Raw genomic sequence first — 67,661 nt, forward strand, 5'->3', positions numbered from 1 at the left:
TATTGATGGCAATCTCCATTTATTGTATGTACTTTTTTAATTGGAAAATTTCCTGATGGGTTGCATTTCGGCCTGATATAGCAATTGCTCAGCTCTGAACTGATAGAACCTGAGAGACTGGTAAGCAAAGCCGAGGCCATCAGAGATTTCCATTCAGTCCATCTTCACAATGTGTTGCATCAGGAAAACCTGGATACCATCAAAGATGCCTGCCACCCTGACCATTCTCCTTTCTCTCTTCTAGCACATCTATTGAGCACGTCTGCATGGAGTGCTGTTGCAGGAAAGCAGCATCTATCATCGTGGACCCCCACCACCCAGGACATGCTCTCTTCTCACTGCTGCCATCAGGAAGCAGGTACAGGAGCCTCAGGATTCACACCACCAGGTTCAGGAACAGTTATTATCCATCAACCATCAGGCTCTTGAACCAGAGGGGATTATTTCACTCAACTTCACTCGCCCCATCACAGAAATATTCCCACAACCTATAGACTCACTTTTAAGGACTCTTCAGATCATGTTCTCGATATTTATAGCTTATTTTTCATTATTATTTCTTTCATTTTGTATTTGCATAGATAGTTGTCCCTTTCACACTGGTTGAAAGCCTAACTGATGTGGTATTTCATTAATTCTATTATGGCAATTGAATTTATTGAGTATGCCCACAATAAAATGAACTTCAGGGGTGTACATAGGTACTCTGATAACAACTTTACTTCAAGCTTTGAGAAGGTACAGCAGCTTGAGAGCCCAGATGACCAGACTCAATAATAGTGTCTTCCTCACTGCTATCAGACTTCTGAACCAATCAGCTCTTTCACATCTCCTCCCTGGTGGTGCTGCCAAATTCTTATTTCTACCCTTCCATTGTTATCACTTTAGCATTTTGTTGAGCTTTTCCTCATTATGCTATATTGGTATTGGCATTGGATTATTATTGCCACATGAACTGAGATACAGTGAAAAGCTTGTCTTGCATACTGTTCATAGACCATTCCATCGTTTTTTGCGCTTATCACTGCATCTATTCTTGTATTGTTTATTCTTGTGAGCTTCATGAGAATAAGACATTTCATTACACCCTTGTGTATAACACAATAAACCAATCTAATCCAAATCATTTTATTGACTTCCAGTAAATCCTATCCAATCACTGAGCACATCTGCATGAAATGCTGTCATAGGAGAGCAGCATCCATCATCAGAGATCCCTCACCACCCAGGCCATGCTCTTTTCTTGCAGTTGCCATCAAGTATAAGGTACAAGAGCCTCAGGACTCGTACCACCAGGTTCGAGAACAGTTACTACCCCTCAGCCATTGCGCTCTTGAACAAAAGGGAATAACTACATTCACCTGCTCATCCATTGTGATGTTCCCACAACCAATTATCCCACTTTATCTAATGTTCTCATTATGTATTGCTATTTATTTATATTTCCATTTGCACAGTTTGTTATCTTTTGCTCTCTGGTTGATCTTACATTGGTCCTGTTCTCGTTCCTATTCTATGGATTTGCTGAGTATGCCTGCAGGAAAATGAATCCCTGGGTTGTGTGTGTTGATATATATGTACACTAATAGTAAGATTTACTTGGAACTTCGATCATGATTATGATTGATTGCAGCCACCTGAACTCGGGCATTTTTCAGAAACTCTGAAGAGAGGGAATCTGTGCAGACATCGCCATGGAAATATGTTTCAACTTTCTAATTCTATAAATTGGGTAAAGATAACGGAACTGATGCAGACTTGGGGAAGACCAGCAGGATTGTGAATTTGAATAGGAAAGAATGAAGAACAGAAACATTACTGAGAAAGAAGGACTGTAGTAAGCTCCTAACTAGGTGGCCACTCACCGGCTTCCAAAGCAAGTAATCTGCTGAAAAAATCACCTCATGTCAAGAGTGCCAGCAATACATGAGACAAACTGAAAATTGGAAAGAACAAGAAAGAGCAAGAGAATAAACATAAGGCGGCATTCTTACCTCACCACATTTCACAACATATTTCATGCCTGTATGAAGCAGAGGGATGCAAGGAATTTATTAAGTAATGTATAAGTGCAATTTGCTTATTACTCAAGCCTTTATTGATTAACAGGCCTGCTGTTCCCTAAAGAAAAAATATTTCAATACTTCCTCAAGCAAGAACACAAGAAATAGAGGCTGGAGACTGCTATTTTTAGTTGGTAATTGGTTTATTATCGTCTCTTGTACAGAGACACAGTGAAAAGCTTTTACTTGTATGACACCCAGGCAGATCACTCCATAAATAAGTACACTGAGGAAGTACAAAAGGACAAAATATTATACTTGCAATGAAAGTGCAATGCACACACGCAATCTAAGTGCAGGGCCCGTGGTGAGCTAGATTGTCCATCCCTTATGCTTGCTCCAGCGTTCATATAGATTGTGGATGGTCTTTTACCTCAGCTCCATTTTTCTGCATTAATTATATCTCTTGATTTCCTTAATCTCTAAAGCTTGACCAAACTCTAAAGTGAAAATACATAGGGACTGATGTTCCACACCTCCTTGTGTAGAGAATTCCAGAGGTTCACCACCTCTGGTAATGAAATTTGTTTAAATCTCAGTCTGGAGGAATGGAACCCTTATTCCAAGGCCATGACTTTCACTGCTGGACACTCTGACCAGAAGTATCAATCTTGTATCTACTCTGTAATGACTTTTTTTTCACTTAGGTCTCCTTTACTTCTTCTTAATTCTAGAGTTTAAAGGTCCAGTCTGCTTAATCTCTTCATAGTTATCCAAACTATCCATCTACCCATCCATCCATTTTACCCTCCTGCTAGGTTAGTCATAGATACCAATGAGTTCTCAAATGGACTTATTAGCATCCTTCTGCGCTGTGATTCTATTTGATAATGCTCCTATGGAATATTTAAAGATATTATTGGCATTTGTAAATGTAACATGATATATTATTGTGAAAGACTTTTGAGAAGCTAACAAAGGGAAATTTTGGCACTATCTGAAAAGACAGTGATACAATTCAAGGACATCAAGAGTTCAAGCAGGCAGCATACAATTATAAAAATTGCAAATCAAGCATTTCATGGAATAATGCAACTTGTAGAAAGGAACATCACTACCTGTCTCTGGGAAACAGCAACTGCCAGAGGCAAAGATTCATCAGGACCTTAAGACCATAAGACATAGGAGGAGAATTAGGCCATTCAGCACATCAAGTCTGCTCTGCCATTCCATCTTGGCTGATCCCGGATCCCACTCAACCCCATACACCTGCCTTCTCACCTATCCTTTGATGCCCTGGCTGATCAGGAAATTATCAACTTCTAGCTTAACTATACCCATGGGCTTGGACTCCACTGCAGTCTGTGGCTGAGTATTCCACAGATGTACTACTCTTAGATAAAAAAAAATTCTTCCTTGTCTCCTTTCTAAAGGGTCACTCCTCAATTTTGAAGCTGTGCCCTCGAGTTCTGGATATATTCTCTCCACATCCACCCCATCTAGTTCTTTCAACATTCGGTAGGTTTTAATGAGATCCCTCCCACCTCATTCTTGTAAGTTCCAGTGAGTACAGGCCCAAAGCTGCCAAACGCTCCTTATATGTTAACCCCTTCATTCCCAGAAAGCATAAAAAACAGAGCAAAGGTCGGCAACACAGTCCCTCAAGTCAACTTACTAGCTGGTTCTAAACTTTAAGCACATAATTCTGTCCTGTCACCTGATCCCTCTACATAAAATCTGCTTCTCTTATAATCTTATTTGATTCTGTAATGTCCACTCTTACTTTTCTAAACTGTAATAAGGAAATGACCACTGTGCTTAACCTCTCCATATGGGACTAGTTCCTCTTCCCTGGAATTAATTCATTGTATCATCCCCAAAACCAATGTTTACTTTGTTTGGAAAGGACCAAGCTGTCGCCCAAGAATCTAGGGTGTCACTAATCAGTGTACAATCACTCCAAGGTTGCTTTATGCTTCTACTTATACTTAAGCCTTGTGCATTAATGTCCACACACCATTTGTGCTTCCCAGAAGTTTGCTGTCATTCTATACCAACCTCCTCTACTTCATGCACAATTACACCCAAATTTCCTAAACTCAGATACTTAAGAGAGAAGCCCCTCAAATTCTGACAGCTCTTGTAGTCACAGTATACGTGGTTGGTTCAGTTAAGTTTCCAGTGTTATGAGTGATGTACAGACCTGATGGTCAATGGGGTGCAGAGTTAACCATCCCCCTCCTGAGAACTACGAACTATTGCTGTTGCTATGCTGCTATTGAGAGAGATAAAGCCCAAGCAAGAACATCTGCTACAGATAAAGGGGGAGCGAGACTGTTGATTTACCGTATTTTGACTCTTCCTGGATTATTTACCTTCCACTACAAGGACTTTACTTTGCTCGTTAACATTCCTCAGGAGATAGCAGGAGTGTCCTGACTTGATGGACACGGTCATTCAAAGTTGCTGGATAGCTGAGACCCCGTGAGTGGGGATAAAAGACAGATCTGGAGAGACACCCTTCAGACACACCAGTGGACACTGACTGAGTGTTGGGAACCCACAGAAAGGTGGGGGCTTCGGAGACCGAACCAGGAGATCAGTCAGTAAAGTTCACAGTATTACAGCAGGGCCGGTGGGGACTTGTGTGTGTCCCCACTCATGCCAGAGTGATGAGTCCACCACAGAAGAATGGTCTAGCTGAAGAACAGAGGGGTCATAACTGAATGACCACAACGATACGACAGATTAAGCAAGCCACAAAAGGTTTGCCTGCTGCAGCTGTTGCTGTTACATCTTGCTTGCTCTCTCTCTGCAACGATTTCAATACAACAACCATAACCACCTCAGCATTTATAAACTGAACTCTATACTTTCCTATGACAATTCATTTACCAGTAGACATCGATAGAGCTTGTTTATTATTATTCCTACACTTTTAGATTTATTACTACTAACTTGTTTTATATGTATATTTGCATTTTTGATATTGTATTGTGTAGTTTACTAATAAACACCTTTAGTTTGGTACCACCAGACTCCAACGGATTCTTCTTTCTCTGCTGGTCAGACACCCAGTTACGGGGTATGTAACACCAGTCAAGGCTAACCAGCTCGGGATATTAATGCTTGAGCTTCCGAATTGCCATGTTGTTAAAATGTCAGGGGAGGTGGCTGGGTTCCATTATTTGAGATAGCTATTGACCAGCACTTAAAGAATTACCTGTCACATGCTGCCTATGAATGTTCTCCCATCAGCAAGTGCTCCAACTTCTGATTTTATGATGGAGGAGATGCAATTGCTGGAACATGGTGACTCATTACCAATGAGTCTGCCAGTTCACTCATTACATCTATAATAACCTCTGGCGAATTTTGGGAGCAAGCATCTCTCCTAAGAATTTCCTGCAGTGATACCCCAGCCTGAGATGTCTACCTTCCAATGATAATTTCCCTTGTGCAACTGGATGATTTACTCTTTTGCTCTGACAATGTCTGTAATAGGGATCCCTCTTGTGATACTTGCTTAATTGCTACTTTCTATCATTGATCAAAAGTCACCGTTGGCTCAATGGCTACAGGCCAGTTGCGTTCACATCAGCCATAACAAAGACTTTTGAAAGGCTGGTATGTAATTTCTCCAACCCATAGCTCAAAATTTTCTAGATCTCCTGTAGTTCTCCTACAGAGCCAACAAATTTGGAGATGATGCATTTCACATTGGCCTGGACTTAATACTAGAGCACCTCAACTCCCCTAATACATATGTTAGGGTTCTCTTTGTTGATTTCAGTTCAGCCTTCAATACCTTCTTCCCTGAGCTTCTGCAAGAGAAACACTCCAATCTTAACATACCAGGTCCCATCTGCAGGTGGATCACAAAATTCCTCCCTGACAGGAGGAGGTATATGAGACTAGGTAAATTCATCTTCATATAGCACTCACTCAGCACTGGTGTGCCACAAGAATCTGTTCACTCTCCTCTCCCATGTTCTCTATACACCAATGACTACATCTCCAGTAATCTATCAGTTGAACTGACAGGTTTTCTGATTAGTCAATGAACTAATCACCAGAGGAGACGAGTCCAAGTATCACTAGGAAATGAACAAACTAGTGTCCTGGTGCAATCAAAACAACTTGGAGCTGAATGTCCTCATATCGACTTCAGGAGAAATGTGTCTTCTCTCCACCCACTCATCATCAAAAGTTCAACAGTACCACTTCAGCGTTCAGGTTCCTGGACATGATTATTTTATCAGGACCTCAAGTTCGAGAACATACCCCTCATTAACAAGAAGGCTCAGCAGAAGATGTACTTCTGTCGTAGCTGGTAAAATTCCATATTCCCCAATACATACTGGTGCAACTCTACACTGTCGTCCTCAATTCAGCCATTATTTTCTGGTTTGGTAAAGCATTATCCCACAGTATACAAAAACTGCAGTGGTGTGTCAGATCAGCAGAAAAGGTGATTGGCTACAGTCTACCATTACCACAGGACTTGTACGTGTCCATAACCAACATGCAGGTAGGAAAAATCATTGCAAACACTACCCACTGGGCAAGCTGTCTTTTTGAAAAGCTCCCTTCTGGAAAGCACTATAGGGCTATTAAAACAAAAGGTCATGCCATCTTAAAAACTTCTTCCCCTTGGCAGTTAACCTGATAAACCATTTTAGTTAACCCCCAAGCCTCACTATCTACCACATCATTGCTCTGAACTGTATACACTTTAAAATACTTCATATAATGTTATTTACATTGCAAGTACATGCTGGAATTTCCCCAAGCCATCGGACTACCAACCTACTGACCTCTGTTGTGCCTTTTGTCTTGTTTATTATTTATTGTAATGCCTGCACTGTTCTGTGTACTTTATGCAGTCCTGGGTAGGTCTGTAGTCTAGTGCAGTTTTTGTGTTGGTTTACGTAGTTCAGTGTAGTTTTTGTATTGTTCATGTAGCACCATGGTCCTGAAAAACGTTGTCTTGTTTTTACAGTGTACTGTACTAGCAGTTATGGTCAAAATGACAATAAAAAGCAATTTGACTTGACTAGAATTTATGTATCTATGTATATTTTATTCCATATCCATATTTTAACCTCTAACTTTATTTTGATATAACTCTTTGTTCTTTATAATTGTTGAAAGTTGTTTTTTTTGTTGCATGTCACATCCTGACCAATACACCACAGCAAACTCGTAATACATGTAAATGTATGTGGAGAATAAGGATCTCTGTTCCTTTATGAGAGTCAAGGAGGTGATTTCAGAGTTCAAAGTTCACAGTTCAATATTCAAGGTAAGTTTATTATCAAAGTACATATATGTTACCATATACTAACTTGAGATTTATTTTCTTACAGACATTTAGAGGAAGATAAAAGAATTTATGAAAAATTATAATAAGGAAAGACTAACAACAATGTACAATAGAAGACATATTGTGCAAATAAAAGAAAATACTGAGAACCTGAGTTGTGAATAGTCCTTGAATGTGAGTCTATAGGTTGGAAATAATTCAGAGATGTGGTGAGTGAAATTATCCATGCGATTCAGAAGACTGATAATTCCGGGGTATTAGCTGTTCATGAACCTGGTCAGGTGGGACCTGAGGCTTCTGTACCTCCTGCATGATGTTAGTAGCGAGAAAAGAGCATGGCTTGGATGATGGGGGTCTCTGATGATGGCTGCAGCTTTCTTGTGTTTGTGCTCCATGTAAATGTGCTCAATGGTAGGGATGGTTTTGCCTGGGATGGACTGGCCTGTATCCACTACTTTCTGTAAGCTCTCCCATTCCTGGGCATTGGTGATTCCATACCAGGCCATGATACAAATGTATGGTAATGTAATTGGTGGAATCATACAGAAGTTACAATCGCCAACGCAGAGTTGAGCTTCGCTTTAAGAGGCTGGTCCTATGTGATGAGATAATTACATAAAGGACTTTTACCATGTTTTGCGTTGTTTTGGTGTTCAGTAAATGAGTTGCTAGGGATTTTCCTAAACATAAAATGCCTCCACCATTTTATTTGTGAAAGCCTAATGCTGTAGGATGATTCCAGAGTCATTGAACATCTCTGCCAATGCTATCACTTTGAAACCGCCAGAGATTTGTGAGAGAAATGCTGTTGCTTGGATTGTACAAGCCAAGGCCGAGGCCCAATCCGCGCAGTGAGAAATCACCGCCAACAACAATAAATATTTCTAAGTAGTGGCATTGCTCCATGTCTCCGAGACTGGTCCACTTCTAAGAGACTGGGGAGTATACTAGAACACCTGCCTGAACACGATAAATCGCTGAAGAATCATCTTTTATAGACTTCTAGACTATTGGGATCTGAGCTAAGGCGTCAGAGCTAATGGATCATATGCTGTCTCTCCTGGGAAATTACCATCCTTGTCTTATTCTTAAAGATATCTTCATGCAGCAAATGCCTAATCAAGTTCACACAGCCACCACTAATGCAGCCATGAAGGATGCTCGGGAGTTTGCTAAAATGGCTGCTCGTCTACACTCAGCTAGGTAATGAAGCACCATTCCTTCTCCTTTCCCTACCTCAGTAAGACCAATCAGTCAGGTCCCCAACATAAGGGTGCCCGCAGCTGCAAAACAGACAATGCCAGGCCTGTGTTTTTACCATTATCGATTTTATACCAAGGCTAGGAAGTGCCTGCAGTCTTGCAGCTTCGACAGTGCCAGTGCAGAGGTCTGTGAACACCATGGATTCCAGCTGCCAGGGTCGTCTGTTGTTCATTACGGACACCCTTTCAGGATAACATTTCCTGTGTGGCATGGGTACTGCCAGCGTCGCCTATTGATCAGAAGGCAAGGAGATGAAACCTTGCTGGAGGCCACCAATGGCAGTGGGATCCAGACCCATGGGATATGACAGGTGATGATCTGCTTCAGTGGACGATGTCACACAGAGGATTTCGTCCTGGCTAAAGTAGCTAGGCCTCTGCTCGATGAAGATTTCCTGAGTGCCCATACACTGCTAGTCTTCCTTAAAAGCTGCCGGCTTGTGGATGTCAAGGACTTTAGGTCATTACCCTTCTGCCTAGTAAGTTCTCCACAACAATTCTGTCAAGTGCATGAACCAATGCACCTGAGTTTACGTGACTGCTGGGCGAATTCCCAAACCTCTCATCATAGCATACAGTACTCTTGAGTTCCTATTGACCTACCTTCTACCTTGTTTGTTTTCATCCACCATGATGCACACCAACATCCCCTAAAGCCCCCTTATGACGGCCTCATAAGGAATTTGGGGCTACCTGGAAAGCACAAGTTGGCTGACCGCTGGGCAGCTATGCCCGATGTGGTGGAGAGTCAGATGCCAAACCTACCAGTTTTTTGGGTGAAACCAGAGGATGGGAATGGGCCTGTCAGGATTCTCCATCGGAACCACCTGTTGCCCCGGGACAAGAGGTGCAGGTAGACCCAGAGCCTGATTTGGAGCCTGCACCTAGTATGAGGACTCTGCGCAAATGCAGGGTGACTACCAGGCCCCCAACAGGTGACGTTAGGCCAGACCCCACACCTAAGAGGGATACTGATTTGGAGGATGAGGACCTGGATGTGTGGTATATGTTGCCTTTCACTAACTCCCCATTGATTGAGGAAGAGACTCTCGGCCTTTCTCCCATTGAGACAGGTGAAGTGGGGGGGGGGGGGGGTACTATCTGTGGGCAGCGTGACTCTGCAGGGGAGGAAGTGGGGTTTGGCCACGGGACAGAGGGCTCCAAGTTGCAGGTGGGCACGAGTGATAGATCAGGAGAGGCCTCGCCAGGTAGACCCGAAGTATCCCCAGTAGTGTCAGAACCTGAAGAGTTAAATGAGGGGGTGCAGAGGTCTCAGAGAATTAGGAGACCACCGGATAGGCTGGCCTATGTAGCACCAGGGGAACAAAGTGTGACTGTTTTGGGGAGCTATGTCACTGCCTTTTACACCTGGGTTGGGCTTTGTGTTTTGAGGGAAGGGTTGGCTAATTATCTCAACGTCATGAGGACATGACTGAATTTGGTGGGGGGAGAGTGTAACACGCTGTAAGGTTTCACTGCTAACGTAATGGTTTCTCTGTAGCAGCAATGTTTGGGTTATGACTAGAGATAGCGGGATTTGGAAGGCCGGGGCTATCCAGTGAGAGAAATGTTCTTTCTTGTAAGTCTGGAAGAGAGATTTTCGTGGTCTTTTGCCAGGGAGAGATGAGAAGATGTGAATGGAGAGAGTTGGTAGACCGCCGGACGGAGTGGACTTGGAGTGAGGGTCAGACGGTCAGCGACGATCGGAGGGAGTCGATGGGAAACGACTGGCTTATCAGTGAGCTCCAACATTGTACAATAGACTGTTTCATGAGAATGGACTCTGTTGCTTTTTTTGTTTTCTTTACTAACCATATAATAAAAGTAGGAATTATAAAGCTCAACCGTTTAATCACATATTGTGTACTGTTTATTTCAGGGTACTGATTTGTAACGGGGGACACATTGCACAGCATCCACCCAAACGAGATTTCTTAAATTTGGCTGGGCCGAGATCTATCACCCCGTATATTAAGCTGCTAGCCGAAGCAACATGCCAGGGGTATCTGCTGTTCCTCCACCGATGGAAGATAGGACCTAAGATAGGTAGCTCATCTGAGCTCTGGACAGGTTTACAAAGCTGTTTTGGTGAATTCTAGGGGGACCTGTGCAGGGTAACGGTTGGTGGAAGTGTACAGAATTCACAACCACTGATGTTGGGTTGGGGTTGTACTTTAAGAGGCTGGTCCTATGTGATGAAGTAATTACATAAAAGACTTTTACCACATTTTGTGTTCAGTTTTTTGGTGTTCAATAAGTGAGTTGCTACAGATTTTCCTAAACATAAAACACCTCCACCCTTTCCCTGTGAAAACCTACACAACCACTTAGAATATTCTCCACTATATATCATAGAAGTTTGTCGAAGTTTTTGTTGACATGCCAAACCTATGCAAACTTCTAAGAAAGTTTCATGCCTTTGTCATGTCTTCTTCGTGATGGCACTTATGTGTTTGTCCCAGGACAGATCCTCTGATATGATAATGCCATACAGTATTTAATTCCCAAATGGAATTAGCTTCTTCCTCTTGAAGTTGAAGAGCATCTCTTCTGTCTTTCTGAAATTGAAATATGGTTGTTGTGGCATCACTAATCTAGATTTTAAATCTCTCTTCTATATGCTGGCACAACTGCGGTATGGTCAGCAAAGCTACATGGGACATTAGGGCTGTCCTTAGTCACACAATCTTAAGTATAGAGTGAGTGGAGTGGGGACTAAGCATGCAGCACTGTGGTACACCCATGTTGATGGTGAGTGTGGAGGAGATGTTGTTGCCAATCCTTACTAACTGGGGTCTGCCAGGGAGGAACTAGAAGATCCAGTTGCACATAGAATTATCAAGACCCATTCCTTGGAGTTTTGTGATGAGTTTCGAAGACAATAGTGTTTAATGCTAAGCTCTAGTCAATGAAGGGCACCCTGATATATGCAACAAGGCACCACACTAAATGGCAGAGCGAAGTTTGAGCAAAAGTTATGCTTATTCCAGAGACTAGCTGGTTGAGCTATGCAAACCAACACCACTGCCGGAGTGTGACCCGTGATCCCATGGGAACTTGGGAGGTGACACCGTGGCTGCAGGGCTGGAGCGAATGTTAAGGCTAAGAGGAGGAAATATAAACCTTTTATCCCCGTGATCATCATGGGAAATCTGAGATCTTTAGGAAATAAGATTGTTACGTATCCCGTAACTGGATAACTTACCAGCAAAGATAGAGAGGTCTGTTGAAGTCTGTTGTCACTATTTTCAAACGTTTTATTCGTAAAGGGACACAAAAGTAGCGTTAATACATACATTCAGATAGGGCACATTGTCAACACTCATTCTAAAGTGCGGGTATATTAATAATCATCATTAAGTGAGCTCTGCTGATGTCTAGGGATTAATAGATTGTCCGTTGGAAATATAAAAGTCACTCAGAAGGCTGCCGGCCTCAGCCCTTTGAAAATCGCTGGGTTTCACATGGGGCGACCGAGAGAGAGAGATTGGGGGAGAAGAGAAAGAACTTGCCGAGTCTTGATGAGGCTTCCGTGAAATCGGGGGGGGGGGGGGAGCGTTGGTTCCCTCTCCCCAATGTTAGTTAAAAGCGGTTTTCCGTGATTCCAGCCACAGATTCCAATCCCGGAATCTAACGCATGTGACTTCCTTCAGAATGGCTTCCCGCTGCTGCGGAAACACTCTCTCGTGTCTTCTTGGTGCGTCTGAGGTGGCTGTCCCCCTGAGACTCTCCTTTATACCTCCTCACGGGGTCGCAGGTGTCAATCAGGTTGGGATGATGCAATCTCTCTCTCAACCAGCCCACCTTGCCCGAGGGCTTTTCACGTGGTCTCCATGAGACAATAGTTGCTGTTGTCTTTATTCTGTATCGCTGGTGATACCTGCAATTTGGCACGTCTCTCTCTCTCTCTCTCTCTCTCTCTCTCTCTCTCTCTCTCTCCGACTGGGTCTACTGACCCCCCCCCCCTTTCGACAGGTGCTCTTGCGATTCTCACAAAGGAGGGGGCTGGAATCATAACAAGATGGACAAGCTTGGCGCACTGATTAAGACCCAGAGGGGATGCAGTGCAGAGTTTTTACACTTAACTGAGATCTGGCTACACACACATTTCCTGGACCATAGTGCTACCATACCCAGCTTCAAGACCAGACAGAGACGTATGTTATTATTCTGTAGTTTATTATTAGTTAAGTCTGCACACTGTTAAGTGTGTTTTTAAATGTTGCTGCTGTAATGAAAGGATTTCCCACTCGGGATCAATAAAGTACTTATTATTATTGTTAATTATCTCCACTGTCCAGATGTTCTAGAGCTGAGTGAAGGATCAATGAAATAACATCTGCTGATGACCTGTTGTGACAGTGGACAAATTGGAACTGATCGAGGTTACTCCTCAGGCAGCAGTTGATATGCTTCATGACCACCCTCTTAAAGCAGTTTGTCACAACGGATGTGAGTGCTACTGGGTGAGAGAGTCAGGAAATACAGAGGAGGCTTGACCCAAAGGCAAAGCAGTAGAGATGATTTAGCAGTTAATCAATATGTTACTAATAAGCTATAAAATAACAAGCCACAAGAGGCCATAAAACAAAAGAGAATAAATACTTATGCGACAAGGCAGCAAGGAAACTGAAGGCTAGGAGCAATTAATTGAAGCTGGCTGGTTCGATGAGTGAACAAGGAATTGTGAATTAAAGCTGGGTTTAAATAGGCTGCAGGTGATGAGTTGGGAGTCAGTGGCAGGTGACACCTTTTAGCTGGGCAGAGACTGGGAGGTGTCTGCCTGTGCAGACCTATCAGGACCCCCCTCCTTCTCTGGCTGACACTTGACAGCCTAAGGTAATTTGATTGGATCCAGTTACCCGACAAAATGTAACACTATATTAGAGCAGTTACTAAAATCTTTGCCATTCAGTTGGATTTAAGGGAGCACCTTAAAGAAAGAAATAAAATTACAGAGGCAGACATATCTTGGTGGGGGGTGGGGGGAATTCCAGGAATTAGAATCTTGATAACTCACACAGCTAATGGTGGAATGATGAATGGGCAGTAAGCCAAAATGTAGTACTCAGTAAGTTGCAAGTCTAGTGTGGTTACAGAGATAGTGAGGATTGAAGCAGACTGGATTGATAGATTGGTAGCAATACAAGAGAAATATCTGTTATAACTGCTTCAAAAGCTTTAGATATCTTGCCTAATTCCTTGAGTATATAACCAAAAAATTCATAGAATCTTTGGAAGCAAAATACTCCAACTGACAGAACTTTGAAACATAAACAGGAACGAGCTGGAAACACTCAGTAAGCCAGCTGGACTCAGTGAACTGAGAATCAGAGTTAAAAATTCAGGTGACTGGTATTTCATCCAAAATTTTTTTCCATATTTTCAACATTTTCTGAAGTTACCCCAGAACATAGTTTACTCTCTTGGTCAAGTGAGAACTCCGCTGGATGGTCTTTGAGGAATGCTACAAAACTCATTGGTGCTAACATCACCATATACAACAGATATTGAAAATCTGACGTAAATATTTGTGAAGGGAAAAGGAGATTTAATGTTTTAGATTGATGATATAATGTCAGAACAGGAAGAGGTTTGACAACCAAGAGGCATAATATAGCTCTTATTATCTGAAATTAATCTACTAAATGTCAAGCATAAGTATTTCTCATATGTTTAATCGATATTCACAGTATTTACATTAACTTCCTCTGGGAATTTCAGGAAATGAGTCCGCTTCCTCAAATTGGGACTCATTGAGTTTGAGTCACGGTTTGACAGACACATGGAACAATGTGCCAGCGAGGACAGCCCCACCTTCCCCCCCCCCCCCCCCAAGGAGCAGGACCTCTAGCTGACTGCAACTGATGTGAGGAAGACCCTTGCCATAGTCAACCCATGTAAAGCTGTGGGTCCTGATAACACACCTGGACAGGTGCTGAGGGGTTAACAGAGATTCAAACAGACATCATCAACATCTCTCTGGAACAACCAAGAGAAAATCTGCAGGTGCTGAAAATTCAAGCAAAACACACAAAACACGGAAGGAACTCAGCAGGCCAGGCAGCATCTGCGAAAAGGGTACAGTCGACATTTTGAACTGAAATGTCAACTGTACTCTTTTGCTAGATGCTGCTTGGCCTGCTGAATCTCTCTGGAACAGTCCACTGTCCCCTCAGGCCTCAAGACAGCCACCACCCTACCGGTGCCCAAGAGGGCAATGGTAACCTGGCTAATGACTACCGTCCAATGGCACAGATCTCAACAATAATGAAGTGCTTTGAGTGGCTGGTTATGGATTGCATAACTTCCATCTTCCTGTTATATTGGACCCTTCCCAGTGTGCTTATCGCTCAAATCAGACACTGGCAAAGCCATAGCCTCAGTCCTGTTCCATTTGGGAAATATTGCTTCATACTCCAGAATGCTGTTTATCATCTTCAGCTCAGCATTTTATACAATCAGTCCTCCGATGCTGGTGAGTAAACTGCCTTCACTGGGTCTCAGCACCTCTTTCTGCAACTGAATCTTAGACTTCTTTAGAGAAAGGCCACAGTCAGTACATGTTGGTAGTAAGATCTCTGCCCAATCACACTGTGCTGTACACTGGGTGTTCAGCCTGCTGCTGATGTGTGATTATACTGCTTGATCCGACTCGTAGCAAATCATTAAGTTCGCTGCTGACACAACGGTGGTTGGCCTCATCAAAAACGGGGATGAAGCGGCAAACAGAAAAAGGAGGCAGCAGGGTTTGTAGAATATTGTGAGCACAGCAAGCTGAGCCTCAGCATCGATGAGATTAAGCAGATGAATGTGGACCTTAGAAAGGTGCAGGCTCGCCACTCCTCACTGCACATAAGCAGCTTCTCTGATGAACAGAGTTAAGCACACCAGGTTTCTGGGAGTGCACATTTGGGACGATCTCATTCAGTCCCTCAGCACCACCTCTTTAGCACAGAAAGCGCAGCAGTGTCTCCACATCGAGGCCGGCGAGGATCACCCACCATTCTAAGCAATTTTTACAAGAGCACCATTGAAACTGTCCTGACCAGCTGCATCACTGTCTGGTATAGGACTTGCAACACATAAGACCCCACAAAGGATTGAGAAGACTGCTGAGAGGGGGATCAAGGATTCTCTTCCACCCAGCAGAGATAATTGTCAGGAGTGCTGCATACGCAGTGCCTTTAGCATTGTCAAGGAATTCTCCCATCCATTCCACAATCTCTTTGACCCCCTACCATCAGAATCAGGTTTAATATCACCAGAATATGTCGTGAAATTTGTTAATTTTGCGGCAGCAGTATAACACAATACATGTCAAATATAGAAAAAAATAACAGTAATTGTATATATGTATCTTAAATTGTTAAGTTAAAATAAGTGATGGAAAAATCAAAAATAAATTTTTTAAAAGTAGTGAGGTAGTGTTCATGGGTTCAACGTCCATTTAGAAATCGGATGGCAGAGGGGAAGAATCTGAATCATTGAGAGTGTACCTTCAGGCTTCTGTACTTCCTTCTTGATGGTAACAATGAGAAGAGGATATGCCCTGGGTGGTGAAGGTCCTTAGTGATGGACGGCACCTTCCCGAGGCACCGCTCCCTGAAGATGTCTTGGATACTATGGAGGCTAGTACCCATGATGGAGCTGGCTAATTTTACAACTTTCTGCAACTTACTTTGATCCTATGCAGTAGTCCTCCACCCATACCAAACGGTGATGCGGCCAGTTAGAATGCTCTGCAGGTACACCTGCAGAAGCTTTTGAATGCTTTAGGTGACAAACCAAATCTCCTCAAACACTGAATGAAATATATCCATTGTCTTGCCTTCTTCATAGCTGCACCAATATGTTGCGAACAGGTTAGGTCCTCAGGGATATTGACCCAGGAACTTGAAATCAGGCAGGAGGTACCATAACATGAGGACAAGAACTGTTAGGATGGGAAATAACTTCTTCCCCTGGCTGTGAGACTATTGAATTCCCTTATTGCTTTGGAAGGAGTGATTCCTAAAACAGGAGTCAAGGTTTGGGATGGGAGGTGTGGGGGAGAGGGGAGATTGGGGGAAGGCAAGAGGGAAAGGGTTGAGGAAGGCATTAGCCTTTGGAGGGTGATTATGTAGACTATGTATTTATATTTTCTGGAGATTGAAAGGTTAATACATTATCTCTCCGCAACATACTTAATTGTCAAGTGACTTGAAAAGATGAGAATTTGTTTTATCTAGAGAGTATAGAACTAAGGATTAGATTCAGAATACAGGGTCAATCAACATTTAGGATTGAGATGAGATGAAGTTAACCAGGGAGCTATGAATCTATGGTACCATCTGCCCCATTGGGCTGTGGATCATTAATTGTGTTTTAAAGAATGCAATTGGCAGATTTTGGGGTTAATATATGTGCAGACTATACTGGAAGAAGGGTGTTGTGACTATTGCTAAGTTTCTGGAAAAATTGGAGGAACTGGTAGATATAAAAATGTTTGTTCATCACAAGCAGACATTCTCTTGTAGGCGCCCTCCCTCAGTAGGGAGTCTCCCAGGTTCAAAATCCATTGTGATTTTACACTATTAAGAACAATGCTAATAGTTGATCATTCAATACAATTTCAAAGGCTACAATGGCATTGCTTACTTCAATATTTTGTGTCTGACAAATGGTTCCTGTGAAGAATATATGTACCATTGTAGCACAATTTGTTAAGACACCTCTGATGGTTCAAGCATCTAGTTGGGACAAATTAATTATGCAAAAACTATTCCAGTTATTGGTAGAGCAATTATGCCTATGACCATGTTTGATAAGCTAAGTAACAAAGTATGGCAGCCCTCCTTGAGCTCTGGAAGAGGGGTGCTAAATAACTTAGCTGTCAGTACTTTGCTTGATGTAGGCCCGTTAACATAAATCTATTACCTTATGTTGGTTGATGCAAACAAGAGTATCTCATGGTCCTGTCAGTTTATATCTTGAGCAGACAGACCTCTCCAATGAGCCAGCACGCTGTGCTCTGTAGACATTTAGTTTCAAAACTGATTCCTGCTTTTACTTTGGATTGCAACAGGTTTTGTTCTTGATAACTCTTTGGTTCTTATTTGTACTAATACTTGCTATTGCTTTGCTGTAACCACAAAAATATCTCCTATCTAATAATTTTTATTTCTTTTCCAATATTTTTATTATTTCCTACATAGAAAAATACAGAGTAAAAGAAAGTGTATATAAAAGGTCAGAAAAGATTTTAAAAACACCAGTTACATTATATCTGTTCATAATAACAATTACATTACCCTATATTCATACGAGTTAATCAATAGTTATATTAAACTATACTAATTTATTACAAAAGAAAAAAATCTAACCCCTACCAAGACTGAAGCTGTTCATTAAGGAGAAAAGAAGATAAATACCTTCTTATATAATAAAAATTAATAATTGCCAACAACTGAGTTTAAATAACAAATTGAAGGTTTTGAAAATAATTCAGAAAAGGTCCCCACAATGTTTGAAAATCTCAACGAGATTCAGAAATTGAACAACGAATCTTCTCTAAGTCTAAACATAATGTCACATAGCCATTGAGCATAATTTTCTAATAAGGGGGGCGAGTAGAGAAGTTTATATTTTGTTACATGGTCAGGAAAAAAGTCTACTTTTGCTATACATCCTTTTCTCAAGATGATTTGATTTAAAACTACAGAAGAGAGAAAAAATTGCCCATCATTATTTAATATACATATTAGCCTATTAGATAATATTTTATTGGTCAAGCAAAGTACACATCTTATTTCAAAGACTAGTTCATGGGTGCATTTTAATTCTCACAGCACACTCATAATCTTTTAAATGTAATTTTATCTTATTGCTAACTGTTTCAAAGATGAACATCGGTTTTTCCATTTCTGATTGTGCAAATATCATTGATAGATTCAATGCAACACAATCCTCAGCACTTTTGTTACAGAAACCTGACTTCTTTAGTTTTAACCTCCTCTAATGATTTAAAAGAATCTTAGTCATCTTTGTAATTAGATTTATGCTTGTTGTGAGTTCAGCTGAAATCTCAACAGCTTTCTTGTCATTGCTGGCCATTTCTGATGTTGCAAATTTTCATAATATCGGGCTTAAAGGATCAATGGATGTCAAGTCAAACTAGAGTTTCTAGAAAGTATTGGGACCTAGAGGCAAAAGGAAATAAAATTTAAAAGTAATGGCAAGAATCCACTGAAAGACTGGATGGAACCTGCTGTCTGTGCTGCTTCTGCCCGGAACGTTGGCGGGGGGGGGGGGGACATTCCAACATTGGTTGGAATCTACGGTAAGATGCTGAACTTTAAATAACTTGAGAGACTGTTTCATGAAAAAGAGCACTACTGTCACTGCGTTTGGATTAGCGCTAGCTACGTCACGGGGATCACCACACGCAGGTGCTTCTGGGAAATGGCGCAAGTTTTAAGAGGAGCTCGGGAACCTTTGGGAGGGGCCACCCAGTTTGAAAACATAATGGTCTGATAGAGAGTGGATACTGTGCAGGTCAAATCCATCTACAAAGTCCGGACAGACAGACAGTTTTTTCACCTTGTGACTAATGACTAATGGTTGTTGGAACTAATGGAACTATCAAACTGCTGAACTTACGAAAAATAAAAGGAGGGAAAAGGAAAAGTTGTTTGGTCATTGAGTGGAACCCGGTTAAAAAACCTTTGGGTAGGGGCATTCAATCTCTCTCAAGTGGGGAAGCTGCACATGTCCAAAGAAGAAAAAGAAATCCAACTTGACAATGGACAAACTGGAATAAACCATAATACTGTGTAAATAAAGTAAACCAGATCCTTATGGTTCTGGTAAATGTCACAGCATTCATACCAAAAGAAATTAAATAAATAATTTGTAAAATTCATAACTGTAGACTCCAAAATGATTCAAAATCTTGAGATTGAGAATACTTATGAAGCTGAGATCCATCCCAGGATATGCTAGGATATATCATCAGTGATGTAACCTGGGGTCATCAGGTGGTTCATGTCTGTCAACATCAGTCACTCACACCCAGGTGACCCAGCCAGAACTGATCAGGCCCTGGCTCGTGTCCCAGCAATACTGGTACACAGGTCACACCTCTTGATCTGTAGCCATCTGTTCTTGGTTGTCACACAGATTATTCCTGGGTGTGACTAGCTGAGCCAGAGCTTATGATACATCCTAGAATGCAATGGGACACAAAAATACTTTTTTTCTTAATATTTTTTCATTTGCATCCAAATTCAGAAAGGCTGTAACAACAACATGAACGCTAGCTGCTCAGAAGCATTGGTAGGTGATGTTAACACTACAGGTTTGATAAACTAGTTATGGCTCCGAGAACCAAGAGCTGATAAAAAAAAATGATTGATCACATTAAGGCAACTCAGCCAATATTCCCTAGAGCAGTCGTTCTCAACCTTTTTTCCTTGGAAGACCCTTTGAAGTAATTTTCAGGTCTCAGGGAACCCCTACATAAAAATTACTATATTGACAGCTCACGGTACATTAGAGTGATTAGTAAGCTGTAGATATGAAAATAATTGTCAATGCTATTTTCAGTAGAGAATGTATTTTCTTGAGAAAAGAGGTAGTTAAGCTCAGTTTACCTCTCTTGAAATTAATCTCTTTCTTTCCCTTTCTTAAATTTTAAACTCATAAGGCAAACATAATAAATTTCTCAATTCTGGGTCAAGTTTGAGGTTAGCACATATTGATTTCACCTTCAGTTTAAATGAGACAATTTCTATCCTTGCTCTTGATGCTTGTTAAACAAGTAATATCTCGTACACACATGTAAGAAGTTGAAAACTGCAACAAAATGTTCATTGCTTTCCTATAATTGGCAGGATACTCTTCTTCCACAGAAATCCAGAACTCGTCCAGGGGTGGGTCAGTAAATCTCATCTTGAGTGCATGATCAGAGTGCAGCTCACAAAGTTCTTCCTCTTTTCTCGAAGTCAGCTTCTCAGGCTGAGCAGAAGATTCGGAGAAAGGGTCCCTCACCCAGTCATACACTTGGGTTAAAAGGGAGGAAAAAGACTGTTCAATTTTGTTCTGCAGTTCTTCCAGGTGGTATTCAATAAGACTGGGGACTTTCTGATATTCTTCCTCACTCTCAAGCCCAAGTAGCAGTGGAACCATTTCAAGATTTCCTTTTGCAACATGATTTTTCCAAAGATTTAGTTTCCTTTTAAATCCAAGAATCTTGTCACTTGAAGTCAAAGCACTTTCTCCAGAGCCTTGCAGAGACTAGTTCAACTGGTTCATATGATGAAAAATGTGCTAAGTAGGTTGGTTTCTGCAGCCATTCTTTATTTTCAAAGCACTCTGCAAAATCTGGCCTATTATTTTCTTGAAAGCACTCCTGCAATTCACCTTTTATCTCAAACACTCTGTTGAAAACTCTTCCTCTGGTAAGCCAACTGATTTCCGTATGTAGCAGGAGATTGCTGTGCTCTTTGTTCAGGTTTTCACACAACTTTTTAAACATTCTCAAGTGAACTGATCTTAAAGCTACTAACTAACTTGCTTCTGAATCTTCAACCGACTGTGACGTTATTTTCAAAAATTTTTAATCTGTTTGTTTTGAGATTCCAATAGTTGTTTAAAATCATCAGCACCTTTACATGTCATATGGCTGTGATTTGTAGTTAAGTGTCTTTTCAATGTTGCTGCAGCCATTGTTACATTTGTAAGTTGTCTGCCACAGACCAGGCTCAATGGAATAGGACCACTTGGGTCACCAGTCCGTGTAAAACCCGAAGACAAGTAGCTTTCATTGGAAAGACGGACTTTTTTGTATCCGTTGTTGCACTAGTGCAGTGAAACGACTCAGAAGATTGTAATTCTTCATCATTAACCTTATCAGAATTGTCCGTAGGCCTAGGCCTAGAATCCTCCTCTTCCATCTCACACCTCCTCTTCACAAATCACCACATTGGACCATCTTTAGAATGTCGGTTCCAATTTGAACACTCTTCATCCTGCCAGGTGCCTCCACCATTCTCCTAAATGGAATTGGTTAGGAAGTAATGAAACAGTTAAAATTTGGGCATCCGTGGAACACTATGGGAGAAGAGAACACCAAACTTGCATCCACACAACCCTTAACCTGAGGCCAGCCATACTCCATCATTGCCATCAGATGACGCCAGTTCTCACTGCCTAGGTAAAGCAGTCAACATAATAAAAGAACCCACCCCCGTGGACATTCGCTCTTCTCCCCCACTCCCATCAGGCAGAAGATACAAAAGCCTGAAAGCAGGTACCACTAGTCACAAAGACAGATTCTACCCCACTATGTCTATTGAGCTGTCTCCCAGGCATGATATGATTGGTTCTTGATCCCTGTTGACCTTGTTGTAGCCTTGTACCTTACAGTCTGCCTATCCTGCACATTCTCTGTATCTGTAATTCTCAATTCTGCACTCATGGCACCACCGAATGTCCAGCGGTATAACCAGGTGGGCAGGCTGGGCTAGTCAGCCTTGGTTGGCAGCCAGCCTAGGAGAAGGACGACTCTGATTCCAACCTCAGGCAGATGGGATTCATTGGCCTTGCCAGGCAATCTGTCTAGGAGAAGGAAAATTCCGATACTCAATCTACAGCCTTGCAGTCACAGCAGTTGTCATAGTTCACTGTACCATCATGGAATGTCCCCCGGCCTAAAGAATGGAAACAGTCCACGCGCACCGATCCTCACTATAATCCTACATAGCATGCGGGGGGCGGGGGGGGAGAAGAAAAATCCTACAGCGATGAAGATATTCCCTCTTGATCTTCGCAAGCGAAGAACCAGCCATCAATATCACCCATACCCCAACAAAACCTGTACCAGTCTACAGAAAGCAAATGAGCATTGGGTTTCATTTCTAAAGGCGCAGAACTGAAAAGTAGAGATAGTATGTTTTAATCTTTGACCCTGGATTAAGTTGTCCTCAGACAATCAAGCACAGTCCCAAGCACATTGAAAACACAAGAGGCAATGAGCATACCTGCAAGGAATGACTGTTTGACTGAGAATCATTTCTCTCCAAAAGAGGGTCCAATCTGATAGACCCTTAAAATTATGAAGGAATTTTAGAAGGTGGTCATAAAAGAGTTGTTAGTTGTGTAGTGGGGAAGGGAGAGACCGGTTCCATTTGATTCTGTGAAATTCTAATCACAATTCACATCAAAAATACAAGAGATTTTGCAGGTGTTGGAAATCCAGAACAACACAAAATGCTGGGGGAACTCAACAGGACAGGTAGCATCTGAGGAGAGAAATCAACAGTCAATGCTTTGGGCTGAGTCCCTTCATCAGGACTGTAAAGGGGAAAGAAGCCTGAATAAGGTGGGGGGGGGGTGTACAAGATGGCAGATGATGGGTGAAGCCAGGAAAGGTGGAAGGTGGGGGAAAGGGTTTGGGGTGAAAAGCTGAGAGGGGCTATGGGGAAAAGATAACAGGGTGAAGAAGAAATCTGGTAGGAAAGGAGAGTGGACCATGGGGGTGGGGGGGGGGGGAGGAGAGAGAAATAGGTGTGGCACCAGAAAGGAGGAGATGGACGGGTGAGGTTTCACACAATGAGTTTCCAGGACAAACTGTGCTTATTACATGTCCAGTGTAGAAATACATTGCAGTAAACAACCTAATACTGAGTGACATCTCTCAGTATGTTCAAACTCCTTCAAACTTTGACTGTTATGTTTAAGTAACACAAATGTCTCTCAACTACAACAAAAAAAAAATTGAGCTTCTGATATAGGCCAGTTTGTCATTTGTAACACCCTGGTTAAGATTTTACTGCTAATGTTGTAGGGCATTTCACTTAAGGTTTCCTGTAGAAGTGTGTTTTGCTGGTAGTGTTTGGATTACTGTTTAAAATAAGGAGTTGTGACGTTCAGCTTAGGAATGGCCATACAGGATAGTGGAATTGGGAGAGGTTCTAGAGAGTGCTGGGGGGTGGGGGGGGAGAGAGATGTTTTGTAACGGACTCTGGTGTGGGTGGAGGTCTTTTTGGCAGGAGATAGGGAAGAGAAGTTGTTTGAGAGAACCAGCCGTAGGATTCAATCCAATGGGAGTGAACAATTTGATGGAGTCCAAGAGGGAAAATTCTACTTGTGATCACTGAATAGGAGTTGGTGCCACGAATACAACAGACAAATCAGCTTTTAGAATTGAGCTCCAACCTTGTACATAATTGACTGTTTAAATTATAATAGGCTTTTTTGGGTTTTTTTTCTTTCTTTAATAACAATTTAATACATATACTTACATTTATAAATATAATTTATTTAAAATTGTGTTAGACAGTATTCACATAGATTGGGGTTTGGGTGGGCGGGACACCCTAACTTCCTGGTCTTGGTAGGACCCAAGTCATACTGACCCTAGATATACAGAGTCTGAGAAAGGTGGTGTTCTCACCACTCAGTCCACTGGCTCTTAGCAAGGGGTTAATGAGCCACATCTCTAGAGATATCATCTGGTAAAAAATGGTTTCACATTTATTTAGCAAAGCAATTCCATATTACAAAACCATAAATATGAGCAAACTGAACATTCCTATACCTGTATATTACTATAAATCACATACATCAAAAGAGCCTGGTCATTGGAAATTCTTTGAAACCCTTCAAGAAAGAACGCAAGAAACAAATTCATGTACAAAATATATTTTTATTATCCATTACAAGACCATTACAAAAAGCTTTGGTAGCACTTAAAGTCATACAACAAAACACATTCAATCATAAAAGAGCACACACTTTTAGTGAGGCCCTCTTCACTTTTCAAAGTGAGCTTCAAGAGCAGATCTACTGGCTTAATATAATAGAATTTATAACAATATTTAAATAGCAATACAGTCTTAATCATTTAAAATAGTTGAAGTATGTTAAATTGATCACATTCCAGTTTGCATAGATAACGCAGACAAAAATTGAAGCTTGGACTTTTAGTAAAACAGCTGTACTAGGCTCAATAAACATCTGTCCACAATTTCTCATTATGTATAGGTCAAACATAACTCCTGGGAATTCCTAGTTGCTGAAAATAAATGAAGAATTTAAAACCAAAATCTACTCACCATTATCTGAACTGAAGTCAGGAGGAGGTGTGGTGTAAATTTAAACCCATGATCAAGCTAGATACTTCTCTGCACACTGCCTAAATCTACTTGAGTGAAGAGAAACAGGCATTTAATCTGATCCTATCAGCTTCCTGCCATCCTGATAATAGGGAAGATTTACATACATCTTCCAATGATTTCAAAATTATTCACTTTACCAAAATATTAAAATTTCATCATTGGAATTTTCCTCATCACTAGCCCATCACCCTGATACTTAGTAATATCCAAGATTGAAAAAAAAAATCAGACTTCCCTAGCCACGTAGTTTTGTGTTCAATTTCAATTTTCCTAAGAGCCTCGATGAATATCTTTTTACAGTACACAACTGAATCATGTGCAAATTAAACTTCAGTTTAGTTGGCAACTATTAAGGAATTTATTTTGCCTGAATCAGCAAAATATATAGTCAATGTCATTACCAATCATGTGCACTTTAACAGTCAATACAGAAACACAAAATCTGTTTAAATACAATTCTTCCTCAAATTATAATTATAGTACATTTTTCCCATGAACTGACACTTTACCCAGTCCCAGTGCAAATGAAGGATTATTAAGCAGGTTATGAAATTTTAAAAATGCATTTTGAAAGTGCAAGTACATTCAATCTTCACCATCAAATGTGAACTTGTTCTGCAATGCAGTTCCTTTATTCAAAGTAAGAAAAAGAGAAATCATGGAAATAATCAAGTGCAAAGCTATGTTTCAGATCACGGACATACTGCACTTAAAAAAGATAGAATATTGTTTATTAAGATGTTTGTTTAGCAAATTGTCACTGGGAATGGAATAAAAACAGTCTACTATAAATATTACCAATTAAAGATATTATGTAAAGGTGTAATTCAACTTCTTGGTGGGCCATTTTCAGAAGGGATTTCAATCAAAAACTACCCTTCACAAACAAAAATCTCGTGCAAATAATTCAAAATTAAATGATTAAGGATGAATTGCAAATTATCTTTGCATAAATGATGACCAATGACATCTGCAAGAGTACATATCTTCCATTCACAGATTAAGTTAGAGATACAAGCAACAGGTATCAAGGAAGAAAAATGCCCAGAGCTAATAGCTGGGAGCATCCATCTTCAAGTAAAAAAAAATCTCATTATGCAAGTTAAAAATAAGAAACAGCATGCAAACTTCATATTTTATAGAATCAAGTCTTGAGGAAAGCTTTTACATGCGTTTGAAGCACCCAAGGTGCGCTCCACAATTTGGACAGTTGTGGTCCACATCCAGAAGGCTGTCAACACAAAATGGGATCAAGCAGCAGCCAAATACACACCTGGAAAAGGCAGAAAAGTTAAACAATTACAACTGACCTCCAAAAAAAAACAGATCACTTGCTGAGCAGCTTCTGAAACAGTTGTCAATATGGAAATATTGACCATTTTATTTCAGCATATTGATAAGGAGTAGTGTAGTGGTCATCTGAGCAGGAGTGCAAAATGGAATCCTGCATCTGGTTTCAACTCAAGATGCACATGGTAATGGTATGCAAGTTGCGTGTATGAGTGCACCTCATCTCAGCAGGGGATTTGTACATGCTGCCTGCCTTCATTCCGATGCGCCTTTTTCAGTTTAAGAATGAAAAGAATCCAACCCATCCAGCAATTACCTTTCATAAAGAAATAACTACATCAACCCACCTTGTTCTTGGTTGCTCTATCTCCTTTCCTTTCATGCACCTAGCCAATTTTTGGGTGTTCATTGTATTTGTTCAATTGCAGAAAGCACAGGAAGAGACAGAGAGAAATAACCCAATCCATCAATCAAGACAATTTCCCTTGGTTTCAAACAAGAGGATTTCTTCTAGCAAACACACATTTTCACAATCTCATTTGCTATAGTCAATGTAACCTTGATTAAAATGCTTTGCTCAGCAGATAGCAATGAACAAATCGGTTGTTTTTTTTCTACTTGACCCGATTTGCAGATATGGGATCATGTTTCACTTCACATGATCTAGACTAAGACAACAGGGTAGCAGAGCTAATCCCTCACAGCTCCAGTGATCCATTCTGCACAGTAGCATAGTGTAAAGCACAACCTTCCACTGTCCAAAGACATTGGTAGATTAATTGGTCAATACAAATTGTCCTGTGATTAGGCTGGGATTAAATCGGGTGGTTTAGGCTGGAGGGCATAGCTCAACATGCCTATTCTGCACTTGTTGTGTATTTAAAATCCCAAATTCCAGTGCTGTGTGGAGTTCACATATTCACCCTGGGACTGTGAAGGCTTCCTTAAGATGCCCTTGTTTCCCCCAAAGATGTGGATTGATTTGTTGACTGCCCACTGTAAATTAACATAACTGGGTGGATATGGGGTAGAATCTGGAATTCCAAGCAGAATAAAGTGGGAAATGTAAATAGTATTTTGATGGTTGACATGATGTGTTGAAAGATCTATTTTTGTCCTGTATGACTTTATGATCAGTACAACACCAGGGCAGCATTGTACTAAATACAACCAAAAAAAAAGGCTTCAAGGACATTTCTAAGATCCTCCATTGAACTAGGTCATAGCATGGTTTTCTCAGGGGAAAAACTGGCCTGAGAAATCTGTTGGAATTATTTGAATAAATTAAAAACAGGATAAACAAATGAGAATTGGGTGGATGTTCTATACTTGGATTTTCAGAAGGCATTTGACAACATGCTACAAGTTAAGAGCCCATGATATTACAGGAAAAACTCTAGCAGTAGTTGATTGGCAGGATGCCAACACTGGGGATAAAGGGAACCTTTTTCTGGTTGGCTGCTGGTAACTAGTGGTGTTCCACAGGGGTCCTTATGGGAGTTTGTGGAAGATACAAAGATAGGTGGAGGGTAGTTTTGAGGAAGTAGTGAGGCTATAGAAGGACTTGGACAGACTAGAGTAATAAGTGGCGGATGAAATACAGTGTTGGGAAGTGTACAGTCATGCATTTTAGTAGAAGAAATCAGGGTGGATTATTTTTTAAATGCAGAGAAAATTCAAAAATTTGAGGTGCAAAGGGACTTGGGAGTCCTTGTGCAGGTTTCCCTAAAGATTAATACGCAGGTTGAGTTGGTGGTGAAGTAGGCAAATATGATGTGAGCATTCATTTCAAGAGAACTAGAATATAAAAGCAAGGACATAATGTTGAGGCTTTATAAGCCACTGGTGAGGTCTCACTTGGTGTATCATGAGCTGTTTAGAACCACTTATTTAAGAAAGGATGTGTTGACATTGCAGAGGTTTCACAGGATGTTTATTGAAAGTAATTCCAGGATTGAAAGGTGTGTCATATGAACAGTGTTTGATGGCTCTGTGCCCAAACTCTCTGGAATGCAGAAGAATGAGGGGTGACCTCATTGAACCCTATTGAATGGTGAAAGGCCTCAATACAGTGGATGTGTAGAGGATATTCTCTGTGGAGGGAGGGTCTAAGACCAGAGGATACAGCCTCTGAAGAAAGGGGAATCCTTTTAGAACAGAAATTAGGAGGAATTTCTTTAGCCAGAGAGTGGTGAATCTGTGGAATTCAATGCACTAGGTGGCTGTGAAGGCCAAGTGACTGGTATGGTTAAGACACAGTTTGATAGATTCGTGATTAGTCAGGTCATGAAAGGATATGGTATCTCTGGAGGACTTTCCCCTTGTAACCACCAAGGCTAGTGTATGTCTATAGACCATAAGCCATCAGAGCAATGTTAGGCCATTTGGCCAATTGAATCTGCTCTCTCTTATGTCCTACAAGCCTCTGTGATCTCCCAGGTCTTTCTGCACATCTCAGCCAGCGTACAGCTTCTCTTTAAGGAGATGTATACAACGCCTGCACGATCCGATTCTCCCACCTAAGGAAGCTAACTGCCATTCAATAAATGGTACAAAGATTAGACAGACACCAATACCATTGAATGACCAAACAACACAAGAAGTCCACAATAATTTAGATTTGGCCACAAACAGAGAGTTTCCAGTTCTTTCTTTTATCTTCTAATTATACTGAAGATGGATGATCTGACAAATTTTCCACTTGGTGATTAGTTTCCATTTTATCTCAAATTCTAAGGATTATTTGGCTTCTATGTACATATCCCAACCCAAGCAATGTTCCATTAACTTTATCCAAAGAGATAGACTGCCTTGCCATTTGTACTTGTCAGAATGCTTCATTTATGTCTCTGCTTGTGATGATGTGTAGTGAAAATGCATAAACTTGTACATGAAACTGTAGAGAGAGCTTTAAATTTTTTTTATGAGAACTGCGAAGCACAGATATATTACAATACACTCTTAAGAATTATTTTACAGTGAATGCTTATTTGTCCACCTACCCAAACAGGAAGAGACCTCCACAGCTGATCCAGGTCAGTGCTCCCGGTGTATGGCGAACACGTGTCACCACTACCTGACGACAAGTGGGACAGGTTGTCTGCACTGGCTGTGCACCTAAATTCTGAGATGGCTGTACGTATACTGTCTGCACCACTAAGAGAAACAGAGGAGTATCTCATCAGACCAACCCGCACAAGAAGTAAAAATCTAGAAAATACAAAATTCCAAAACAGGACAAGAACACTGAGCCTTCTGTGCCTGTTCCCGTCATACATGAAGAATCTTCTGCCTTCTCTATCCACATAACTCCCCATATCCAGAAGGTTATTAATGAATGAACTAAACAACTAGGCCTCCATTGCCAACTTTGGAGAGTGAAATCCAGAACTTCAGCATCCTATACAGGAAGGCATTTCTCGTCCCGATCTTAAATGGATTTCTCCTCATTTCTAGACTGGTTCTACAACATCTCAGCTAGGGAATACCACATCCCTGCACCCAGCTGCTAAAGCCTTTAAGGATTTTATAACATTCATCAAGATCACCTCTCATTCTTTATTCTCTGGTAATTTGTAAGTCAATTAGAGGAAACATCCTTTCAGTTTAGATATCTTCAAAGATCTCATTCTTATAAAGCATGCCTAGTCTATCCACTCTCATGCAGCAAACCAGCGTCCCAGGAACCAATCTGGCAAGATTTGTAAGCGGATTAAATTTTAAGGTGAGGAGATCAAAACTCCAGATTCAATCTCAGCAAGGCCCTATAACAGCAGAAATTCCTTACTCCTTGAGTCAAATCTTCATGTAATAAAAGCCAACAAAGCACAGGATGACATCTTCTATACAACTTACCCTACTTGTAAAGTCCGCTCCCGACCAATAGGAACAGCTATCGCAACAGCACGCTTTTGAAAACTGAAGAGAGATATCTACTATGTCTGAGCTAGCATTTTCCCTTTACATTCTGTCTTTCTACACTCCCACACTCTGCAGGCACAAACCCGTCTCCAATGGCAACAGGACTCTGCTACTACTTAGTCTGCTGCAACCTTTGAGGGAGATATCCATCTCTCATTAGTGCATACCACAAGTACGCACCTAAAAAAAATGCGCAAATCGGCTAGTTACTATCAGCGTATACTGTGGTGGAATCAACCACACTCCTCACCACCTATGGCCCCCACTTGTTCACAATTCCACAGCCAGGAAAAGTCAGCTCTGCTTCTGGGTGTTCGGCAATCAGCACAGCAAGGATTTAGCAACAGCTCTGCGCACGGAACGAAATATGGAGAGCATTTAAATAAAGTTGCCTTATGTTAAAACTACATTGATTACAGCAGGCAAAACTCCAGTAATCTGCTAACTTTATTATCTTACTGGCTTGGCATCAGCTTCAACTGGTTTTAACATTGACATTCTTACTAAGTTCATCAGGGCCCTGTTCCTATGCTCCCAAGAACACACCTATTTCATTAGAATATTTTTTATGCTACTGTGTGACATTAAAATTTAAAAGTGTATTATAAAATTAATACTCAACAGTGCAGAAACCAACCAGTCTGCTACCAAAATCTTGATGGTACTAGATTAGCTGAGATCTACTGTAATTATTAAATTAAAATTGTAACTCTATAATTAATATTTTTCCTCCAAATCTCCAGGTCAGAATTCCCATTCAAGTGAATGGAAATTCCAATCCAGTAGAAAATCAGTGATAAGTACTCACTGGATGTGTGGCAGACTTCACAAATAATGTGATGACCCAGGAGCTTTAGGGCTCCAGAAAGGTCATTCAACACCGTCATCCACAGCCAGTAAAAAGTGAGCCATGAAGAGCAGGAGTTTGTTTTGAAGTACTGACACACTCACCAACAGGAGGCTGAACAGGTTGGACGGGGTATGAAGGTGCCATAGGGGCCCCCATTGGAGGCCCTGGAGGGTAAGGAGAACTTGCAGGATAACTTGGTGGTGGTACTGAATCACTGTAGGCTGGGGGCGCACTGCTGATAACTTTTGAATCCATTAGCTTGATCACCTGGAACAGAGAAAGGTTATTTAATCATCTAATCAGGAATCAGATATAAAAACAGTTTAAATTGTGAGGAGTTTTCTTGCTGGGTAACAGAGGAGATGCTTCGATAGACACAAAGTACACTGCAGATGCTGTGGTCAACTCAACATGTACAAAAGCTGGATGAACTCAGCAGGTCGGGCAGCATCAGTTGAAATGAGCAGTCAACGTTCTGGGGCAAGACCCTTCCTGACGTAGGGTCTCGGCCCAAAACGTTGGCTTCTATATACACAGTTCACCTTTTGAAAAATCAAATCTGTGCTGGTTCACAAGGCAAGCACATTCTCCTACTGGTTTCCTTTTAACCACTATTTTATCTCATGAGCCATCAATTCCAGACCAATCTGTCAACAATCTACATACACCAGGGACAACTTAGAGCAGTCAATCGACCCAATAACTAGCCTGACTTGGAAATGGAAGGGAACCAGAGGAAACCCAAGGCAACACATTCAACATGCTGCAAGAACTCAGTAGGACAGGGAGTATCTATGGAAATGGATAGATAGTCATCATTTTGAGCAGAGACGATAGTTCAGGACTGAGAAGGAAGACAGCCAATTCCAGAATAAAAAGAGGGGAAGCGGGGAAAGAAGGCCAGCTGGAAGGTGATAAGTAAAGCCAGGTGGGTGGGAAAGGTCAAGGGCTGGTCAAGGAATCGGATAAGAGAGAAGTGTGGACCATAAGTGAAAGGGAAGGAGGAAGGGACCTGGGGGAGCTAATACACTAGTGAGAAGAGGTAAAAGGCCAGTGTGGGGAACAGAGAGGTCACAAGGGCAATATGCAAATAACAGGGAGCACTGGTAGGGTCAGGATCAAAGCCATGTCACTGGAGCCTTGAAGGAGAAGTACTACTTGATCCTGAGCCACCATGCAAATCCCAACCTAGCTTCAGGCCAGACTCCTGACCAGAACATCGATATACTAGGCACTTGGTCCTCCAAGAAGCCCAAACTTGCCATGCCTTTCTTTTCCCTATCCCAGCACCCTTGATCTAAAAAAAAAATGCAATCCTATTAATTATTTTTCCATTAACTATTCCAGCTTACTAGTTAAGTCCCAACATGTTGAATGTGCTCATCTCCAACCATGTACCTTTAACCACTGAACCCACCACCGCCTTTCCCATAACTACTCTAAACATTAAAAGGTCAATTGCTCCATTACACTGCACCACTGCTTGCTGTGTAGCCAATGGACTACAGCCAAATCAAACAAAGATAAGACACAATGAACCGAAACGTTATTGTGGCATTAGTACCCCTAGTAACCATACATATGTGGGAAGATGTATAGTAGAAAGCATTCAAAACCAAACTAAAAGAGCGTATGTTAAATCAGCTAGTTCTGCAAACTCACGAGAGGAAACAAAATGGGTAGACACTCTAGCACTTTTCTAAAGTTACACTTCCCCAAAGTGGCAGAACACCAGAGTCCTAAGGGAAAAGTGTTTAGCATAAAAAAAAATCCAGAAGAACATCTTGGTTTTCATACAAAAGTGATCCTTAAAAATTAAAAAGTCTAATAACAGTAACGCTGGAAATGCTCAGCAGACCAGACAGCATATTCAAGCTTTAGTAACTGTTAATACATCAATTAACGTCATATTCATGTGCTGTACTGTTCTCTGTTCTATAATAAATTTGACAATTGGTCAAATGAAGCAAGAGATCATGAGATAAACAGGTCCCAAAAACACTTAATACCTTGTTCATCCCAACCTTTAAAGACTTTGTCAGTCATGGAAGGGATTAAAAAAAAATTAAGGAGAATGGGAGATGATAATGAAAAATTCACTAAACCAAAAAATTTCCTAGATTGAGACCAAATCCTTAAAGTTTGCTTAACAATTATCTTATCTGTTATTTTATTTGTTCTATAATAAATCTTAAGAGAAGATAAAAATATATCTAAAAGTCTGTGCACTGTTAAACTTTATAAATTGGAAAAGTAATTTAGGAAAGGTCCCCAGATACCATAAAAAGAGTGTTTCGAATTTAAGACTGAGCAGCGGATCTTTTCTAAATTTAAATAAGACATAATATCACGTAGCCATTGAAGATGTGTAGGAGGGGTAGACTCCTTCCATTTAAGCAAGATTGCTCTTCTTGCTAAAAGTTCGAGATGGGGCACAAACTGACGTTCAACTGCATTTCGTCGTTAAAAGCGTCCATTAATCACCAATTAAAGCATTGAGAAAGACAGACATTGAGGCAAATGTAGAAGACGAGTGAGAGTTTCATTATTGACAGCCAACCTTTTGATTGCTGCTGGAGAAGGAATCTGTGAGCAGCCCATTGCTGTGTGGCTCGCTACGGCAGGCAGGTAGGTGTCTCTGCCTCAGGAGACATAGAAACATAGAAAACCTACAGCACAATACAGGCTCTTCGGCCCACAAAGTTGAGCTGAACATGTCCCTACCTTAGAAATTACTAGTCTTACCTATAGCCCTCTATTTTACTAAGATTCATGTACCTACCCAGAAGTCTCTTAAAAGACCCTATCGTATCCGCCTCCACCACCGTTGCCGGCAGCCCATTCCATGCACACCGCTCTGAGTAAAAAAAAACCTACCCGACATCTCCTCTGTACCTACTCCCCAGCACCTTAAACCCGTGTCCTCTTGTGGCAACCATTTCAGCCCTGGGAAAAAGCCTCTGACTATCCACACGATCAATGCCTCTCTTCAGTTTATACACCTCTATCAGGTCACCTCTCATCCGCCGTCGCTCCAAGGAGAAAAAGCCAAGTTCACTCAGCCTATTCTCGTAAGTCATGCTCCCCTCTCTTTTGATGGATGTCGGTGATAGTATAGGATGCTATCATGGCTCTGTGTTATATATTGTATTATCGCGTTCATGGACTGTGGACTTTTTCAGACTTGTGGTTTTTGTATTCTGTGTTGTGCAAGGGGAAAGTGATTGGGAGTTGATGTGCTGTTAGTGTTCTGTTGATTTTTTGTGCAGGGAAGTGGTTGTTTTTTGGGGGGTCAATGTTCATGTTCCATTTTGTACAGGGGAAGGTGTTTTTGGGGTGTTGATGATTGGGATGTCATTCTTTTTTGCATGGGGAGAAAAGGTTACTTCCTGTAACCTTTAATGCCATAACTAATCAAACTATCAACCTCTGATTTAAATATACTCAATGATTTGGTCTCCACAACCATCTATTGCAATGAATTCCACTGATTCACCACCCCCTGGCTAAAGAAATTCCTCCTCATCCCTGTTCTATATGGTTGTCCCTCTGCTTTCAGGCTGTGCCCTCTGGTCCAAGATTCACCCACTATAGGAAACATCGTCTCTACATCCACTCTATCTAAGCCTTTCAGTATTCACTGGGTTTCAATAAGATCCCCTTTATACTCTTCTAAACTCCAGTGAGTACTGGCCCAGGGACATCAAATGCTCTTCATGTGTTAACCCTTTCATTCCCAGAATCATTCTCATGGATCTCCTCTAGACCCTTGCCAATGTCGGCAAATCACTTCTTAGATAAGAGGCTCAAAACTGCTCACAGTACTCCAACTGCAATCTGACCAATGCCTTATAAAGCCTTAGCATTACATTGTTGCTTTTATATTCTAGTCCTCTTGAAAGGAATGCATTTGCCTTTCTTACCACCAACTTAACCTGCAAGTTAACCTTTCCTGCACAAGGCTTCCCAAGTCCTTTTGCAATGCTGATTTTTGGATTTTCTCCCCTTTTGGAAAACAGTCTTTGCCTTTATTCCTCCTACTAACATGCATGGCCATACATTTCCCGACATTAAATTGCATCTGCCATTTCTTTGCCCACACTCCCAGTCTGTCCATGTCCTTCTGCAGACTCTTTGCTTCTTCAACACAACCTATCTTTTTATCATCTGCAAACTTGCCCTCAAAGTCATCACGCAAACACGAGGAAATCTGCAGATGCTGGAAATTCAAGCAACACACACAAAATGCTGGTGGAACACAGCAGGCCAGGCAGCATCTATAGGGGGAAGCGCTGTCGACGTCTCGGGCCGGGACCCTTCGTCAGAACTAACTGAAGGAAAAGGTAGTAAGAGATTTGAAGGTGGGAGGGGGAGGGGGAAATCCAAAATGATCGGAGAAGACCGGAGGGGGTGAGGTGAAGCTAAGAGTTGGAAAGGTGGTTGGCAAAAGGGATACAGAGCTGGAGAAGGAAAAGGATCGTGGGATGGGAGGCCTAGGGAGAAAGAAAGGGGAGGAGAGCACCAGAGGGAGATGAAAAACAGGGAAGAAGTGATTATGAGAGGGACGGAGAGAGGAAAAGGGGGGGAATCATTAAATAAATAAGGGATGGGGTAAGAAGGGGAGGAGGGGCATTAATGGAAGTTAGAGAAATCAATATTCATGCCATCAGGTTGGAGGGTACCCAGACGGAATACAAGGTGTTGTTCCTCCAACCTGAGTGTGGCTTCATCTCAACAGTAGAATGAAGTCACACTAAGGTTGGAGGAACAGCACCTTATATTCCTTCTGGATAGCCTCCAACATTGATTTCTCCAACTTCCGTTAAAGCCCCTCCTCCCCTTCTTACCCCATACCTTATTTATTCCCCCCCTTTTTTTCCTCCCTCTGCTCCTCTCACAATCACTCCTTTCTTGTTCTCCATCTCCCTCTCGTGTTCCCCTCCCCGTTTCTTTCTCCCTAGGCCTCCCATCCCATGATCCTCTCCCTTCTCCAGCTCTGTATCCCTTTTGCCAATTACCTTTCCAGCTCTTAGCTTCATCCCACCCCCTCCTGTCTTCTCCTATCATTTCGGATTTCCCCCTCCCTCTTTCAAATCTCTTACTATCTTTTCTTTCAGTTAGTCCTGACAAAGGGTCTCGGCCTGAAATGACAACTGTATTCTTCTGATAGATGCTGCCTGGCCTGCTGCTTTCCACCAGCACTTTGTGTGTGTTCCTCAAAGTCATTAATTCAGTTATCCAAATAATTGACATACAATATGAAAAGAAGTGGTCTCAAAACCAACCCCTGTGGAACACCATGAGCCACCAACAGCCAACCAGAATAGGCCCCTTTTATTCTCACTCCTTACCTCCTGCAAGTCAGCTAACCTTCTATCCATGTTGTCCTTAACTTGTTGAGCAATTTTACATGCAGCACCTGGTCAAAGACCTTCTGAAAATCCAAGTAAACAACACCACTGACTCTCCTTTGTCTCTCCTGCCTGTTATTTCCTCAAAGAATTCCAATGGATTGGTCAGGCAAGCTTTCTCCAAGGAAACCATGCTGAATTTGGCCCATTTTATCATGTGCCTCCAAGTACCCCGAAACCAAATCCAGAATAATGGACTCCAACATCTTCCCAACCACTGATAGGCTAACTAGCCTATGATCTCCTTTCTTCTGTCTCCCTCCCTTATTAAAGAGTGGAGTGACATTTGAAATCTTCTAATCCTCCAGAACCATTCCTGAATCTAATGATTCTTGAAAGGTCATTATTAGTGCCTCCACAATCTCTTCAGCTACCTCTTTCAGAACACTGGGGTGTAGTCCATCTGGTCCAGGTGACTTGCATATGTTCTTTTAGACACAACTCAGTGATTCCACAACATTATACCTGCCAATCTCTAAATGTACTACAAGATCATGCATCTTATTACGTATATCATGTGCATTCAACTATAACACCTTCAGTCATCACCCTTTTCAATTTTGCTCCATGTTACATCTCAAGTCATCCCACTGACTGTAATTTCCCACTCCTTCCTTAGTTTCACTATGCAATGCATCGACTTTGATATTGCCCCATTCTCAGCCCCATCATTCAGGTTCCCATCCCCACCAAATAAGTTTTAGATTAGATTATGAAGACACTCAGTCCTCAGTTATTGTCATTTAGAAATGCATGCATGCATTAAGAAATGATACAATGTTCCTCCAGAGTGATATCACAAAAAAGCAGGACAAACCAAAGACTCACACTGACAAAACCACATACAGTTACAGCAGTGCAAAGCAATACCATTATTTGATAAAAACAGACCATGGGCACAGTTAAAAAAAAGTCTCAAGTCCTGATTGACTCCAATAGTCCCCAATCTCAGGCAGCAAAAAGGGAGAAACTCTCCCTGCCATAAACTTCCAGGCACTGACAACTGATGCCTTGGAAGCACCTGACCACAGCAGACTCGGAGTCCTTCTGAAAACTTTGAGCCTCCAACCAGCCCCTCCAATACAGTCTCCAGAGCACCATCCTCTGCTGAGCGCCTTCAACCTCGTCCCAGCCGCCGAAACAAGCAAAGCCGAGGTCTCGGAGGCCTTCTCCTCCAGAGATTCCGGACCGCACAGTAACAGCGGCAGTGAAGCGGGCATTTCAGAAGTTTCTCCAGATGTTCCTCCGCGCTTCACGTCTGCCTCCAACAAATCAGGATTGTGCACGGATCCCTACTTAACAAGTAACAGATATCCATCTCCAGAGAGGCCACGCACGCTGTGTGGCGCCGCCATCTTCTCCTCCTCCTTTTCACAAAAGGTCTACAAACCTGCCTGCAAGAATATTGGTCCCCTAGGGTTCAGTTGTAACCCATCCTATTTGTACAGGCCAAACCATCCAAGAAGAGATCCCAATGATCCAGAAATCTGAAACCCTGCCCTCTGCGCCACTTGATCAACCACTCATTCATCTGTACCATCATCTTACTCTTGTCCTGACTATCACATGGTACAGGGAGCAATCTAGAGATTACTACCTTGTGGGTCCTGCTCTTCAGCCTCCTCCTAACTCCCTATACTCACCGTGTAGGACCTCTTCTCTCTTTCCACCCACATCATTGGTGCCAACTTGCACCACAATCTCTGGCTGCTCACCCTCTCCAGAATCTTCTACAGCTGTTCTAAGACAAGTTGCACCCTAGTACCTGGGAGGCAACACAACAGCCTGGCATCTTTCACAGCAATAACATTTCCTGTCTGTTCTTCCCCCCGCAAACTATCAAGTCTCCTATCACTCTGCCTTGCCTTACACTGCTGAGCCTCAGGGTCAGTCACAGTGCCACTGCTCTGGCTGCTGTTGCTGTGTCCTGAGAGGTCATTCCCCCCCCCCCAGCAGTATGCAAAGGGATATGTTTGTTGATGAGAGGAATGACCACAGGGAACCTTGTACTGACTGCTTATTCCCCTTACTTCTCCCAGTGGTCACCCATCTACTATCTGAAGCCTGCACTCTGGATGTGACCACCTCATTAAATGTCTAATTTTCAGCCACCCAGATGATCGCGACTACATCCAGCTCCAGCTCCTAGACTTTGTCCATCAGGAACTAGAGTTGGGTGAACTTCCTGCAAGTAGAGTTAGCAGGGAGACTGTTAGGTACTCTGAAGTCCCACATCTTACAGGAGAAGCATTCCACTGCCTGAACTACCATCCCATCTACACTTGTTAAAGCTCCACCTTCTCAAGCTTGAAGTTCTAGCTTACGCTTGTTCTTGCCCAAGCCTGCTGAGCCAAAGCCTGGCCACTGTAATACTGTCCACTCCAACAATGACCACTCCACTTACACCTAGTTTTTTTTTAATTATTGGTGCCCGCTGAGTCCCCAAGAAATAATTATGATTGTAGCTGCCGAAAAGTTCCGAAAGGCACAAAGTCTCATGAATGAACGTTTTCTCACGATGAATGCAGCCCAACGATGACCATGCCATCTTCTCGCAGCTACCATTAGGCAAGAGGTAATGAAGCCTGAAGTCCCACACCACCAAATTAAAGAACAGCTACTTCCTTTCTACCACTCTGTTCCAAAACTAACTTACTCAACAATCACTACAGTTTAGCAACACCATGACAACTTTGCACAAAAATAGACTTTTTTTTGCACGCTTTAGAAACATAGAAGACCTACAGCACAATACAGTCCCTTCGGCCCACAAAGTTGTGCCAAACACGACCCTACCTTAGAAATTACTAGGCTTACCTATAGTCCTCTATTTTTCTAAGCTCTGTGTAACTATCTAAAAGTCTCTTAAAAGACCCCATCATATCTGTCTCCACCACCGTAGCCGGCAGCCCATTCCATGCACTCACCACTCTCTGAGTAAAAAAACTTACCTCTGACATCTCCTCAGCATGTACTCCCCATCACATTAAACGTGTGTCCTCTTGTGGCAACCATTTCAGCCCTGAGAAAAAGCCTCTGACTATCCACATGATCAATGCCTCTCATCATCTTGTACACCTCTATCAGGTCACCTCTCAACCTCCATCGCTCTAAGGAGAAAAGGCCGAGTTCGCTCAACCTATTCTCAGAAGACATGCTCCACAATCCAGGCAACATCCTTGTAAATCTCCTCTGCACCCTTTCTATGGTTACCACATCCTTCCTGCAGTGAGGCAACCAGAACTGAGCACAGTACTCCAAGTGGGGTCTGACCAGGGTCCTATATAGCTGCAACATTACCTCTCGGCTCCTAAATTCAATTCCATGATTGATGAAGGCCAATACACCATATGCCTTCTTAACCACAGTCAATCTGCACAGCTGTTTTGAGTATCCTATGGACTCAGACCCCAAGATCCTTCTGATCCTCCACACTGCCAAGAGTCTTACCATTAATACTATATTCTGCCCTCATATTTGACCTACCAAAATGAACCACTTCACACTTATCTGGGTTGAACTCCATCTGCCACTTCTCTGCCCAGTTTTGCATCCTATCAATGTCCCGCTGTAATGTCTGGCTGTCCTCCACACTATCCACAACACCCCCAACCTTTGTGTCATCAGCAAACTTACTAACCCATCCCTCCACTTCCTCATCCAGGTTATTTATAAAAATCACAAAGAGTAAGGGTCCCAGAGCAGATCCCTGAGGCACCCCACTGGTGACTTATCTCCATGCAGAATAAGACCTGTCTACAACCACTCTTTGCCTTCTGTGTGCAAGCCAGTTCTGGATCCACAAAGCAATGTCCCCTTAGATCCCAAACCACTTTACTTTCTCAATAAGCCTTGCAGAGGGTACCTTATCAAATGCCTTGCTGAAATCCATATACTCTACATCTACTGCTCTTCCTTTATCAATGAATGTGTTTAGGCACATCCTCAAAAAAATTCAATCTGGCTCGTAAGACACGACCTGCCCTTGACAAAGCCATGCTGACTACTCCTAATCATATTATACCTCTCCAAATGTTCATAAATCCTGCCTCTCAGGATCTTCTCCATCAACTTACTAACCACTGAAGTAAGACTCAGTGGTCTATAATTTCCTAGGCTATCTCTTCTCACTTTCTTGACTAAAGGAACAACATTTGCAAACCCCAAACCTCCGGGACCTCTCTCGTCCCCATTGATAATGCAAAGATCATCGCCAGAGGCTCGGCAATCTCCTCCCTCGCCTCCCTGGGGTACATCTCATCTGGTCCCAGCGACTTATCCAATTTGATGCTTTCCAAAAGCTCCAGCACATCCTCTTTCTTAATATCTACATGCTCAAGCTTTTCAGTCTGCTGAAAGTCATCACTACAATCACCAAGATCCTTTTCCATAGTGAATACTGAAGTATTCATTAAGTACCTCTGCTATTTCCTCCGGTTCCATACACACTTTCCCAATGTCACACCTGACAGGTCCTATTCTTTCACATCTTATCCTCCTGCTCTTCATTTACTTGTAGAATGCCTTGGGGTTTTCCTTAACCCTGCCTGCCAAGGCCTTCTCATGGCCTTCCTATTAGCCTTATAATCTTCTAAATCTCTAACATCACCTAGCTCTCTGAACCTTTTGTAAGATTTTATTTTCTTCTTGACTAGATTTATTACAGCCTTCTGCTGTAATAATTGTACACCACGGTTCCTGTACCCTACCATAACTTCCCTGTCTCATTGGAATGTATCTATACAGAACGCCACAAAAATATCCCCTGAATATTTGCCACATTTCTTCCATGCTTTTCCCTGAGAACATCTGTTTCCAATTTAAGCCTCCAATTTCCTGCCCGATAGCTTCATAGTTCCCCTTACTCCAATTAAACGCTTTTCTAACTTGTCTGTTCCTATCTCTCTCTCCAATGCTATTGGAAAGGAGATAGAATTATGATCATTGTCTCCAAAATGCTCTCCCACTGAGAGATCTGACACCTGACCAGGTTCATTTCCCAATGCCAGATCAAGTAAAGCCTCTCCTCTTGTAGGCTTATCTACATATTGAGTCAAGAAACCTTCCTGAACACACCTAACAAACTCCACCCCATACAAACCCCTTGCTAAGGGGATGCCAATCGATATTTGGGAAATTAAAATCTCCCATCACGACAACTCTTATTATTACACCTTTCCAGGATCCGTTTCCCTTTCTTCTCCTCAATATCCCTGTTACTATTGGGCATCCTAAAAAAAAACAGCAAGTTATTGACCCCTTCCTGTTCCTTATCTCCACCCACAGAGAGTCCATAGACAATCTCTCTATGATGTCCACCATTTCTGCAGCCATGACACTATCTCTGATCAACAGTGTCAAGCCCCCAACTCTTTTGCCTCCCTCCCTATCCTTTCTGAAATATCTAAAACCTGGCACTTGAAGTAACCATTCCTGTTCCTGAGCCATCCAAGTCTCTGTAATGGCCACCACATCATATCTCCAAGTACTGATCCACGCTCTAAGCTCATCTGCTTTGTTCACAACACTTCTTGCATTAAAATAGAGACATTTCAAACCTTCAGTCTGAGCACGTTCCTTCTCTATCACCTGCCTATCCTCCCTTTTCTCTATTTGTGAGCCAACTTCCTCTTCCCCAGGCTCTTCAGTTCAGTTCCCACCCCCCAACAATTCTAGTTCAAACTCTCCCCAGTGGCCTTAGCAAACCTCCTGCCAGATATTGGTCCCCCTGGGATTCAAGTGCAACCTGTCCTTTCTTGTAAAGAAGTGTATATTTAATTTAGGTTTTCTTAATGCTATGCTCATGTTGTTATATGCCTCTCAGTGCTGCATCAAACAAGAATTCCATTCAACCTGTGCAAGCACATACTTGAGATAATTTCAAATTTTACTTTGAACTATGCAAATTCATTGCAGATTTTATTCTTCCTTATAATTTCGATTTGATTCAAATAAAGTTATCAAAGTTATCAAACTGCAAAGAAAGAAACAAAGACAAGAGTTATGATCAGAAATAGCAGTATTACTACTTCCACCTCCACTTCTACTGTAAATCTAAAGCCATTTCATTGGGTCTCCTGCTGATGATCTTGTAGGCCAGAAGAAACTGCAGTCTGATCAAGGACAGGGGCAGCAGACAAGCCAGTTGTCTTTGTTTCCCCCATTCTGTGGACTCTGAACAGTTTTCTTGCTCTTGGATAATCTAATCAGAGCAACTGAATGTGGGCAAAGGAAGCTTCAGGTAATGATCTGCTAAACCTGAGACCATTCTCAAACAAATAGCCAATTGTTATGTAAGGGGAATGGACTCTGAACTGATCCTTGCTCTGGGACAATCTAATCAGAACAATATACTTGATACCATTCTCAGAGGGAGTAGCTACTTGTTTTGTAAAATGCCAGACCTGCAATTGGTAATCTCGTTAGACTCTGTCTGGGTTGCCTCATTTACCTGGTTTGGACCAGTCAGAGTGTAACAACACAAATACACAAGGTTCGGGTGGGCAGAGCTATGAAACAATGTTGGTCATAGCCCTGTACAATGACCAGTAAGAGAGTGACCCAGGTAGGTCAGGTGACCTTGAGCCAATGGGATGGAGATCCAATGGTTCAATTGATGAGGAACAGTACAAGACTCAGGAGCTCCAAATACGCAGGAGCGATAACTCTCCAGCAACCAGAGACCAACCATCGCGGATAAGAGGACCCCACGGACACAAGGAGATTGGGACCACGAGTATCACCTGGGCAGTGTAGACTCCTTTTCTGGGTAATATCCTTTTCTCTTCATTGACTGTTCATGGACTGTCAGGGAATTCTAGTAGGGTGCACACAAGGACAGTTTGTGAACCCACATGCTTTTAGTTGAAACCATAAAAGTTACTTGTCGGTAGCTACAGATTCTCTGTGCCTCACTGATCATTATTACAAGGGGTGATTCTTGTAGCGATCTTAACATTAAAAAAGATTGAATGCAAGTATTGCAATAGAAAATCATCCAGCGCAGCATAAAGCCACATGTTTCTCTGTAACCACATAGATTCATGCCATCATTCAACTTTATTTACCAAAAAGGCAGGAGTTTGACAAGGCACCACATCAAAACTGTAGCTCTTCTCTCTCTGCTTTGAGGTTAGCAAGCTCAAAAATAGGATAGACACTAGAATTGTTCCACTGCTAAACATTTAGATAGAGAAAAATCATCCAGCTGTAACTGAACTATCTATGAGATATCTACTTCAAAGTATCAGCCTTTCATGTTACTTGTTGGACTACCACTTCCTGTTGAAGTCACCCAATATTCCTCATTGACAAAAAGGTCAAGATTAAAGTACAGATATACTGTTCTAAAATCTAATACAACTGAAATGCACTCTGCTGAAAGAGCCTGAAATTCTACTTGAAAGCTTAAGCACCAACTTATTTTAAAGTAACTACAGTAGAAAATAAAAATCAGTAAAATTTATGGGTGGCACACAAACAGAAGCATTTCATGGTATCTCAGTACATGTGACAATAATAAACAAATATAATGATCAAGTATCAAGAGCAATCCCTGTAGTACTCTACTAATTACATTCCTTCAGCCTGAAAAGGACCATTTTTCTTCCCACTGACTTCCAGTTTTCAGTCTATGCCAACACACTTCCTCCAATACTTTGGCTCTTAAATTTATACACCAGCCTAATACATGGCATTGTACAGAATGCGTTTTGGAAATCTAAATACACTAGATCAACCAGGTTCCTCTCTCAGCTTGTCTGGACACGCCCCTTGCTGACTGCTCCTGTGGCTCCTCCCACAGGCCCCTGTATAAAGGCGATCTGAGGCCTGACGCTCGGCCTCAGTCTCCAGGACATAGTATGATGGACACTCACTCCTGGTTCCTTCTTCCAGTCAATAAAAGCCGATATCTCGCCTTACGTCTCAGTGATCGTGCATCAGCTTGTCAAATCCTTAAGAAAGTAACTGAACAAAATCTGCTGCCATGATTGAGACAAAGCTGGGATATATCAAGACAACAGAAAGAGATTTGCTTTTGAATGCCCCACCAAATCCTGAGGCTGAAAAGATTCACTCTACATAATAACTTCCTTTGTACTTCAGTGAAATATATCCGGATAACAAGATTATTTGCAAGCCTGCACTGAAATATCTAATTACAATATTTCAGTTTACAGCAGACACCAGAGAACTGAACTATGGACTGAGCAACATAATGCAGCTGAAGGCTTTCCTCCCAGATGAGCTCAATACCTTCTATGCTCATTTTAACCATCAAAACATGGAAGTACTTTCCCGAACTCACAAAGCCTCTGAGGACCCTGCGATTTCAGTCTCTGAGACCGACAACAGAGCATCCTTTAAGGTGAATGCATGGAAAGCACCCAGCCCAGATGGGGAGCCTGGCTTAGTACTATAGACCTGTGCTGATTATCTTAATCTCTCACTTCGGTAGTCTGAGTTACCCATCTACTTTAAGCAGACTTCAATTATACCAATGCCCAGGAAGAATGTGGTAACCTGCCTCAATGACTATCATCCACCCAGATGAAGTGTCTTGAGAGGTTGGTGATGAAACATATCAACTCCTGCCTGTGGAGCGACTTGGATCCACTCCAATTTGCCTACTGTCACAGCAGGTCAACAGCAGATGCCATTTCACTGGCCCTTCACTCAATCCTGGGACATCTGGACAACCAACATGCATACATTAGGATGCTCTTTATTGACTACAGCTCGGCATTCAACACCATCATCCTCAACATGCTTCAAGTCCTTGGCCTCAATACCTTCTTGTGCAATTGGATCCTTGATTTCCTCACTTTGGATTGGCAATTGCATTTCCTCCACAATCTCCATCAGCACGGGTACACCACGAGGCTGTGTGCTTAGTTCCCCATGCTACTCACATTATACTTATGATGTGAGGCTAATCCCAGCTCCAATGCCATACTTAAGTTTGCTGACAACACCCCTGTAGTTGCCCGAATCAAAGGCGGTGATGAATCAGCATATAGGCAGGAATTTGAAAATCTGCCCAAGTGGTGCCACAACAACAACCTCTCACTCAATATCAGCAAGACCAAGGAGCTGATTATTGACTTCAGGAGGAGGAAACCAGAGGTCCATGAGCCAGTCCTCTTCGGGGAATCAGAGGTGGAGAGGGTAAGCAACTTTAAATTCCTCAGTGTTACATTTCAGAGGACCTGTCCCTGGCCCAGCACAAGTGCAGTTACAAAGAAAGTACAGCAGTGCAACTTCCTTAAAAGATTGCGAAGATTCAGCATGACATCAAAACTCTGACAAACTTCTATGAATATATGATGGGGAGTGTATTGACTGGTATCACAGCCTGGTATGGAAACACCAATGTCCTTGAACAGAAATGCCTACAAAAACTACTGGATATGATCCAGTCCATCACGTTAAGCCCTTCCCATCATTGAGCATATCTACACAAAGCGCTGTCACCATCATCAAGGACCCCCACCACACAGGCCATGCTTTCTTCTCACGACTGCCATCAGTAAGAAGGTGCAGGAGCCCAAGGACTCACACCACCAGGTTCAGAAATAGTTATTATACCTCAACCATCTTGAGCCAGAGGGGATAACTTCACTCATTTTCACTGAATTGTTCCCACAACCTATGGACTCCCTTTCTTAGAACACAAAAATTTACTCATTATAGACCTTGCAGCCCACAATGTGCCAACCACGTAGACTACTCTAGAAGCTGCCTAGAATTACACAACCGCATTGCCCTTTATTTTGCTAAGCACCATGTACCTATCTAAGAGATTCTTAAAAGACCCTATTGTATCTGCCTCCACCACCGTCACTGGAAGTGCACTCCACGCACCAACCACTCTGTGCTTACTCTGACCTCTACTCGGTACCTGCTTCCAAGCACATTAACACTATGCCCTCTTGTGGCAGCCATTTCAGCCCTGGGGAAAAAGCCTCTGACTATCCACACAATCAATGCTTCTCATCATCTTATTCACCTCTGTCAAGGTTACCTCTCATCCTCTGTCGCTCTAAGGAGAAAAGGCCAAGTTCACTCAATCTTTTCTCATAATGCACGCCCTCCAAACCAGGCAACATCCTAGAAAATCTCCTCTGCACTCTTTCTATAGTACTACTATAGTATATAGTATTATAGTACTCCCTGTAGTGAGGTGACCAGAACTGAACACAGTACTCCAAGTGGGGTCTGACCAAGGTCTTATAGAGCTGTTAATTTCTTCATAGCTCATGAACTCAATCCCACAATTGATGAATGCCAACACACCATACTGCTTCTTAACAACACAGTCACTTGCACAGCAGCTTTGAGTGTCCTATTGACATGGACCCCAAGATCTCTCTGATCCTCCACACTGCCACGAGTCTTACCTTTAATACTATATTCTGCCTTCAAATTTGACCTACTAAAATGAACTACTTCACACTTTATCTGGGTCCCCATCTGACACTTCTCAGCCAGGTTCTGCATCCTATCGATGTCACACTGCAACTTCTGATAGTCCTCCAGACAATTCACAACACCCCCAACCTTTATGTCATCAGCAAACTTACAAACTCATCCCTCCACTTCCTAATCCAGGTCATTTATATATATATTTTTTTTAAAAATCACAAAGAGAAGGGGTCCCAGAACAAATCCCTGCGGAACACAAGCTCCATGCACAAGATGACCCATCTACAACTACCCTTTGCCTTCTGTGGGCAAGCCAATTCTGGATCCACAAAGCAATGTCTCCTTAGAACCCATGCCTCCTTACATTCTGAAGGAGTCTTTCATAGAGAAACTTATTAAATGCCTTATTGAAATCCATATACTCTACATCCACTGCTCTACTTTCAATGTGTTTTGTTATATCCTCAAAGAATTCAATCAGGCTCGTAAGGCATGACCTGCCCTTGACAAAGCCACACTAACTATCCTTGATCAGATTATGTCTATCCAAATGCTCATAAATCCTGTCTCTCAGGATCTTCTCCAACAACCTGCCCACCACTGAAGTAAGACTCACTGGGCTATAATTTCCTAGGTTATCTCTACTCCCTTTCTTAAACAAGGGAACAACATTTGCAACCTTCCAATCTTCCTGTACTTCTCCCATCCTGTTGATGATGTAAAGATTTTCACCAGAGGCTCTGCAATGTCCCCCCTCGCTTCCCACAGTAACCAGGGGTATATCTCATCCACTCCTGACAACTTACCTACATATTAATGGAAACTTTGCCTCATTTGCGCAGTTACAAGCAGCTTACAATATCCTTGCATCTAGTTTTTTTTTAGATGTTTACAAATTCATGATTATGTTAGGAAATATATACCTAATTTTGAAGTTTTAGACAAACACGAGTCCCTGGAAGCAATAAATAAATTTGATCCGGTTACTCGTAGTGCTATATCCTATTTTTACCAGATCCTACATAATGGAGCTCAGGTGAATACTGCAGGTCTTAAACAGGCATGGGTGGATGAATTGGATATAGAACTGACAGAAGAGGTCTGGGATGAGTGTTTAAAGAGTGTACATGATTGTTCGGTCAACATCAGACACAGACTTATACAGTTTAAAACAATACATAGACTCCATTATTCCAAAGAGAAGTTGCACAGCTTCTACCCTGATGTTTCACCAGTTTGTAATCTGAGAACAGTAACTTGTCACATTCATTCTGGTCATGTTGTAAGCTTTATGCATACGGGAGAAGTATTTTTCAGTTTCTCTGAGGCTTATGGGAAGCGGTGTGAACCACACCCACTCATAGTCATCCTTGGAGCAACAAGCTCCCTATCTTCAGTCAATAAGTATGAAAAAATGACTATTGTTTGGAATGGTGATTGCTAAGAAGTTAATCCTGCAAATGTGGAAAATGGACTCTGTGCCTACATACGACCTGTGGCTGAGAGAACTGGCAAATACTTTACATTTGGAGAGACTGAGACTATGTAACGAGGACAGAGGGGACATCTTTGAAAGGATCTGGGCCCCTGTATTGGACTTGCTTATAGGGTGATTTTTGGTGCTGTGCACCTCTGCTGTGTATGTTTACTTTTGCCTTTATACTTTTCTCCCTTTTGCTGCTCAATATTTAACTTGATTTTGTTATGGTCGTGGTTTTTGTGGATGTGCTGTATTTTTCTTGTTGTTTGTTCGTAGAAAAAAAAACTTTTAAACTTATCTAGCTTAATGCTTTTCAAAGGCTCCAGCATATCCTCTTTCTTAATGCTTATATGCTCAACCATTTCAGACTGCCGACAGTTATCTCCACGATTGCCAAGGTTCTTGTCCCTGGTGAATACTAAAGCAAAGTATTTTTTTTTTTAAGTACCTCCATTACCTCCTCCGACTCCATGAACACATTTCCCCTATCTCACCTGATTGGCCCTATTCACACATGGCTCATCTTTTCGCTCTTCATATACTTTTCCTTAATCCTGCTTGCCAAGGCCTTCTCACAGCACCTTCTAGCTCTCCTAATTTCACTCTTAAGCTCCTTCCTGACAACCTTGTAATTTTCTAGAACTGCATCAGTACCTAGTTTCTTGAACCTTTCATAAGCTTTTCTTTTCTTCTTAACTAGATTTTCCACATCCAACGAGGACTCTTCATCTCATACTCTGAATATTTATTGTTGTTACTTCTTTTATTTCCTTTTGTATTAGTACAGTTTGTATTCTTTTGTACTTCGATTGTTTGCCTATCTTGTGTGTGATCTTTTATTCAATTGTGAGCATGATGCTATCTCTACCATACATTACATTAGCGATCGTACTACCTGGCTGATGTATGTATTAGATTTACAGCAGGCATACTGCTAAAAAAAAGGCATATCCTTGCCCACAAAGTTTTTGCAAACAGCACACAGAAGATACTCTTAAGACATGAAAGCAGAGCTTGTGGTCAGATGAGACCAAGGTGGAACTTTTTTGGCCTCAATACACAGCAGTATGTGTGGCGTTAATGTGATACAGAGCACCAGCCAGGTAACACCTGATGCACCATCAATAACTCTCAGACGTGAGGTAAAAGATAGGCTTTTATTTGCTGCAAACATGACCACGACATCTTGGAGACTGAGGGAGGAGCAGTGCCTCCAATCGCCTTTGTACAGGGGTCTGTGGGAGGAGCCACAGGAGCAGTCAGCAGAGGGGCATGTCCAGACAGGTATACACATAGTTTACCACATTACCGTCCCTGCAACAGACACAAAATGCTGGAGGAACTCAGCAGGCCAGGCAACACCTATGGGAATGAATAAACAGTTGACATTTTGGCCTGAGGTAGGGGGAAGAAGCCAGATTAAAAAACAGTTGGGGGGGGAGGGGAAGGAGGAAAGATAGAAGGTGATAGGTGAAGCCAGGTAGGTAGGAAAGGTAAACGGCTGGAGAGGAATGAGTCTGGTAGGAGAGGAGAGTGGGCCATAGGAGAAAGGGAAGGAGGCCACCCAGGAGAAATATAAAAGTATGGTGAAGAACATCATCAGCTGCTGTTCTTCAACAACAGGACTGGAAATCCTGTCGGGATCCATGGCTAGGTGAATGCTACTAAATAGAGAGAGATCCTGGATCAAGACCTGCTAGCCTCTGCCAGAAAGCTTAAATTGGGGAAGAAGTTCATCTTCCAGCTGGATTACGATCTTAAGCACATTCCCAGAGCAACCAGATGTCTTTGAGTGGCCCAGTCAGAGTTCCGACCATAACCCAATTGAAAATCTCTGGCAAAGCCCCAAGACTGCACCCACTGCCACTCCCCAACTACCCTGATATGGCTTGAACAATTTTGCAAGGAGGAATAGGCAAATCTTGCTTCATCATGTTCTGCAAAGTTAATACTTATCCAAAAAGACTGCTGACTGTATTAGCCGCAAGTGGCGGTTCAAGTATTGAGCAAAGAGGGAATGAACACTTTTGAACTATTGACATTTCAGTTTTGAATATTTTTTTGTTTTTCATGTTTTAAAATTTTTCCTATATTTTGGGCTCTACTGTGAAAAAAAGCATGTGATTCACAAATAAAAATTCTCAGTTACATTGATCAAAATTCCTGGTTGTATTACTAATTTATGTGAAAAACAGCAAGGCACTGAATACTTTTACAAAGTATATCAAAAGCTTTTTTTTAAAAAAGAAAGGCTTCTATTATTTATTTATTTAGCACTACAGCACAGAATTGGCCCTTCTGGCCTTTTGAGTCACAGAGAAGTAGAGCATAGAAACAAGACCTTCAGCCCATCTAGTCCATACCAAAACCATTTAAACTGCGTACTCACAATGCCCTGTGGGACCATAGACCTCCATATCCCTACTATCCACGTATCCATCCAAACTTCTCAAGCATTGCATGGACCACTTGCGCTGGCAGCTCAATCCGCATTCTCATGACCTCCAAGTGATTTCCTCTCATGTGCCCCTTAAACTTTTCACCTTTCACCCTAAGCCATGACCTCTGGTTGTAGTCACACCAAACCGAAGTGGAAAAAGCCTGCTTACATTTACCATAACTATACCCCTCATAATTTTGCATACCTCTATCAAATCCCCCCTCAATCTTCTACATTCTAAAGAATACAGTCCTGATATATTTAACCTTTCCTTCTAACTCCGGTCCTCCAGACCCAGCAACGTCTTTGATTATGTTACCCCCATAATATATTTAACCAAATCTGTCATAAGGGGGGCATTGGGAGCGGACCCAAAAGCAAGACACAGACACTGAACTACCAGGAACAGGACTAGGCATGAGAAGGAAGCAAGGAAAGTGGGGAAGAAAGGACACTGGACATGACACAGACCCTGGATGAGACAAGGATTCTGGGCCTGGGCTAGGACTTGACGAGGATAGCGGAACCAGGACATGGAACTGGGAACTAGGAGCCTGGGCTTGGACTCCGAGCCAGAGACTGGACAGGGACCCAGAATGTGGGTCTTGATTCGGGCTCGGACTCCAGAACCCGGCGAGGACAAGACGTGGCTACAGGATGAGGAGAGGCAACAGCACTGGACGTGAGACTCATGGACAGGACAAGGGAACCCCAGCAATGGGCCCAGCAAGGTACTCCTGGGTTGGGCGAGGCACAGGACAAGACGAGAACACAAAGCCGTGGCTTGGACAGGACAAGGATCTTGGACGTGACTAGGACTGGACGAGACCCCAAAGCCTAGACTTGGTCGAGGAAGAGACAGGAACACAGAGCCTTGGTCGAGGGACAGACAGGAACATGGAACACCGAGCCGGGACCCCTCCTTGGATACAGGACAGAGGGCCAGGACTCATCACACAGAAAACAGAGCTGGGACCCTTCCTAGGGTACGGGATGTAGGGCCAGGACTCATTACACAGAACGCTGAACATGATGAGACAGTTCCCAATGCTAGGTAGCGGCAAGCCGCTGGACCTACCTAGCGAAGGCGTGAACACAGAAGTTCCAAACAGGGTGAAGCGCGAGGCGAGGCACCAGGCAGGAAGGGATACAGACAGGGGGTTTGGACAGGAACAATCCAGCAGCCAGAGGCTGAATCCTGAAGCTATTTATGAAGCCAGCCCAAACAAGAATCAGCTGCCTCAACAGAAACTGGGGAAACCCGGAAAACCTGGAATAAGGAACATGGACCGGACCATGAACCAGAATGCGGATTTCACAGACCGGACCATGACAAAATCTGTACATCCTTTCCTGGCAGATATATCATCACACCATCCTGACAAACTGGTAAATTTTTAGCACCATGTCCATTTCAGTCCTCAGCCTTCTACACTGCCACAGCAAGGCCAATTGCAAACTAGAAGTACAACAGCTCATATTCTCTCTGGAGTTAACAGTCCAATGGTCTGAACTTTGGATTTTCCAGTTTCAGGTAATTCACAAACCAGCCCCACATCCTCATTAGGTTCATCTCCGACTCCCACTAGTCCACCCTAGCCCCCCTCTTTCTTTGTTCACCTTTGTCACCCCTCTCCTACCTAGTTCCATCTCTCACATATCTGTCCACGTGGTTTCTTTGGTTCATCTTTCCCATCTCCTCCTCCACCTGCAGCTCATCATTCCCTTTCTACTCTCACCTATTATACTGTCTCTTGATTCCTATTCCACCCTCTCCACCGCACCCACTTCTATCTGCCTAATCTTTGCAGTTTGCACTATCTTCAGTCTCGCCCCTATATATTGCCCATCTTAGTCAGAATCAACTTTTGCATATGTCATTAAATCTGTTGTTCCGCAGCAGCGGTATATTACCGTACTTAATAAAATCTGCAAATTGCAGTAAGTACATCTAAAAAAATAAACAAGTACTGTAGTGCAAAAGAGAGGGAAATATATTGAGGTCCGTTCAGAAATCTAATGGCAGAGGGGAAGAAACTGTTCCTGAAATATTGAGTGTGTCCTTAGGCTCCTGCACCTCATCCTTGATGGTAATTGTCAAAGAGAAGAGGGTACGTCCTGGATGATACGGATCCTTAACGATAGATCCTGATGCAGCGCCTCAGACCAAAACGTCGAACATCCATTCACCTCTACAGATGTTACTTCACCCACCGCGTTCCTCCAGCGGCGTACATTTAGTGCCAGAAATGCTCAGGTTTCACAATTCAATATAACTTCGTTTACTTCTCAATTCTATTATTCTAGCTACACACCCCTGTAATGTTTATTTTTGGGTGACGCATGACTAACTTGGGATTTTAAAACTTTTATGACGTATACCCAAGTCCTACCACTCCGCAAAGCCAGATAAATGATTGAAAATACCTTCCGCTATGAGTATTTGCATTTGTATTTAAAATGATTTGTTTACTGTTTGATCCCCAGAACGATGGCTACGTTGATGGGGGGGGGGGGGGGGGTGGAGAGCATAATAAAATGGGTAAGCCATTGGCAGATAAAGATCATCACAAATGTGAAACAGCGCATTATGTTTAGAAGGAAGAGAGAACTTTATATCATCCGCAAATCTAGAAGGCGAGGTCCCGTTTTGACAGCGCCATCATGGAACTCTGACCGGCTACCGTTCACTTTTTGTCCTGAATCCAGTTAATAGTGCATTATCTTAGCTTCCCCAATTCCGACCTTTTTTTAGTTAGAATACACTGGTAAATATCTGTATTTGCCATAATTACTTTCCCGATGGTAACGATGCCATTTCTATGAACTCTGGATTTTTCGTACTAATTCTCCCGTCCTTTCTCTTCCTCCTTGCGCAACTTTATTAACAAACCTCTGATTCATGATCACTCTCGGGAAAAGGATTCAGCGTTTTAATGAAACGCCTTCTATTTACTGAAATAGAGACCAATTGCGCCCATAACTCCTCCACTCAAACATGCTAGAGAATAGTTAAACATACCCAAGACTGTGAACAACATATCTCAAGCACTTTCCATCAAATAAATTCTTCCCACCAACTCAACAGGTCGTTTAATTGATCACCCCACTTCACAAACTCTCACTGATCTGTCTGCAGGTTCCGCTAAAGAAAGCGGGGGACGAATTGAGTGTGTGCAGTTGAAAAATAGACCGTCGTAATCTCTCAGGGCTACTAAAGGGCGCGGTACAGATAGTGCCCAACTAATCTTTAAAATGTACTTTCACGCGAGCCGTGGGAGTACTTACTAAACTCCGCCACAATCGTTAACTCTCCAAGAGAGCAGACAGACCAAAATAAGTTCAGAACATAGTACTAGCCGTTTTTTAAAAAATTGAACAAAGTATTTAATTTGTCAACAGGTAATTATCCTGGAACGATTTTACTTTAATTACAAATTCTTACAACTTTATCTTACCTTATTTCTACGTCGATAGCTTTCACTAAAAATGATAGCCACTTCCGTCACCAAGTCCTCCGCGAAATACCGAGCGCAACTGCGTCACGTGACTATCCAGGAAACGTTGACCTTTATTGATCGCCAGCATGTCCCACTTATTTCTTATGTATTGTGTATTTGACCGTAAACCGGTATTCCTTGTTGCTGGAAGTAACCTTTCTCATTTGGTGTGATACTAACTCTTACAGAACGCCAAAGTCCACATTGACTTAGAAACTTTCCAGAGTAACATAAACTAATATATAGGGATGTGACATGCAGATCAAACAAATAATGATAAAAGTGCACGTGAGGGTAAGCACTGAAATCCCACCTGATCTCAGCAGCTGCAAACAGAAATGGATATTCCGGTAAAAAGCAGATTGTTGGGTGAAAGTGAGTGAACACTTTAAAGGGCGGCAAAGGTACCAACAGACATTGAAAGATAGGAGAGGACATTGCAGGTCTCAGAGAAAACGGGTCTACAGTGGATGCAGTCCCACTGGCTCTCCAATCCATCTTGGGTCACCTGGACACCAACAATACCTGTGTCAGGCTGCTCTTTGTTTACAGACGCAAACACAAACAAATCTGCAGATGCTGGAAATATGAGCAACACACCCAAAATGCTGGTGGAACGCAGCAGGCCAGGCAGCATCTATAGGAAGAAGCACGGTCGACATTTCTGGCCAAGACCCTCAGTTAGTCCGGACGAAGGGTCTTGGCCCGAAACGTCAACTGTATTTCTTCCTATAGATGCCGCCTGGCCTGCTGCGTTCCACCAGCATTTTTTGTATGTGTCTTTGTTTATAGCTCAGCATTCAACACAATCATACCCTCAATACTAATCAACAAGCTTCAAAACCTGGACATCCATACCTCCCCCCCCCGCAACTGGATCCATGACTTCCTCTGTGAGGACACCTGCAGTCCTGTGTGGCAAGCCGTACATCATTGGGCTTCAAGGTTTCTGGAGCACCTGGATCTGTTAGTTGTTGTCTTAACTAGAGACCTTAAGCCCTTGTGCTTTCTGCTTAATCTTGTCCAGTTTATTTTGAATGGCACGGCATATAGACATTAAGAAAGAGGATGTGCTGGAGAAAAGCATTAAGTTAGATAAGTCACTGGGACTGGATGAGATATACCCCAGGCTACTGTGGGAAGCGAGGGAGGAGATGGCTGAGCCTCATGAGATGATCTTTGCGTTATTAACAGGGATGGGAGAAGTACCAGAGAATCGGAGGGCTGCAAATGTTGTTCCCTTGTTCAAGAAAGGGAATAGAGATAACCCAGGAAATTATAGACCAGGGAGTCTGACCTCAATGATGAGCAAGTTGTTAGAGAAGATCCTGAGAGGAGGGATTGATTAGCATTTGGAGAGACATAATATGATTAGGGATAGTCAGCATGGCTTTGTCAAAGGCAGGTCATGCCTTACGAGCCTGATTGAATTCTTTGAGGGTATAACAAAACACATTGAAAGTAGAGCAGTGGATGTAGAGTATATGGATTCCAGTAAGGCATTTGATAAGTTTATCCATGCAAGGTTCCTTCAGAAAGGAGGAGGCATGTGATCCAAGGATACCTTGCTTTGTGGATCCGGAATTGGCTTGCCAATTGGTTGCAGATAGTTCATATTATGCATGGAGGTCGATAACCCGTGGTGTTCTGCAGAGATCTGTTCTGGCACCCCTCCGCTTTGTGATTTTTATAAATGATAGTCTGGAGGGTTGTCAGAAGTTACAGTGGGGCATCAATAGGATGCAAAACTGGGCTGAGAAGTGGCAGGTAAGTGTGAAGTGGTTCATTCTGGAAGGTCCAGTTTGAAGACAGAATATAATATAAATGGTAAAACTCTTGGCAGTGTGGAGGATCTGAGAGATCTTGAGGTTTGTGTCCATAGAACACTCAAAGCTGCTGTACAGGTTCACAGTGATGTTAAGGTGTATGGTGTTTGGCATTCATCAACCTTTGCGATTGAGTTCAAGAGCCATGAGGTAATGTTACAGCTATACAAGACCTTGCTCAGACCCCTCTTGGAGTACTATGTTTAGTTCTGGTCACCTCACTACAGGAAGGTTATGGATACAATAGAGAGTGTGCAAGGATCTTGCCTGGATTTGAGGGTGTACCTTATGAGAATAGGTTGAGTATACTTGGCCTTTTCTCCATGGAGTGACGGAGGATGACAGGTTACCTGTTAGAGGTGTGTAAGATAATGAGAGGCATTGATCATGAAGATAACCAGGGGCTTCTCCCCAGAGCTGAAGTGGCTAACACGAGGGACATAGTTTTAAGGTGCTTGTTAAATAGGTACCGAGGGAATATCAGGGGTACGTTTTTCACACAGAGTGGTGGGTGTGTGGAATGCATTGCCAGCAGCGGTGGTGGAAGTGGATACAATGGGATCTTTTAAAAGCCTCTTAGGTAGGTACATGGAGCTTAGAAAAATAGAGGGCTATGCATTAGGGAAATTCTAGGCAGTTTCTAAAAGTAGGTTACATGGTCGGCACAACATCATGGGCCGAAGAGCCTGTAATGTGCTGTAAATTTCTATGTTCTATGTCTATTGCACTGTACTGTTGTGCAAAACAACAAATTTTACAACTTATGTCTCTGATAATAAATCTGATTCTGATTATAAATATTACCAGCAGAAAGACATATTTATTTAGCATTTCTCATACTCATTTTTTGAAATTCTTGAAGTTTTATAGCCAATTAAAGTACATTTTAAATGTGTATCCACTGTGGTGATTTAGGAAACTTAATTTGTTCAATTTTGTTTCAAACAACAGTGGGGAAAAATTCATAGATACTGACTAGGACACCAGAGTTATATCTTCGGCTGTCTTTGAAATGCAGGAGATCCGTTACGTCCTCCAGTGAGAGCAAGCGGAGCCTTCCATGAACATCCCATCTGAATAATGCCACATCCAACAATGTCAGGGTTTCTCAGAACTGCACTAAAATGTCAGGCTTCATTCATGCACAGGAGCAGGACTTGAATTTGGAACCATTACAAAGGTTACATTGTAAATGCTTCCTAAACCCATGCTGTTCTCATCAATTCAACTTTGCTTCCAACTTCCCCCCGTCCTCAAGTTTATCTGGTCCATCTTTGAACTTCTCTTCCCTGTCTAGATCTCTCTGTCTCGAGACAGACTATCCACTGACATCTTTTATAAACTTACTGACTCTCACAGCTATCTTGACTATACTTCTTCCTATCCAGTTACATATAAAGATACTATTCCCTCCTCTCAGTCCCTCTGTCTCTGCTGCATCAGTTATCAGAATGAAACTTTACATTCTAGAACATCTGAGAAGTTCTCTTTTATCAACAAACAGGGTATTCCTTCCATCACAATTGATGCTGCCTCACCCACATTTCCCCTATTTCCCACACATCTGCCCATCTGCCCTCATACCATCTTCCAGTCATTACAAGAGGAATAGGGCTCATTTTGGCCCTACTTACCATCCCAACAGCCTCTGAAACAATTACATCATTCTCTGTAGCTTCTTAACTTCTACCATCGCTAAAGGTATTCTACCACTAAATGCATCTTTCTCTCTCCACTGCCCCCCCACCCCCACCACCATGTGGCTCCCTTGTCCACTCATCCCTCCCCACTGATCACAAGAACCAGGTGGACGTGTTATATCAGCCCCTACACTTCCTCCCTCACTACAGATTGCAGATACTGAAAATCTGAAATGATATCAGGAAGTGTTGAAAATGTTCAGCAAGTCAGACGTCTATGAGGAGAAGAATTGGGTTAACATTTCTGATCAATGACCTTCCTTCAGAACTAAGAAAAGTTGCAGAGAAGAGGAAGGGCTGGAAAGAGCAAAGGGAAGGTCTGAGATTCAGTGTTCTGAAGTTCTGAGTTCAAGAGAAAATAGAGGACACTGATTGGAGTCAGTTGAGAGCAAGTGTGAAGACGTGCCAATGCTTGCTTATGTTTTTGAGTGACTTTTAAACAGAGATGTTGAATGATTATAGGGGATAGGAAAAGAAAATTAACTGCTAGAATACTGAGAAATGGACGACAGCGGTCACCGGAAATCTGAAGCAGAAGAGAACGCTGCAAAAATTCCAACGTGGCAGACAGCATCTGGGGAAAGAGATACTTGGAGTTAACCTTACAGGTTAGTGATCTTAATCAGAACCTCAAACACGAGAAAATCTGCAAATGCTGGAAATTCAAGCAACACACACAAAATGCTGGTGGAACGCAGCAGGCCAGGCAACATCCATAGGAAGAAGCACTGTCGATGTTTCAGGTCAAGACTTCTCCTTATAGATGCTGCCTGGCCTGCTGCATTCCACCAGCGTTTTGTGTGTGTTGCTTAATCAGAACTTCCCAGTTCTTGGACAAATTACAAAGGATTATATTTGAGAGAACTTAATTAAGCATTGTCCCCTGGACATGACTAGACTGAAAATGAAATGCTGTTCTTCAAGTTCACACGAGGATTTATAGGAACAGTGTAGGAGTAAAAAGGTAAAGATGTCACGGTGGGAGTGAATGAAGTGGCAAAATATCAGGAGGATCAGAGCCACCTCCAGTAATGTTTCTCTTGATGACGTTGAAAAAAGTTGAATAAAAAAGGCAGGTGCATTCAGGATTTTTACATACATATACAGAAATTTCTACTGACAGTTTGATCCAGTCATGATTGCGCAATCAAAATTGATGCAAAATCCAGGCTTTTGTATCACTTGCCAGTGATAGTTCACAACCTTCTGAACATTTCCAGCTTTTTTTGGTGCAGTTTCAAATTTCTGGTCTTTTGGATTGATCTGCTATTTGAATACTTATAGCAGTACAACTTCAGTTTGGCTGGTTCCCTTTCAGAAATATTTCCTTTCATAGTTTCCACTTAGTTGAAACAAAAATATGAACCTCAATTTTTAAAGCAGTTTGGTGCTTACCCCTCTTTACCTGTGAGTGCTACAGCATGGACAAGCTCTGGTGTGCCTGATTGATGAAGATTGTTCTTGGAGACAACAGGGAGAGCGATGAAAAGTCAGGAGCCATGAGTTCAGGGGCTGAAGCTAGACACTCTTCGGAGTATCCATGATGGTAATAGCATCATAGAAAGGAGCTGCAGTGAGGTGGTCACAGCAAGGGTGTAGGCCGCAAATAGTTAGGTGGCCACAAAGAGAGTTGGCTAGGATGGACAGTGTGCACAGGATTCCCTGAGACCATCCCCCTTAGTAAGACACCTACTTTCAGGCAGGTTGGCCTTTCAGAGGAGACCAGAGGCAGAAGACAGGTCCGTGGTGCCACAACAAGTTGTGATTCACTGAAAGGCAGGGTGGAGAACTATCATGGAGACTCAACAGGCAGGAAATTCTGTGGCCACAAGCCTCATTCCACCGGGGTGGTAATCCCAGTGCCACATGCTAGTGAGAGCAGGAATAGGAGGATAGCTCCTTGCAAGGGGGAAGGATTGAGGTTTTCTGGGGCAGAGATAACTGATACAACAAGAGGATGGATTCCATCTGAACTGGAATGGTTCCATTAGCTTGTGGGGAGATTTAGGAGGGTTTAGCCAAAGGAATAGGACCTAAAATAGTAGTGAGGTTGGTGGGAAGTTGGATAAATTACAGAACTTAAAGAGATCAAGTTCAGTAGAAAGGATAGGGTGGAGCAAAGCAGGGAGCAAGTGAAGAGGAATGGATTAAGGAGCATTAAACAGAGGCCTATCAGGTAGGGCAGTTGAAGTCAGGGCACAAAAGGCTGGATAAAATTAAGATATTGTAGCTATTAGAAAAATATGTTGGGGGAGAACACAGCCAGCAGCTAAATGTTCTGTGTTAAGGATACTCCAGGATGGATAGGAGGTAAGAGAAAGTGGGTAGTTGTATTTCTGATTAGAGAGAAATCAAGGCAGTATTTAGAAAGGATTTTCCTGGGGGATCACCCAGTGAACATATTAGGGTTGAACTGAGAAATAAGGAGGTAGTCACTTTGGTGGGATTGTACTATAATTACCACCCCCCACCCCTCACAACAGTCAGCAGGAAGGAAAAGAGCAAGTACATAGGGAGTCTTCACCAAATATCTGGGATCATCACCAAATCTGTTTGGGTGCTACAAACACCAAACAGTTTTAGCATGGTATCAGAGACACACAAACATATCTCCAAGGTCCCTAATATGCACCTCGCTCAGGACATCATGCTCTTGAGTCTATTAATTCAGAGGTAAAGAGTGCTTGCTGGAAATGTGGAAGAACAAGCAGACCAAACCAGAAGATACGTACATTGTAGGCTTGTGTGTGGTCATTGAAACTGCAGTATTTCATGCAAATCTTTAGGAATTGCTTCTGCCATTAAGCACCATCATTATCCACAATAAGACCTTCTAGCGGCGAGACCCAAGCACTGGAGGAACTCAGCGAGTCAGTCGGCATCTGAGGTAGGAAATGCACCAGTCCACATTTCAAGTCACAACCATTCATTGGACTGTAGGAGTTCCTCCAGCACTTTGAGTGTTGCTCCATATTCCATCATCTACAGTCTCTTCTGTCTTGACCTTCAAGGAGCTTCCTAGTTCTCTCTAGACACAGGGCATCTTTCCTCTATCTCACCTCATTTACCAAGCCATCTAATCCAGTGTCTGTAAACCAAGAAGCCAAAATAAAAACATTCCCATTTTGTTCCATTGCTCATGGTTTCATAAGACAGTCACTTAGACTATAATTGTATTTCCCACCTCTTTTGATGTTGATTTTAATTTCTTCTTTTAAAGAAACTTTCCCACAATAGGTATAAGTTTTTCTAGCTTTAGAACTGTGAAACATAGTGATCTTTGGAAAATCTGTTTCCAAATATCACCTTAAAAGTCATCATGGTAACAATAGAAAACATCTCAGAGAACGAAAATGAGGCATATCACAAAACAACACTAGTATAATATTGAAGAAGCTCTCATCATAAATAATGTTGTTCAATGTTGAGATTGCTTTAGAAATTTCTTACATAAAATTCTTCCATCTTTTCCTAACTCAACTCCATCGGATTTTTCAGATTTGATTTTTACTTTTAATCCTTGTCAGAAGAGATTAGTAGCTTTTATTTATAACATGATTATGAAGATACAGCCAGAAATATCGGATAGAATTAGACAAGAATGGGAAAAAGAACTTCGATGTAATATATCAACAGATAAATGGGAAAAAATTTTACAAATGGTTAATTCCTCCTCTATTTGTGCTAAACATGCTTTAATACAATTTAAAATTGTACATAGAGCTTATATTTCTAAAGATAAACTTGCCCGATTTTATTCGCATATTAATCCTCAATGTGACAGATGTCACTTAGAAGTGGCTTCATTGACTCACATGTTTTGGACATGTCCCACTTTACATAACTATTGGAAGGACATTTTTGATGTCATTTCCTCAGTATGGAATATCGATTTACAACCCCATTTTATTACTGCAATTTTTGGTATACCAAATGAAGATGGCAATCAGCTTTCCCCTTCAATCAGACGAATGATTGCCTTTGTAACATTAATTGCCAGAAGGTCTATATTACAAAACTGGAAAGAAGTAAATCCTCCTACTACATTTCAGTGGTTCTCCCAAACTATTTCTTATCTGAGTTTGGAAAAAATCAGAAGCACTATCTTTGATTCTTCAATTAAATTTGAAGAAACCTGGGGACCATTTATTCGACACTTTCATATGAATTAATTTGGCTTATTTCAGATCCTTTTCTCTACTTATACTTGTTCAGGTATGGAGTTCTGGAGTTCTTTTCTTGACACCTTTATATATTTATAAAGTGCTATTATTGCCCATGTTAGTTTTAGTTTAGTATTTTTTTTCATTATATATTTTTTCTCATATATAATTTCAATTTTTTTTTTTCTTTTTTCGACGATTATTTTTGTTTTTCATATATATTTATATAGACTTGATTGATTTATGTACCTTTTGTTGATGGATGTTTTAATAGGATATTATTATCCTATTACTAATGTAATCTCAAGTTTATTGAATCTGTAATCTATTCATTATTTTGTGTTGTTTTTTTTTTATATATGAAATTTAATAAAAAGATTGAAAAGAAAAGAGATTGCAGTTACATTTACAACAATTTATTTATAATCATAACACACTAAAGAGAAAACTCAAAATCTTTGATTCTAAGTGTGAGAACTATCTTGTTTGCAAGGACCTTGAGATTCCAATAAGAAAAACTATGTAACTGTATTTCATTCCAACACCAATGAGTTTATCTGGAAATAAAAAATGTAATGAATTGTTCCTTAGCGAATAATGAAACAATAATGGACAACTCAAAACATTCCAGCAAGAAGTTTTATTTCTGTTTTCTGTGTGGCTATTGGGATCTGCCAACTGTTATTCTGTCTTTTAGATGACCAGATGCCCATGCAAGTGTAGCACATATTAGATTATGAGACTTATATTTATATTTTCAATATGTGCTTATTATAATAAACATATTGCGCAATAAAATGTACAAACAACACAGCAAACCATGTGCAGGAGGAATCACCTGCTCCTGAATGTGGCCAAAACCAGGGAGATGGTGATGATTTTAGGAGGAAGAGGACTGTGATGAGTCCTGTATGCATTCAGGGAGAAGACATTGCAGGGGTGGAGGGGTACAAATACTTGGATGTTCTCCTCAACCACAGACTTGACTGGAAAAGCTACACCAAGGCTGTTTACAAGAAGGGAATGAGCAGACTCTGTTTTCTAAAGAAGATGAGATCCTTCAATGTGTGTAGCAGGATGCTGGAGATCTTTTACCGGTCTGTTGTAGTGAGTTCAGTCTTCTTTGCTATCTTATGTTGGGGGAACAGCATCAGTGCAAGTGATGCGAAAAGACTAAATAAACTCAGCATAAAGGCTGGATCCATCCTTGGCCACAACCCGGACCCTGTTGAATTAGAAGAGAAGGTGGGGGGGGGGGTCACTAAGCAAACTGTTATCCATTATGGACAATCTGACACATCCTCTCCATGACCTACTGATTATGCAGAGGAGCACCTTTACAAACAGACCCATTCAGCTCCACTGTCACAAGGATCATTACAGAGATTCTTTCCTAACAAATGCAATAAGCAGATACAACAGTTCATCTCTGTGCAATGGGAGAACACGCTTCTTAGTGAAATGTTCTCTGTTTTATTATTTCATACATTATTATTGCACATTATTGAACACTGGTACATTATTAATAGGTATATTATTCTGTACTTTACTATTAGTTAAGTCTGTGCACTGCTAAGTGTGGATTTAAAAGTTGCTGCTGTAATGAAGGGATTTCCCATTTAGGATCAATAAATTATTATTATTATTATTATTATTATTATTATTATTATTATTATTATATTCTTAGCAGTGTTGGTGTGTGGCCAAGTGGTTAAGGCATTGGTCTAGTGATCTGAAGGTCACTAGTTCGAGCCTTAGCTAAGGCAGCGTGTTGTGTCCTTGAGCAAGGCACTTAACCATTCATTGCTCTGCGATGATGCTGGTGCCAAGCTGTATCAGCCCTTGCCCTTCCCTTGGACAAGATTGGTGGCATGGAGAGGGAAACTGCATGGTCACCCATACAACCCTGCCCAGTCCTGCATCCTGGAAACTTTCCAAGGTGCAAATCCATGGTCTCTTGAGACTAACGGATGCCTATATTCTTAGCAGCATCTTTTTCCTCAAATTAGAAGCTCTTCCTTCATCTGTTCTGTAAAACATCCCTCATTTTCAAAATGCATTCTTTGAAAATAGGGACTTGTAGGCAGAATTAGAAGAGCATGCCAGGAGTGGCAACGGGTGTAACAAAATGAAAAAGCAATGTGCAGTCATCATTGTCATTATTATGCGCTGTGTGGTATAAACGTGGGTGATTATGATCTTCCATCTGTCTTTAATCTAAATTGGAAATTGTTCATTTTGGGAAGGAAGTTAAATAGCAGCTTGTGATGCATATAATTAGAGATAACAGTGCTTGAGTATCTTGGTGCCCTGTTGCATGTCATACAAGGGCTAGCAGAAAGTACAGCAAGTAATTCAGAAATCTAGGGGTGCGGTACTGCTAAAATCTGTCATGCTTTGTGGGAGCACATTTGGACCATCGTGCACAGCAGTAATCTCCTCAATTGCAAGGAGGTGAAAGCTTTGTACAGGTGTGAGGAATTGAGGTGACTCAGAATCAGATTTATAATTACAGACATGATATATCATGAGAAATTTGTTGTTTTGCAGCAGCAGAACTATGAAATTAGTCATGAATTTGTTGAATGATAGAGGAGGATGAGGGACTAAGTAGCCCATCTTTGCTTCCAGTTTATATATTTTAATTTTAACTATTTCAGATAACCAGCCTTTCCAGTCTATATTGGATGTAGGCAGACATCCCACCCTGCAAAAAATCACTTCAGGGAGGTAGCACCATCAATTTTGCGGGAGACTCCTGGGAGAGGTGGGATGTCTGCAGTCAAGTAGCTCTTTAGCAGCCAGCCAGCTAGTTTAAATAATGTTGGCTATGTTAATGAACGAATGACACCTGTTAAACTCACCTCAACATGTCTTTTACATTTTAACCCACCATGGGCAATAGAAAAGTCACTGTTGCAAACAGTGCAGCGAGCAACACTGTCATTATTTTTGACCTCTGTTAGGCAGGGGTACACTTTAGTGTAGTCTGGGGTGAATTACGTTTTTTATTTAGTTTTTTTTTGGAACAGTCTGCTATGGTGCACTCTCTCGCTCGCTCTCTCTTTCTCACTCTCTCTCTCTCTCTATTTCTTTCCCTCTCTCTCTCTCGCTCGCTCGCTCTCAAAAAAATCGATTTCCGGGATATCGTATATAACTTGCGGGCATCAGGGAGTCGCAATCAATATGCAGGAAACTCCCAGAACTTCCAGGAGAGGTGGAATGTCTGTGTAGGTGTTTTTTTTTCCCTGTGATGCCACTTTTTGTTGAAAGTGGAGTCATTTTCAATGGCATCACAGGAAGATAGGGTCATAAAGAAAGCTTTTGGCACTTTGACCTTCAAAGTATTGAGTACAGAAGATGGGATTGATGTTGAAGTTGTATAAGATTTTGGTGAGGCCTAATTTACAAGGATGTTGCCAGGTCTGGAGGATCTGAATTACAAGGAAAGATTAAATAGGTTAAGACTTTATATATTGGAATATAGAAAACTGAGAGCTTTGATAGAGGCATACAAAATTATGAGGGGTATAAAAAGGATAAATACTAGCAGACTTTTTCTGCTGAGCTTGAGTGGGACTACAGCTGGAGATCATGGGTTAAGGGTAAAAGGTGAAAAGCTTAAGGGGAACAGGAGAGGAATCTTCTTCACTTAGAGGGCCATGAGAGTGCGGAATGAGTTGCCAGCACAAGTTGTGTATGCGAGTTTGGTATCAACAAGTAAGAGAAGTTTGGATAGGTACATGGATGGTAGGGGCATGGAGGGCTATGGTCCCGGTGCAGGTCGATGAGAGCTGGCAGTTTAAATGGTTCACTATTGTCACACCTCACTATCAGGTGTGGGTAAGCGTGTCCAACAAGGGTCACCAGTTGAAAAAAACAGGTGGTAAACAGCAAAAGCATGTTAACTTTTATTTAGCGCCAGGTAGAAAAAAAATGCAAAAGCTACCCAAAGGTTGTGAAGAAATTAAGTATTTTCAAATAGGCAAATGAAAACAAACATGTATGTACAAAGATTTACAAATCTACAGAGGTTTTCTCCACAATACATCTTGTCTTTAACTTTCCAATGTAACTATTCAACAATGCACCTCTCAGCAAATCCAGATTGAGGGTTTAAATCTGCCTCCGCCAGCTCTGGAAGGAACAGGAAATTCTACTGTTGGTCACGGTTGGGAGGATTACAAGACCAGAGCATAATAATTATTTCCGACGCAGAACTGGAACATTTTAAACAGGGGTCCTTACATCCTACAGTTTTATTCCACAAGTGCCTTAGTTGAACCTGTAAATCAGTGTCCACATGCTCAGGTGAAAATGAAGGAACAATGCCTCGCCTTCCAGTGGTGTTGCCTGTATAAGTTGAGAGCGCCAACTCCCACTAACCCAGGCATTACTTTAGGATGCCCCAGACTGTCCCTCGGGACTTTTGAGGCCATTCTGCAGTTTACAAACCGATATAAAGGTGTGACTGAAAATAAATGAAACTGTTTGGAATCCCTGTGTCTAGAATCCTTAGTTTTTATGCGTTATAAACTAGTAGAACACGTTAACTGAAGGGATTGTTTTGATTAGCTAATTTAGTGATTGTTTTACTGTTGGGGTGTTAAATGGTGAACTTCCAAGAACTGCAGAATGGGAGGGCAAAGTGTGTGAACCACTGGGGAAAGTAGACCAGAGACAGAACAAGGAGGAGTGTCTAACCGGGAAAAGGGGCAAGGTTAGCAGGAGGATTAGCATTGCCGACCTGTCCTGTCACGGTATGGTCTAGATGGGCCGAAGGGCTTGTTTCTATTCTGTACTTTTCTATGACTCTCTATAAATGTTACCTGATCTGGCGGGTTGTTCCTTCATTCTTACATTTCCAGCAGCTGCTGTGCTCTCTTCTCAGATTTCTAACATGGTTTTCTCTCTCTACTTCCCATGTTTGTCTTCCTCCATTTACAAATATCCTGACAAATCAATTATGAAAGTGATAGCATTCTCTCCCTCTCTTCAATAGCACCAACAATAATTGCATTACCTGGACAATTTGATCTCCACAGTACTACAGATATTTTCTTCCGTTCTCTTTATCCATCATGCCTTCACAGCCAATCACACAGTTTTAATCATCCTTTCTGTTCTGTTCTCTCCACAGTGAGTATCGCCAACATTTTCTTTTTATTTAAGATTTCCTGACTTTCATGCTTTTTTTTTGCTTTTCCTTGGCATGGATTAGCTTGGCAATCTTAGGAAAGTATAACTAATCTATTCTGACCAACCTTTCCTCAGGAGAAAACCCATCCATTCCAGTTTTTGGCAACGTCTGCAAAAGCTACATCTTTGCTTGGGGACCAAAGCATCTCCGACTCAGCCAGCTCTGCCATGGACACTAGCCTCCCCACCATCCAGGACGTCTTCAAAATACAGGACCTGCCCTCTTCTCCTCAGCAGCACCAGGAAGGAGGTACAGAAGCCCAACGGTGCACACTCAGTGTTTTAGGAACAGCTTCTATCTCTCTGCCTTCAGATTTCAGAACAGTCCTTGAATCCATAAACACTACCTCACTATTTTTCCGGCTTTTTGCACTTTTTTTTATACTTTCATAAAGTAATTTATAGTGATTTTTATGTATTGCACTGTACTGTTTTTGTAAAACTTGCATCCGTCAGGGCATGAAAGGATACAGGCAGAGGCAGGAGCTTAGGGCTGAGAAGGAAAATGGATCAGCTGTGATGAAACAGCAGAGCAGACTCGATGGACTAAATGGTCTAATTCTGCTCCGATATCTTACAGTCTTATGGTATAATAATAAACCTTATTCTGATATCTGATGTAAGCTTGCCTTATGATTTTCATCATTAATTGGCAACTCTTGCCTCTAGGTCTGAAGCTTGTTACTTTTTTAAATGTTTGAGCGT

General features: G+C 41.9%; 2 protein-coding genes across 2 annotated transcripts in view; both read right to left on the reverse strand.

The window, feature by feature from the left end:
• The window catches only part of LOC132400048 (apolipophorins-like), a 103,906-nt gene extending 101,887 nt beyond the window's left edge, over nucleotides 1-2,019 (reverse strand). Inside the window, exon 1 of the mRNA XM_059981134.1 lies at nucleotides 1,995-2,019. The gene's annotated coding sequence lies outside the window, so the exon portion shown is untranslated. The remainder of the gene's footprint in view (nucleotides 1-1,994) is intronic.
• A 22,240-nt stretch (nucleotides 2,020-24,259) lies between these two features.
• LOC132399351 (LITAF domain-containing protein-like) lies at nucleotides 24,260-54,161 on the reverse strand. The gene is made up of 4 exons (XM_059979604.1): nucleotides 54,027-54,161; nucleotides 30,914-31,079; nucleotides 29,044-29,197; nucleotides 24,260-26,024 (listed from the first exon to the last, which is right to left on the reverse strand). The coding sequence occupies exons 2-4, from the start codon at nucleotides 31,065-31,067 to the stop codon at nucleotides 25,916-25,918; spliced, it is 417 nt and encodes a 138-aa protein (XP_059835587.1). The 5' UTR covers nucleotides 31,068-31,079; nucleotides 54,027-54,161; the 3' UTR covers nucleotides 24,260-25,915.
• Nucleotides 54,162-67,661: the final 13,500 nt, after the last annotated feature.

The sequence above is a fragment of the Hypanus sabinus genome, chromosome 9 (genome assembly GCF_030144855.1).
Source record: "Hypanus sabinus isolate sHypSab1 chromosome 9, sHypSab1.hap1, whole genome shotgun sequence".
Classification (NCBI taxonomy): domain Eukaryota; kingdom Metazoa; phylum Chordata; class Chondrichthyes; order Myliobatiformes; family Dasyatidae; genus Hypanus; species Hypanus sabinus.

Bases quoted from the DNA above. Each gene is read 5' to 3' on its own strand.
- LOC132399351 (XM_059979604.1), bottom strand. From the start codon at position 31,067: ATGGATTCAAAAGTTATCAGCAGTGCGCCCCCAGCCTACAGTGATTCA. The intron at 29,198-30,913 runs GTGAGTGTGTCA...TGTTTCTCTTAG, and splicing joins ACCTGTTCAGCCTCCTGTTG to TGGTGCAGACAGTATACGTA. The intron at 26,025-29,043 runs GTAGGTGGACAA...TGCCTTTTCCAG, and splicing joins GGAGGTCTCTTCCTGTTTGG to GTGTGTATTTGGCTGCTGCT.